Source organism: Diplotaxodon limnothrissa, linkage group LG7 (genome assembly GCF_057381915.1).
Source record: "Diplotaxodon limnothrissa isolate DT_005_m linkage group LG7, D_limnothrissa_male_GT1.1, whole genome shotgun sequence".
In the NCBI taxonomy this organism is placed as follows: Eukaryota; Metazoa; Chordata; class Actinopteri; order Cichliformes; family Cichlidae; genus Diplotaxodon; species Diplotaxodon limnothrissa.
The window spans coordinates 31,339,667-31,406,602 of NC_140602.1; the positions used below are offsets into that span (position 1 = coordinate 31,339,667).

General features: G+C 41.2%; 1 protein-coding gene and 1 pseudogene across 1 annotated transcript; both read right to left on the reverse strand.

The window, feature by feature from the left end:
* Window positions 1-28,379: 28,379 nt before the first annotated feature.
* On the reverse strand, window positions 28,380-30,995 carry LOC146628558 (uncharacterized). Its single transcript, XM_085357908.1, has 4 exons — window positions 30,728-30,995; window positions 29,976-30,030; window positions 29,706-29,759; window positions 28,380-29,228 (listed from the first exon to the last, which is right to left on the reverse strand). The coding sequence occupies exons 1-4, from the start codon at window positions 30,968-30,970 to the stop codon at window positions 28,843-28,845; spliced, it is 738 nt and encodes a 245-aa protein (XP_085214034.1). The 5' UTR covers window positions 30,971-30,995; the 3' UTR covers window positions 28,380-28,842.
* A 6,736-nt stretch (window positions 30,996-37,731) lies between these two features.
* Window positions 37,732-38,352, reverse strand: LOC146628559 (uncharacterized; annotated as a pseudogene).
* Between the last annotated feature and the right edge of the window lie 28,584 nt (window positions 38,353-66,936).

The window sequence follows — 66,936 nt, forward strand, 5'->3', positions numbered from 1 at the left end:
GTATGTTAGTTGAGTCGTCTGTGTTGCTCCGTCCTCGCACAGAATCATGTCAGGAAAAGTCGGGAGAAAGCGCCTGAGTCCAATTTGGGATTACTTTGAATATGACTGTGTTTTGGATAAAGCAATTGTCTTGTAGTGGAAAGAGACAAATTATGAGGGACATTTCTAAAGGGAAAAAAAATCCCACAAACCTTAAAGTGCACTTGAAAAGCTCACACAAGAAGGCTAACCTAGCTTACCTTGAGAAGGTAAGGGAGCACACTCAACCCTCATCCCCAGAAAACAGAAGCTAACCCCAGGCAAGGCAGCGTGATGCATCCCGAGACAACAGGACTGGGATGTCTACATAACTGTGTGAGTCAACTGCCTTCAAAAAGTTTATCAATTCACTTGAACCAAAATTACGAATACCCGGTGCTGCAAGAGTTAATAGTCTCAGTGGGGCCAAGATATACATTTTATAGTTGCCTGGTATCAATGGTTGTTCATCTGCCCTAATTTATTTATTTATTTATTTAAAGAACCCATAGGTGGGAATGTGAGTTGTCTGTCTCTGCGTGTTAGCCCTGCGACAGACAAGTGACCTGTCCAGGGTGCAGGGTATGGTAGCTGGAATAGCAACATACCCAAGGATAAGCAGAAGAGCATGACTGATATGATGAAACTGGGATTTTGTTGCACGTAATTATTGCAAACAACTAAAACTATAACTGAAACTAATCAAAACTAAACTGAAACTAAGGATTTTCAAAAAAATAAAAACGAAACTAAACTAGCAAACAATTGGTAAAAACTAATTAAAACTGATATAAAATTGAAAATCTGAAGTCAAAACTAAATAATAAAAACGAATGAAAATTGCAAAACTATTAAAACCCTGATCTCTCACATCTAAATGAGAAAGCAAGCAGGACCAGGATACACTGAAGAGCTCATGTGTCTTGGCGAGCTTGTGAACCCTCCAGAAAAGCTAGTGGAGGTAAAATTCTGTTTGAACCAGCAGCGAAATGACTGAATGGATGAACACACATCAATAAAGCATTCACCTTTTAGGGTTAACAGTCTGTTTAGTCAACTAATAAGCCTATTATTGAGATATTCTTTTAAACAATCTCACAGCAACTGAACCTCTTAACCACCAGTCACCAATCAAGTTTTTTTGTGCTGGAATAGATTCCAGCTCAGTCACGACCCATAATAATTTTGGTGGAAGAATATGATAATCAAATATTATACTCTTTTCTATGAGACCTCTGATTCCTAGAAATTTACATCCTGAAGATCTCTGAATAGCAGCAGAAATATTGCTTCACAGATTAGCCATAATCAATTTACCCTACCAGTAAATTAAACTCAAAAGCAGCCCTACAGGTACAAAACCAGCCAATCTGGCAACACTGCCCCAGCAGCTGTGACAGGGAGTTTCATATGCAAAGTTGGTATGCAGTACATGTGTCAACAAAGCTTTACATAAAAAGGTAAAAGAGGTGACTCATCTTGTGAAACTGAAGTCTTGCACATCCCTTTGTTTGTAATCTGTAAGTCACAGTAAATGATGAAAAGTGCTTATGCATGGGTTACATCAGCAGTGAAACATGCATACCAGACCTGCGTGCACTATCACAAGGGGAATCCCCATGAGCTTTCATGGCTGCCATAGAATAACAATAGAAACCTAATTTAAAGTCGCTCAATGAAACTGGCCCTGGCATATTTCTATGTGCCTGCTGTAGTTTCTGTGACACCTGAATATCAGGTCAAATATGCTTTAGTTCATAAGAAAAGAAACTTATTGACTGAGAATCCCCAGGAAAAAAAAAGAGTTTGGACTCTGCACTCCAAACCATGTGTTTAACCCCTCAGTAACAATCACCTGCAGTGTCTGATGCTGCTAGCAATACTTATTGAGCTCTTAAGACTCTTATTAAGCTTTCCTTCAGCTGCACTGTTAAATAATACTTTTTATTCAGCTGATCATATAATGCATTACATAGTACCGCATTACATCGCTACATCTTTACCATATATTTTGCACCATAGTCTTATACCCTCGCTACACTGTAGCTCCTACACCATAGTTACACCTTACAGCTACACAATAATTACATCATAGCGTTGATTTCCAAAATGTAATGTATGATTAGGTTTAGGCCAACTCATTAATTCATAATCAAAATGGATGGATGATTGAACAACTTGAGCCCCTACACCACAGCTCCTAAACTATAGCCCAAGTCCATGTCATCACTGGGTGGTTAACAACTATGACAGGTCTTTTTGGTATGAACATTAGCACAAGGACAACACATCTATGAAACTGAATGTAAAAGGCTCTAATTTTAGCTAGCCTTAAGTCTTCTCTTTTCCCCCTCTTTCAGTAAAAGTAACTGTTACGCAAGATTTTGGCTTCAGATGCAAGACGATAACTTTAAGGACTTTAAGGATGATAACTAAGGAAAGATATGCAGATGCAATTATAAATGAAAACTAACAACATTGCTACTTCATGGTGTGAGGTCCAGCAGTATTCACCTTTAGAAGTATTTTCCTTCCCATGTGAAAGAGCGGATTTCCTACATGAACGCCAACAAAATCACAAAAATTAGAGTTTGTGTTGTTTGGTTTATTTTATCTCATGGTGTAAGGGATAAATTCACAATCAGAACTAATGTGGCAAATCTACCCCAAAAAACAGCCTCATTATCAGAAAAGGAAAAGAAAGTGAAGAGGCAGAATAACAAAACCTCAGATGGGGATTAATGCAGGCACGTGTAGAGGGGGGGGGCTAGAGGGGCTTGAGCACCCGCCCCTTTCCTGGTGGGTGCCCAAAGTGCCCTTTTGTTGAGGCAACTTTTTAAAAAAAAAAATTATTATTATTTTTTTTTTAATGTGTGTGTGCGTGCGGAGTCCTGTCTGTGCCCCTCAACAATAATATTTAACTATTAATCACAGTTTTGCTAAATAAAAGGATCTGGCTTGCATCAGTCACATGATCACATTTAACCAATGATCGCCCTTGACGGCAGAACGCGCTGGTTACGAGCCGCGAACGAGCTCACAAAGAGCACGCGCATTTTTAGCCGTCCGGAGCTGTAGGAGAAACACAAGTTAACTCAGAGACACAGACTGATGCGACAAAACCAGTAAGTAGGTGTACAGCGTACACTGTAGTGTATAGCACCCAGGAGTATTAGCTTATTACGTACACGTTGGTAAGCTGTCTTGTTGCAACTGACGAACTGAAACAAACGAACGTGCTGTGTGTGCAACAGCGCGACAAACATTACCTGTCCTTTTATTAACTGCACAAGTAGTGCTGGTCATAGCTGCTGGCTACCTGTGTAAGGCTGTCATGGGTCTGTAGCTCTGTCACCGTTTTAGGGAACATATTTAGTTTTAAAGTAAGTTTCCGGGCTTTTCCTGCCTTTCTGGAGGGATTATATTTCACTAAAAAACGATCTAATATGCATGTCCACATAATAATTATTATAATTATAATATATTAAAACACAAGCTGTATTTTAAAGAACATAAATTAAGAAGCAGATTATAAATGGTAAATGGCCTGTATTTATATAGCGCTTTACTAGTCCCTAAGGACCCCAAAGCGCTTTACATATCCAGTCATCCACCCATTCACACACACATTCACACACTGTGTGAATGTGTGTGTGAATGGGTTAGATTATATTAGATTTATATTCTAGATAAGACAAAATTTGGATTTTACAGCAGTAAAATGATTGTATCTCTACAGTTTAAAAATGTAATAAGCTTTGCCCCTGCACAGAGTGGATAGTGAAACAAATGGAATCATCATAAATACATTATTTCATATTTATTACTTCCCCCTCCTCATTGCTTTATTATTGTAGCTCTAGTAATAAATAATTTTAAAAAAAGATTCTGGATCACCACCATGATGCCCATAGTATATACAGTATTCTGAAGATCTAAAATGTCAGTGTGTGTGCATGCATGTGTGTGTTTTATTTAGATGGAATTAAAAAAAAAAAATTACTCATGATATAACATTGTCCAGACATGCCTGGTAAGGACATGAGGAGGAAACAGTAGGAGCTGTGTGAGGCTACTAAAGGCAGTGCTATAACATTTTTCTGTCATCATTTAGATTAAGTGCAAGAGTTGTTAGGTGTGGATAATTAGATTGTAGTTTATTGCAATAGCAAGTTGTGCCTTGTTCTCACATAGCAAGTGGAGAGTGATATAATGATGGGATGGGATGGAAGGAAGAAGAGAAGCAAAGAGTGAATCACAGGCAGAGCCTAAATTATTTCTCACAGTTTTTTGTTGCCTTATGGTTCCAAGCGCTGTCACCAATCTTTGCATTTTGTTATTATCTCATGACACTTGTTTAATCAGCTACCATCTCTCCTATGGACTTTTTAATGTCTACAGTCTCAGATCAACACAGCCCTGCCCTTCCCATATTAGATTCTTGATGAATGTGTGTTGTTGTTATTCAGCCTGGTTCAATGTGCCCCTTTTTAACTTTGAGCACCCGCCCCTTTAAACCTCTCTGCACGGCCCTGGATTAATGTGATGGAGAGACATTCAGTTGGTGTTATCCTAACGATTCATAGGTACTGTACCTACAGATGTGTAATACAAACAGGTCACCAACAACCCAATCTAGGTTTGTAGTTTGGTTTAGGTTTACTCCCACAGATTGTTGACTGTTGGTAACACAATGTGAAGAAAACAAGTTATGACCAAAATGAGATAAAGCTGAAAGCCTCTTCGTTCTTTATGTGAAGCGCAAAACATATATGTGTGTAAATAGATTGAGGTCTTTTAGGAGGTGTGTTATTTGGTTAGTGATATTTCAAGTTATCCTTCAAAGTTTCTTTGATGTTTTTGTCCAGATATCGATGATTTCAGAGTGTTATCATCCTCCTGTAGGGGCCACCCGTTTGATGTGCAAAAAACCTGCATGTGTTTTACCGTAAAGCGTGTCTGGTTCTTCATTATGGCAAAACTCCACAGTTAAACTGGTGTCAGTAAGCTCCTGGGCCCTATTTCAGGAAGCCGGTTTAGAAAACTCAGAGTGAAAAACGATACTCAGGGTTGAGTAACCCCGAACTGTCCAACTCGGAATATTCGGTTTCAGAAAGGCTGATAACAATTAGTTCAATCAACGCGGAGTTGCTTTAACCCCAAGTTAAGCGCGCGCACGAGGATACATAAAGCCCTGATCAGTGGAGCACAGATTAAGCGAGTCACCATGGAGACGGAGGGAAAGAAGGCGCGGTCAATGTATTTTACAGCGCTTGAGACCGAAATTCTGATGGCAGCATAGGGCTTTGGAGCGTGATGTCACGGGGGTGGGCGATAACATGCAAATTTTGCGGAAAAAAAGTAACACAGCCTCAGCTGCAAAAGAAAGGGAGCATGCATGGCAAAACATGGCCGACAGAGTCAATGCATGAGTGTTAATTTAAACATTGATCTAGGGATTTCCACCCATTTAACACGTTATTTTATTATATTTTATTTTATTTTTTATTTCATACATTTGATTTTGTGATGTGATTTGAGCGCAGGTGCAACCCAACAGGCCCCAAACGTTCCTGGCAGCAAGTAAAAATGAAATATAAAAATATAGTCCAAACAGGTAAGGTGTAATTGTATTATGAGCCATAGTGCTTGGTCTGTTTGTCCTATATAAATCAATTGCAGTTAGAGGCTACATTAATTTCCCCTCTGTAAGCACTTATTGAAATTATCTGAGCACATTACAAGTACATATTTGCTGACTCTGTATGCTCAAATGTGACCCGTTATAGCCAACAGAAAAAAAGCGGAGGCCCGAAAAACAGGTGGGGGTCCTCCACCACCACCACTCACAGAGGCTGGCCACTTGGCTTCCACATTTGTGATAATGTTGGCAGCATCACATATGATCTTCACAGTGCAGAGAACACAAATTAGCATCCATTACTATAATGAAATAATTTGTTAGTTTGAAATGCTACAGGGAACTATGTACCTGCACATTAATGCTGTGGAAAGACTTCCTGTTCACATAGTCTCCTTCATTTACTGAAGGAGCAATGATTGGAATGTGAGTGCCATCTATACAGCCAATCACGCCTGGGAACCGTGGGAATAAATGTAAAATTTAAGTAGTAGTTCAAGTATCACCACATCATGAATTAAGTTTTGTTCATCCTGATACCTGCAATTTTGTGGCATCCCTCTTTGATAAATCTTGTGGGTCTATGACCGGGGAACACCACAGACGAGTACAGGAGACGTTTCAGTGCAACTGTAACATTCCTGACTGCCCGACAGACGGTAGCCTTGGAAACGTGCTCAGCGTCACCAATATTATACAGAAAGCTCCCGTTTGCAAAAAACCGAAGTGCAATACAAATAATATGTACAGAACTGAGAGAATGTCGGCGATGTGTCACATGAGCAATATTAGGCCTGAGGATGTTATTCAAATAAATTATAGATTGTGCTGAAAAACGGTAACGTTCACACAGGAAATCATCAGGAAATGATAAAATGTCCAAACGCGCTCTAATCACTCTCTCCCGGCGGAGAGCTCTGCGGAGAATTTGGGCTTCAACATCTACTGGCTCTTCAAGGAAGGGACACGCCATGTCTGACACTTCCTACAGTCAGGTTTCCGACAAAGAGGCGGAGAAAGTTAGGGTTAGTTGAAGTAAACCTGCTAGGGGGCAGGTTAGCTTCACGGAGTGTGTTGTCATAGTAACTCACTCAGAATTAATCTAAACTCGCTTTGTGAAACCGAAAACCCAGAGTTTTCGTTAACTCAGGGTATACTTACTCAGAGTTTGCTCTAAACCGGCTTCCTGAAATAGGGCCCTGGCCTTCTTGACTTTAAAGCGGAACAGGTGTCAGTCAGGGCATTTAGTTGTGTAGAGGAAAAAGATGTTACCTTAAAAACAAACTCAATGTTTTGGTGAAATTCCCAGAAAAAGGGTTCATTAATTTTTGTTCATTGTTAATTGGAAACCAGGGAGAAAACTGTGAAATTATATCTAAACATCACCATAACTACTTCCAAAAAAATTTAAATCTTTGTGTAACGTCTATTTTTACGAATAATCTAGATTTATCTCAGAAACAACAAGTTTGGAGCGCATTTCCAATCTTCTGCTGTGAGCTTTCATATCATTTAAACAGATTGAGAAAGATTATCACATCATTGTTTTATGAAACCATTATTTCCACCAGTGTTTCTGTGGATCTGTAATTAAATAGCTGATGTGCTTAAAAATGCTTCAGTTTAACGGAGGACACAATAACATCAAGTTACAGAGTAGTGATGGGTTGGTCGCGGACGAAATGGCTCTTAGAGCCGGATCTTTGAAGTGAACGATGCGAGCCGGCTCCTTATTGGGAGCCGTGGTTTTTTTTTCTTTCTTTCTCTCTTTCTTCTTCCCCTCTCTTTCACTTTTTTTTCGCTTCACGCAGCAAGTCACCCTTGTGTTTGCGCTGAGCAGAGACGGCAAACAGAGCCTTGCGTTTGCGCCCCTCCCCCCTCTGCTCAGCGCTGAGCTGAGGGGGCAGGGCGGTAGTTACACTTGCAACAGCCGTAGCACACAACAAGAGCAGGAGGGAGAGGGAAAGAAAGACAGCCGGGAACAAGAGACAACATCGTCACATTGGAAAGGTACAGTAAAGAAAATGAGTAACACCAAGAAAAGTAGCAAAGTCTGGAACCATTTCAATCTTATTGACAAAACAAATGCAGAGTGTAGAGTCTACAAGAAAATAATAATAATAATAATGGATTGGATTGATATAGCGCTTTTCAAGGCACCCAAAGCGCTTTACAATGCCACTATTCATTCACTCTCACATTCACACACTGGTGGAGGCAGCTACAGTTGTAGCCACAGCTGCCCTGGGGCAGACTGACAGAAGCGAGGCTGCCATATCGTGCCATCGGCCCCTCTGGCCATCACCAGTAGGCGGTAGGGTAAAGTGTCTTGCCCAAGGACACAACAACCAGGACAGAGAGTCCGGGGATTGAACCGGCGACCTTCCGGTTACAGATACGCTTCCCAACCCCCTGAGCCATGAAAAGGATATCATATAGAGCCGGCTCCACAAACAACATGCACAGGCACCTAAGAACTGTCCACCCATCAGTGCAATGGGAAGATAAAACACAGTCAGTTGAGTGTGATATTAATATTTCTAAATGCCAACCTTTCCCTTAATTAAAGATCTGGGCGTTCTTGGCCCCCCTTTTCCCCCCATATCTTATTGCGTTGTGGTTTGCAGTGTTTTGTATTGTTTCACTTTAAATTTGTTTAAAAGGAAAAAATTTAAGTAGTTAAAAGTTGAAATCTATGAAATGTAAATAGTTGGTTTTTGTATTTTATAATTTATTTATTACATTTTATGTGGAGTGAATAAATAAAAGTATATTTACAGTGGCCTCTAGAAACAAAGCACGTACACACTCCAAAACACAACAGAAGTGCTCCAGGATGCTAGGGGCCGTGTTGAGCTTTTGTTACCTAGTGGCTACACAAGCCAGGAAGTACCAACAATCGGATTGGGTGTGTGGTAGTAACAGGTAAATTAAATTTTTCTTTAATTATTTGAATATATATATATATATATATATATATATATATATATATATATATATGATTGTTTGTGTATTAATACAAAAACAATAGACATATGCATTCGATTTTGTAATTTAAGTGATCTAGGTAGCTCTGTTTTGGAAGTTCAGTTAGAGATGTGTTTTGGAGTTTGTACGTGTTTCGTCTCTAGGGGCCCCCATAAATATTTATATATAAACATACATAAAGAAAACCACGTTTTTTTACATTACTAATTCCTTTTGTGCATAATTTTATATTATTATTTTTTTATTGCCACTTCCCCTGCCAGTGGCGGACTCCCTCAGACATCAGTGCGTTGGTGGTTCTTTGTGTCTGGGGATGGGCGTCCAGGTACACACCGGCTCACTCCTTGGCGGCCGCTTATCGGGGCCTGGAGCCTGGGGCTCGCTCGGGCCACTTCGGAGGTGGGGTGCCCCCGGCCTCTCGGCCTGGGGCTCGGTCACTCAGGCACGGCTGGCTGCCGGCGGAGCTCACGGGCGCGTCACTGCAACTCCCCCTGGCTTCTGCTCCGCGGCTGCTGAGTGAGCCCTCATCTGGGACTCTCCTCAGCTCTTTCTGGGACAGTGGCGCGGCTGCCCCTCTGTTGGTCTTCCTTGGTCTCTTGTGTTCTGGGGGCCTCTGGATGTCTGGAGTTTTGATCTCCTCCATACCTGCTTCATGCCCTGGAGGATGGGGCTGTGGCCACACCTTCGAGCAGATTATTACATGAAGGAACCTTTTAAAAAAAAAAACAAGTGCGTCCATGCTCACAGGTGTACACACGGGTGATCACACCCACAAACTACACCCTTTTGGCTGCTACCTCAAAGCACACTGTGTTCTGTTGATCTTATGTGCTGCACAATAATGTTTAATATTTAGTATTTACTGTCATATTCCCATATATCATTGTGATGTTGTTTATTCTATTACTCTTGTTCTCTTCTGCTTGTTTTCTTTTTTCTTTCTCAGCAGGTGATCCAGGTGATTGATAGATGCATTTTTTTTCTGCCCATTCTGTTGGTTTTTGTCTTTTGCCCTTCTCCCCCGTCCCTCTTCTCAGCTGTTTCTCTTTCCCTCTTTCTTTCTCCCCTTCTTTCCCCCAGTCAAGTCTGTCCCGTATTCAGTAAGTGAAAATAAAATAAACAATAAAAGGTGAATCCAATGGACCATTACGGCAAGGCTGGGATGGTCAATTTGGTAAAGTAAATCCGTTGGGCATCTTTCGTTGCCTTTAGACAATAATTCTGATGGCAAAAGAGCCAAACGGGACAGGCAAAAAAAAGAAAAAAAAGAAATAAAAGCATTTCCCACACCAAACAAAAAAAAAAAAAAAAAAAAAGATATTATTGTTAATAATAAATTAATTAAAGCAACAAAACAACCTGAAGAGCTGGAAATCCCATCACTATTACAGAGACACAGATGTTCAGTTTTAATAAACTAAGAAAGTGTGATCTCAGGGGATTATGAACAACAAATGTGTCATCAGTACAAAAGCAACTGTTTACACAATCCTTCTCATGTGTCACTCTGAATATATTACATAACCAAGCATTTCATTGCACAAGATATTTCTCTTAAACTTAAACGTGGTGTCTCCAGACAGAGACTGAATCACTGCACTCTGACATGCAAGCCCTAACAATGAGACACCAAAGGACTTCTCAATACACCAAAGTACAGGGTGGGCCATTTATATGGATACACCATAATAACATGGGAATGGTTGGTGATATTAAAGTCCTGTTTGTGGCACATTAGTATATGTGAGGGGGCAAACTCCTCAAGATGGGTGGTGACCATGGTGGCCATTTAGAAGTCGGCCATCTTGGATACAACTTTTGTTTTTTCAATAGGAAGAGGGCCATGTGACACATCAAACTTATTGGTAATGTCACAAGAAAAACAATGGTGTGCTTGGTTTCAACGTAACTTTATGGGACTCCGACAGCACAGTCGCACTGGTGTTCAGCACAAGATACCTACGGTGTTCAAGAGGAACTACCATGGCTGCAGAGCCTGAAAAGCAGAACGACTGAAGATGAAAAGATTTTGTCCTGCTTTCCCATCAGTAGTGACTGGTAACATCAGATTGCTGGTAAATAAGATGGACGAGATTGCGATGCTAACAAGGACAGAGAAAGTTTTCAGAGAATGCTGTGTTATGTATTTCACGGAGACATTGCTGCATAAAAACATCCCGGATCAGGTGGTGGATCTAAACGGATTTACGTGGGTGAGAGCAGACAGGGACCCTGGCAGCAGGGCAGCTTTATGTCTACAACCATTGATGTTCCCCCAGTAAGGTTAAGGTGTGTAATAAACACATTGAACTGTTAGTATTATTATTTATAATATTTACTGCAAGAGTTTTCCCTTCCCATAATCATCATTGTTTACGTCGCCGCTGATGCTAACATGGCGCAGGCGTATGACATCATCAGCTCTGCAACAGTGGACCTCCTGAATCGAAGCCCGTCCACGTTTGTGGCTGTAACGGACGATTTTTACCACACAACCCTCTCCACTGTTCTATCTACGTTCAAGCAATATGTGGACTGCAAAACAAGAGACAATAAAACAATACACAATACACCAGGAAAAAGAGCTTTCAGAAACAGTATCAAAGAACAGTTGAAACTGGTGCAGAAGGAGCTGAATGCCAAGATTGCAGAGGGAAAAGAGTCCTACAGAAGGAAGCTGGAAAGCAAACTGCAAGAAAACAATACCAGGAAGGTGTGGAATGGAATGCGGGCCATTACTGGCCTGAGACAAAAGAGAGGTGTTGGGATGGTTGGGGAAGTCTCCTGCCCCCTCAGCAGATGACATCAAAAGGGAACTGTGCAGACTCCACTCTAGTAAAGCTGCTGGCCCTGATGGTGTCAGTCCACGGGCCCTCAGGTGTTGTGCTGCCCAGCTGTCTGAATTTCTACGGATCTTTAATGTTAATGTGAAACTGTAGCCCCATCACTCTGGAAGACATGCTGCCTGGTTCCTTTCCCCAAAAACATCAACCCGTTGATCCCCAGTGACTAAAGGCCAGTGGCTCTGACTTCACACGTCATGAAGACGATCGAGAGACTCATCCTGAAACACCTGCATCTGGGAGTGGAGCCTTGGCTTGCCCCTACAGTTTGCTTATTGACCCCGTATCGGTGTGGAAGATGCCATCATCTACCTGCTGAACCAGGCTTATTCTCACCTGGACATTGTTGGGAGCACTGTGAGGGTCATGTTCTTTGACTTCTCTCGTGCTTATAACACATTCTGATCATCACTGCTGAGGAATAAGCTCACGGAAATGCAGGTGGATGGCCCACTGGTAGCTTGGATTACAGACTATTTAACAAATCGACCACAGCACAACATCCTGAGCGGCAAGGGGGCACCCCAGGGGACTGCCCTATCACCCTTCCTCTTCACCCTCTACACGTCTGATTTCAGGTACAAGTCTCAGTCATGTCATCTACAGAAATTCTCTGATGACTCTGCCGTTGTGGGCTGTATCAGGGATGGTGGTGGACAGCTTTGTTGAGTGGTGAGTTAAACCATTTACAATTTAACATCACAAAGACAAAGGAACTGATCATGAACTTTAGGAAGCATGCTCCTCCTCCTACCCCTGTCACCATCAGAGGAGTTGTCGTGGACGTTGCAGAGGACTACGGTACCTGGTTACACAATGACTGTCAACTAGACTGCAACATGTGATGTTTTTTCCTGACCTGTTGGGGGAGGTTCAGAAACAGCGGAAACCAGGTAAAACAGCAGCTCCTTGAACTAAAAATAAAATTTGGACCGATCTTCTCAGGAACGATGAGGATTTTCCCTCAACAGGCATCTGTTCCACACACCAGCGGAGGTGGAAGAATTCATACGGAGAAACGGACAACAAAATGACAGATAAACTCACATTGACTCCAGGTTATTGCAACATCTGAAAGGTGCAGTTTTGATGAATGATCTCACTTCAGAGCAAACAATATGCTGTGGCCATAGATGTACAGTTATAATACAGGCGGCCTTAGACACGTTACATTCAACTAATTTTATTCTGATAAATGTTAGTTAGCCACTGTTTTCAGTTAATATGATTGGAGTGAAGTTTAAACCTTTAAGTCAACAACAGGATGTTTTTTCTGCTCCTTGTAACAGACCAGCAGTGTAACCAAGTTGTAATGAGGACGGGAGGGAGAAATACAAGATTTCCATATGTTGGAAAGCCTAGGATTGTTTTTTTGTTTATAAGAGTTCATTGTTTTCAAGGTGCAGTGTTTTTCTAGTTGTAATTTCAAGCTCTTAGAGTTAAGATAAAAAGCAGTCAGGGTTAAGTTACATGGGGCATTAACTGAACTGAATGAGCAGTGACTCCAATCTTGAACTAATCTCCTGGAATGTAAGAGGCCTGAGGAAATTAAGTAATGAATAGACTCAAACAATATCACCCACTCACATGTAGGTGTGTTTATTCAAAAAACACACCTACATGTGAGTGAAACCACTCGGCCTAGGTGTTTTCAGGCTCCTTCTCTTTACACAATACTTATTCATGAATCCTTATGTGTATAAAATCAATTAAGCAAAGTTCACCAAAACAACACAATCTATTGATCGTTACAGGTAAAATACAGCATTGCCAAATCATGGAAATCCATTACCAGACCACATCTGAAAGCCTGTTTGTCTATGTTGTCCTTACTTTTATGATTATTGGTACTCTGCCTTTGAAAAGATGTGGGGAAACCTTTTGTTGTTTTTGAAATATAAAGAAATGATGAACAAACGTAATCATAGTCATTTCATTTATATGGGAGATGTATTTTTGGTATTTCTATGGAAAACTCAAGGAACCCACATACACATGATTGCTTAATAAAAAGTAAGAAATGGACTTCATGACATTAAACTACCCAAGATTGACGAGGAGACTGTTTATTACTGCAGTCAAATTAGCTGATCTACTCTGAATGTTTTGACTAAATTTGTTGCTCTGATGTTACAGTTTTAAAACATATTGCCTCAGTGCATTTTACCTGTCTATTTGGCACCTTGTGTGTATGTATATATCCATATATGGTTAAAGCAAATCCATAAACACATTTTTGGAATTTAAAAAAAAGTGAGAGTGAACAAACGTTTTGGCCGTCGTAGCTACATTACCTTAGCTCAGATATTTGCCAGGCATTCAATCTAACTGCCTCTCACTCAGTTGGCCGCAGTGTTGGCAGTAAAAGGACATTTTGTTATTGTAAAGTAAGGCAGCACAACAACAAAATTACTTTAGCATGTGCAAGACATACTCCACTATATTACATGGATTATAAAAGTATTATATTGCACAAGATAGAAATACTATATATAACATAGCTTAGCTGTAAAATATATAAATACCCTGAAACAAAATATTTTGGCAGTGTATTGAACTTATTCTTTTTGGAAATTTGCTGGATGAATTTGCAGTAGGGCTGCTCGATTATGGCAAAAATGATAATCACGATTATTTTCACTGAAATTGAGATCACGATTATTTGACGATATTTATTTAACCCTTTAAGATCTACCATAGAACCAAGTCCGCCAGAGCTTATATTATTATTTTTTTTTACATGCTGTAGTGCCATTTGTGGGAGCATTTCAAGTTGCTATACATCAATACAACTGTTATAGCCCATATTTTAAAAATGTGTATGTATTAAGTCCATAGTAACTACATTAATTGCAAAAAAGTGCAATAAACTACAAAAAAATTGAAAATCGTTTTTGTTTTGTTTTTTTTACATATATTTCTACTTGGAGAAATTTAAGAGGTTTATCCCTCAAAACTTTAAATACAAAAAAATTGCAAAAAATAGTTTACAACAACAGGAAATTTATTTTGAGTGTCTTCATAGTTTTATTTTTGGAGATACAGCAATTTTTATATACTGCAGGAAAAACAAAAATTTGCAAAGAATGTGCATGTGCATCAAAATAAACTATTTCCAGCAGTGCAATTCGAGTTCTAAGGCCTACAAGTAAAAAAACTACATTTTCCGCGAAAATGACGTCACTTGCGATAGTTCGCGTTGACGTCTTTTTCAATGTGGGAAGTGTTAAGAACAGCTGATCAGATCGGCAAAGCGTGTTTCTGGAATATTATGTTTTTGTTCCTGCAAGCGCTTTTTATGCAATTTTTGCAAAGCTATATGTGGAAGGAAACCGTGACCTAGGACAAGCTGATGGCATAAGATGTAAGTACAACTCCTCCGGTTTCATATGGAAAAAAATTTATTGTGCTAGCTTAGCGGTTCAGGTTCTACAGGGATTTAAAAATAGTTATACAAAACGAGCATGCTGCTCTGACCGGCTTTAAAGGGTTAACAATAACAATGTATTGAATAATGACTTTAAAAAATAATATAAAATAGTGTGCAAATACTGATAACAGTGCAAATGTTTGCAATATAAGAAATAAATGAAAAATTTAAACTTTGCAGTGTTGCTCTGTGGTGCAGCTACGACACCATAGCAAAGTTTACACACTGTGTCTACTTGATCCACGTCTGACTCCGCGAACCCATAATGTTTCCACACCACTGAAGTTTTTTTTTTTTTTTACCTCTCTTTTCAACCAACGGCAGTCACTCTCCTCTCCAAATAACTTCTGCTTAGCTTCCCGAGCTTCCCTCGGGTCCTCTTAATTGTTGTGACGGGTGTTCGGAATGCAGAGCGGTGCGCTTGATTTGCCACACGGAGCAGCGCGAGAGTAAAGCATGAGGGAGGGGCTAATAATCGGCTCAGTCATTTTTAATGATCGTTGAAAGCCCAGATCGTAATCGTGATTAAAATTCGATTAATTGAGCAGCCCTAATTTGCAGCATTAATTTTGTTTTTGAATTAAACTCAATTTTAAACTAAAGAAGCTTGGAAGAGTTGGCCGGAATTGAAACAGGCAGAACTAATGCAAGCGCTACATTAAAAACATAATTTCATAAAAGAAAAATGAAAACGCGGATTCTATCAGTGTCAAAGTGCCTGCTGATAAGTGGTCAATAAATGTTTGTTTTCTTTGTATTATTTTTGGGCCTTTACCTCAATAAAATAAAGCGCCTTGATGCAACTGTTGTTATTTTGGCGTTGTATACAGTATATAAAATTGAAAAAATTGAAACTGAATAATGAGATTTTATCATTTCCTTCCTGTAAAAGTTTAAGACCTGTACCGCGAAGCAGGATTGGTCTTATCCAGGTAACTTCATGAATAACCCTGGGTTTTCTCCACTATGAAGGTTTTTAACTTCTTACCAGTGTACACCACCATGCAAAATTAAGCTCCTCACATAATGAATAATAAGTTCTCTGGAAAACAGTGTCACCATTCCTGGGTGGTCTCTCAGACATCTGTGCAGAGGGTAAGCAGGTTTTTTAATACTGTGTAATGTGTTTGTGTTACACTCATCAGTGATGAATAGAGATTTTAAGTGTGCCTTATAGTGTGGAAAATACAGTACATCTTTTGTCACGGTTAGTGAAGCAACCGCATGGACAGAAGAGAAAGCAGACCCAAGTGCCAAGCTGTGAGTGAATTTATTTAGTGAAACTAAACTAACTTTAGTTTAGGTTTTGTTAGTCTAAAGTCTAAACTGGGATAAACTAACAAAAGAACACGAGGAAAGTAGTAATCGTCACAAAAACCTGAACAAGGAGCCTGAGACATAGACACCAGGGATGAGACACAGCAGATTGCACACAGGCGAACCAGCAAAAAACAACACAGGGCTTAAATACACAGAATGATAACAAGGGAAATGAGGTAGAGGAAGAGAGCACAGGGAGTTTTTAAACATGATGAGACCAAGGGGAATTCAAACAGGTTTGATTTTCTTGCAACCATACGACTGCTGATTGGGAGCTGGACATGAGGTGTTAATTGCTTCTCATTACCCCATGTTTACTACACGATGCAGGACACACGATTAAGGCGAAACTCAGGCCGGTCCCCCCAAACACAGTGTGTGCCCAGCTTAAGAACTCTAAATAACGCTGAAACCAAAAGACTGGAAATTATAAATAATGAACTCAAAAGAATGTATAATGATTCAAAATACAAAACCCTGGCTCACTGAACCAGAACCGTGACACCGTTGGTGGCTTTAAAAAGCAAGTGTCAAAGTACACTTACACTAAAATTTGCTTAAAGGAGGTGAAGGTGAGAAGTAACAAATGACTTTGTTACTGTACTTAAGTGCAGTACTTAAGCAGAATTCTCAAGTATGTGGGGGGGTTTTTTCTGACTGCTTTTTATTTTTATTCCCTGCATTATTAAACAAATATTTGTACTTCCAACTCCTTATGTTTTCTAAATTGGCTCATTTAACATATATTTGAGGGAAGTTATTATTTTGTCACTGTAAGCCTTCAAACATCAAATCACTTTGAGCCTAAATGGTAACACATGAAAGGAAATCCTCTGTGTGTTAATCACTCGGGATTAGGGATGGGTATCGTTTAGGTTTTATCCGATACCAGTACCAAACCGGTACTTTTGAAACGGTGCCGGTGCTTAAACGGCGCTCGAACCGGTGCTTAAAGAATGGAGAACACACACTTTGTCCTAAAACCTCTCATGTTCAGCTGTTTTTTTGTAAAAAGATAACAATGTTAGCCTTTTCTGCAGCTATAGGGGATTTATGGCATCACTCTTGGCTGGAAGCGGTGCTTAAACAATGGGGAAAAAACCCCACAAACTTTGCCCAAAAACCTCTCATGTTTAACTGTTTCCCTCTTTTTCTTTGGTCATTTTAGCCTTTTTGGCCAGGGTGAAGGGAGTATCTGCCATCAAACAAGAAGACAGCCGCATGTAACTACGACAGTGTTTGCTAGTTCACCTTACCTGCATTAATTTAATAACGTGGTTAGAGTACACAACAAACAACATTAAGCTACTCACCCAGAGAAGAACAGCTGTTTTGCCGTCATCATCCGTCATCATTTCTGCTACACTGGCAGGGCTAGGGGCCAGGACTCTACTCTTCGGGTTCTTGGGGGATGTTGCTAACTCCGGGTCTGATAACAGGCACCACACCCGCAGTAGATGTGCTCGGTGTGAGGTCTCGCAGAAAGCTATCAAATACGGTGCATTTCTCGGCTTTAAAAAAAAAACCCGCAATGTGTCGCCAGGTGTTTCATCAGATTTGAGGTGTTACCTCCTTTGCACAGTATCACCTTAAAGCACTTGTTGCAGGCTGCTGAGTTTGCATCTTTGGCTGTGAAGTACAGCCAGACTTTTGACAGCTTAGCCTCCTTTGGGCATTTTTAATCTGTAGCTCTGCTCTAAAAGAACGTACGTACCTGGACCCGCCTACTATCCTCGGAAAGGTAAAATGATTGGCTAGAATTGTCATGGTCCGGGTGTGTGCCAGTGTGTCTCCCTCCGAGCCGGCGTCTCCACCCCGGGGAGGGGCCTCAGTGTTTTTGCTGATCGCTTACACCTGTGGGTAATTTAGCCGGGGAATCTTAAGGCCAGCGTACTCAATCTCTCTTCGCCAGATTCTCTGCTAACATCAGTCAGTGCAGGCCACCACCATCATTCCCTATTTATTTTGTGAATCACCTTGCCTCACTGTATGTTTGTTTTTTGTGCGCCTCTCTCTCAGTTACACCCAACTGTCAACCCCTGTCGAAGAGCACCTATTTGGATGCTGGACCATCTGGCAGTCCCACAGGCTATACCCGAATTATCTACCTGCCTCTCTGCCTCCACGCCAGGAGTTTTTTGGATTTCACACCCGGACTACTCACCCCTCTACGTCATCTTCGACCTCCTTTGGCAAGTACGCAGTACGAAGAAGGATTCTGAACCAGCAACATATTCATATGTCTCCTTATCCGTATCTGAACATCTGCACTCTGTTACAGTGACCCCGACCTTTTCCTGGATCGAATGTGACTTGCTTTCCAGTCCAATCCCCGGAATAGCTGTCCTCTCTGACCCGGACCAGATCATTACTTAGTTTCAGTGGTGGAACGTCGTACTTGTCCACTCTCACCTTTTTGTTTATGAATATTTTTGGAAACATTAAACATTATTTTTAAAATCTACTTACGAGCTGTTCGGCGTCCTGCGTTTGAGTCCTGTCACTCGTCCAAAACGGTCTCGGCCGTAACAAGAATTCAAAGTGTGTGACATCTCAGGAAAAAAAAAGCACAGAAATAAAGCAACGAAATGTGAGCTGCTTTTCGGTCTGGTTACTACCGTTTATGTCAGAACCGGTGCCATTACCAGTACTCATCCCTACTCAGAATGTTTGTTTGTTTTTTCTTTGCTTCTTTTTCTGGCACTTGAATGACTGCAGGAGTCTGAAAGTTAGGTACTCTGCCTTACTGCAGACAAGTGAACATCAAGATGTAACATGTCTTAGCAGGTCATTTCAAACGTTTCTATCAGTTTTCTCTAGCTAAAGGTCCAGCTGCTGTTTTCACAGGGAGAGAAAAGAAAGAGCTATCTTCACTCAGAGGTGGAGAAAGATACAATATGTGTGTGTGTGTGTGTGTGTACACATATTTTACAAATTAAATAGAGTAAACAATATATAAAATATACAGAGTGAGACATGTGCAAAACAGTGGCATTACTGTACAGTATGGAGTGCATAATGTTAAAGTTCCAGTAGTGAAGGTGAGGTGTCTATGACGTGTTCAGCAGTCTGATGGCCTGGTGGACGAAGCTGTCTCTCAGTCTGCTGGTACGGGACCGGATGCTGCAGAACCTCCTTCCTGATGGAAGCAGTCTGAACAGTTTATGGCTGGGGTGACTGGAGTCCTTGATGATCCTCCCCGCTTTCCTCAGGCACCGCTTCCTGTAGATGTCTTGGAGGGAGGGAAGCTCACCTCCAATTATCCGTTCAGAGCACCGCACTACTCGCTGGAGAGCTTTGCAGTTGTAGGCGGTGCTGTTGCCATACCAGGTGGTGATGCATCCAGTGAGGATGCTCTCAATGGCACAGTGATAGAAGGTCCTGAGGATGCGGGGGCTCATGCCGAATCTTTTCAGTCTCCTGAGAAAGAAGAGGCGCTGCTGTGCCTTCTTCACTGTTTTGTTTGTGTGTACTGACCACGTAAGATCCTCAGCCAGATGTACACCAAGGAACCGGAAGCTGCTCACTCTCTCCACAGCAGCGCCGTTGATGGTGATAGGGGTGTGTACTTCTCTGCACCTCCGGAAGTCCACTATCAACTCCTTTGCCTTTGCGACGTTGAGGGTGAGATGGTTGTCTTGACACCAGTGGGTCAGGGCGCTGACCTCCTCCCTGTAAGCCGTCTCATCACCATTGGTGATAAGACCCACCACTGTAGTGTCGTCCGCAAACTTCACAATGATGTTGGAGTTGTTAGTGGCTGTGCAGTCGTAAAACTGCACAGTCGTATGCTAACATAGCTTTGTCACTAGCATATCATTATATTCCAGCTAAACCAACTTCAGTAATCCTACAAACGTCACTGCTGTTTAGTTTCCTGTCTTCATTTATGTCGGAAGTGATAGCAGAGCTGTACGTCTTAATTTGTTTCAGCAATTTCTCAGTCAGAACATGGTGTATTAAGGAAGCTAGCGAGCTAACTCCCTGCTAACTTCTAACTCTGTTAAATTTCATAAATTCTGCTGTTGTTTTTTTGCCTGGATGTTGAACTTAATTGTTACACCTGGTAAAGCAGCAACGCTGATCATTTTATTGCAGGATTTAGACAGTTTTTCAACTCTCAGTAATGCTGCAGTGATCGTTTGACTTAGGGACCTGCAGTGGAGTTTGGGCCCAGACATGGCTATCCTATCCAAGGTCTCAGCTGTGATCCATTCTTTATGATGGTGCTTCTTTATTCCGACCACTTCTTGAGAGATTGTTCTCATGGTATTTTTATGGTCTGCCAATTGGCCTGGATACTGCTTTTCTCCTCTCCCTGGTGCAGCTTATTAAGCACCTTGATCTTGTTCTTTAACTGAGATCTAAACTCCTCCCTCATGCCAGTAATCTTTAGTTGACTGACATCATACTTCACTCTACACTGTGTGGTTTTTGTTCAGTTCTTTTTTAACTTCAGCTGCATGTTGGCTACTACAAGATGGTGGTCAGATGCCACATCTGTTCCTCTTCTAACCCTAACATCCATCTTCTTGGCCTATAATTACAGTCCGATATTTAATTTCATAAATTAATTAAAGTGGTACAAGTGAATAGTCACATGAGTTAGGCCATTTTACTGATCAGGAAACAGTTCCTAAAACGTGTGACTGTTTGTTTTTTGTGTGGTTTCACTGGCAGTGTTTTTGAGATCATCATCATGCTGAGAAATAAAGTCATTCCTAATTAGATGCTTTTCAGACGCTAATACATGAGAGTCCCATTAATTCTGCCTTTCAGTTGAGTTTAAATGTCATCAGCAAAATTATTCTATGAAGAAAGAACCTTGGCTATGCTCCTCTCACTGCTTTACTTTGGGGTTATGTAGGTTCCAGTGCAGACCCTGACTATAGTAATTCAATTTTATGGGATGACCTAACAAAAACCAACATCTATACATATATATTTTTGTAAATATTGTCTGTGGACCCACTTTCAGGCTTTTTTGGGGGGTTTTTTTGGGTTTTTTGGCACACTGAAATCTCAGGGCATTAAAAAATAATAAAGTAAAAAGCCTAAAATTTCCACTGTCTTTTCTTAGCATCACAATGAATCAGGGTCTGCAATGTAGGACAGGCTCTTTAAGAAAATATTTGATAAATGGCTAATTAAACACTGAAACAAAAAAAAAATGTATACAGTTATGTAGGCTTATTTCACAATACTTTAAATAACAGCTGTATATTAATTTTTAAAATGTAATTCTCAGTCATAAAAATGAAGAAAATGCTATTTTCTTTTGACTGTCATGCTGGAGTGAGCAAACATGACAAATTATACCACAAAAATAAAAACATTACTAAATTATACCTCAAATACTCCAAATATTTTTGAGCTGTCTTTTTCAAATTACAGATCCCGATCAGTGAAAATTTCAGGCTTCTGTCATTAATGTTCTTTTGAGATATTCATGTTAAACATTGCACTCAGATTTAAATGTTTTTTTTAAAAAAAAAGGTATTTCATTCATTATCAGTGTTATTTGGAGCTCTGTGATTTGTTCTGCTGGTTCTCTAGGCTATTCTTCATGTTCCGTACTCCACGTGAAGAATTATTTCTCCATAATTGGGGCTACAGAGCAGGCTCACACATGATTTACGGGAGACAGGAAATGTGGCGACTTACCGTTACAGCATTCATGTAACAATGCAGTGACTCAGTTGATGAATTCTCAGAGCCACTGATTATAGTTTAGGAGAAAGCTCCTGAGTAATAAACGTGTCAATTTTTTTCCCAATAATGAGCATATATTATGCCTTCAGTTGAGGAAGGTGTGAACATGTTCATTTTTTGGTAAAGATAACATTTTCCCATTAAGTAATTTGACCTTTAAAAGTAACATTTTGGGATATCTCAGCCATACAAACTTTCAAATACATAGACTGAAGCTAGTCTTGCAGTAATTGTTATTGTTATTATTGTAGCGTTATTGGGCCTCACAGCTCTACACAGTGAGGAAAAACTAAAAACTAAAATATCACCAACCATTCCCATGTTATTACGGTGTATCCATATAAATGGCCCACCCTGTACAATTCAATTTCAGTTCCAAAATTAAATTTTTTGGGACTTACATCCGGTTCCGGTTCAAGAGTAATCGAGCGCAGATTAGTAGAACTACGTTTTACTAGCGGGCCGAACGTGTTGCTGACGGGAATCTACGGTGTCTTGAGCTGAATTAAGACTTCAGAAGTCATTCGTCATGTCGAATGAGCAGCGGATAAACTCTCAGGTTGGTAATAAATGTATTACATGTATAAGAACAAGCGCCATGTTAACAAATGATAGCCGTACAGTAACTTTTATGCTTATTGTAGCTGTTAGCTCAAAACGCTAATTTAGCGTAGTTTGCCCTGAATTCAGCTTTGATAAACAAATATGATCGACTGTTTCTAGTAGAATTCCAAAGCTGTCATCTTGTACCCTCTCAGAGCCCTGTATGCTTGCAGAGACCCCTACAGAAGGGAAACATGCAAAACAGTGTCCAAACCTTTGTTTTAGCTTTATTTATGTCTTACACAGCATCCCAACTCTTTAGCTAACTTAATAACTTTAGCTAAAGTGAATAGTTAGTGTAATTCATTAGTGCAGCATTACTGGATCACCTCTGTTTGAAGTGATATGATATGTGACTGTCACTGTGTTTAACTACCATAATAATTCTTAGGGTACTGAGTGCATGCTTAATTCGTTTTTTTTAAACACACTACTCCATTGCTATGTTTGACAGACTGAAGTTGTCGGGTCACCTCCTAAATCGACCATCTTTTACAGGTGTTTTGTGCCAGAAATGGAGTGTCCACCGAAGATACTGAATCTCTACACCTTGCCATTGATCCCTCTTGAGCCTTCATCTAGACAAGAGACATTAACTTAACCACTCTCACATGCTCTGTACCTACATCACCTTCCCTGACAGTCGTATGCTTGGCTCATCTGAGGGTGAAATTATAAGAATGTGTTATTCAGCTCAAGATGCTGTAGATTCCCGTCAGTAACACTTTCGGTCCGCTAGTAAAACGTAGTTCTATTAATCTGAGCTCGATTACTCTTGAACCGGAACCGGATGTAAGTCCCAAAAAACTGAATTTTGGAACTGAAACTGAATGGTGAGAAGTGAATCTGAAATTATTCGAGGGCTAAATTTTTAAAGGATAAAATATGGTTTCAAAGCAAATGGATTCATTTTCAAAATATAAAATTCAATTTCAATGTAGTGATGATCATTTTCAAACCAATGAATTGAATTTCAAATTAGGATGATTCATATTCAGTTTTTAAAAGCATTTATTCAAGTTACAATTCATATTCAATCCGAGCAATTCAAATTCAAATGTAACTTATTCATATTCAGTTTCTGATGGCACAGATTTCTGCCCATAACAAGCATTCTTATTTCATCCCAATATTGCCATAGTTACATATTAAGAACAGATTAGACATGTAAAGTTCCTATCTCTGAAAATCTGACAAGAGATATCTAAATAGAAAGCAAACATGAAGCCAGCTAATTTAGGAGTGTGTGTCCTAAAAATCACACTTTCCCACTGATAAACCCTTTGATTGCATTCTCACATCACATGAGTTTATTCACCAAGCGTCAAAATCCAATGTCACTTCAAAGAAAGTTTAACTAACACAGATATTGGCAGCAAAAACAGAAGTGCTTACTGACAGAACTTTTTAACAACTCACCTCAGTATGGCTGTCATTGGCCAGAAATGAGCTTCACTGACTCTTTGAACCATATCAGACTCCTTTCACGAAGTTTTATAGCCTCTTCCAGATGAATAAAAGTTGGATGTTTTTCATCCGGCATTGACAGCTGAGGTAAACAGTGTACCGATAGCCAACACAACTCAAGGGTGGTCCTTTTGCAATCTGAAAATTACAGATGTCTGGCAGTGAAAACTTTACACATTGAAATTTGAAATTAGCTCTGGACGACAACAAAATAGACACTTTAGCGGTTTCCTATTCAAATGAAAAGTTTGAATAGAAGAAATGAAAAGAGGTGAGGTCAGTTAAGGAACAAAGGAACACAGGAGCCAGAGCAGGAAATGAGGTAAGTGAAAGGGTAAACAAATGGTACAGCTTCATACTGCATTGTGAAAACTCATCAGCTGATGCGACCGATGATACGAAAAGGATGGTAGGTAAGAAGGTAATAGAAGCTTCTAGATGCCATGTCAAAACTTGTAGAATAAATGTGTGTAGAACCCCCCCCCCCCCCCCCCCCACAAAAACACACATATTTACACAAATATACTGAGAGCTGCAAACTCTTATGTATTCATTATTATTTTTATACTACTCTCAGCTACAAAGTTGCTTCATAGTGTAGTGATATACACATTCACTGGGCTAGTTTGGGTCCAGCCAATGATACAAATCCCTTCAGGGTTACAACAGTATTTGGTGCAAAACTTTGCCAAATCAAACATGTGCAGCTACTTGCTTGGGTGACCTCTCCTGGACAAGGGAACAGACAAAAGTAGGTTTTTACTACCTAAAACTGCAGTTCTGTGATTTGAGGTTCCCATATGAGCGAATGCAACTGCCCAAATGCACCTTTGTAAGTCCTGAATGCATGAGTTTTCTTGAACTTCTTGCAACAACTGTGTTGTGAAATGCACACAGCAAGTGGAATAGTAGAGGTCAGTGTTGTGTTGAAATAATTGGGTGGAGACAGCCTTGCACATGAGTTCAGACTCAAGACTTAAGTGCAAAGCAAACACAGTATGAAACAGTTGTTCAGTAGAGGGGGCAGTTGTAAAATGGCCCAATGATTAATGACTAAATAAACACAGACAGTTAAAATCATTCATTTCTCATTAGGTCCAGGAGCAAACGAGAGTGAAGGGACTTTCAGTTATGGTATCTGAGTAACGGCAAAACTCTGTGCTCCAACCTACATATGCTTTAACTGCATCACCCCCACAGTTAAAATCACCTTTCCATTTGTACTTACCTTGACGCAAATTACTATTCACTTCCAATGCTGTCTCAGATGGCAGCCTGTCTGGCATGCTCTCTGCATTTTAATCTACTGTAGAACTGAAACTGAATGGTGAGAAGTGAATCTGCAATTATTCGAGAGCTAAATTTTTAAAGGATAAAATACGGTTTCAAAGCAAATGGATTCATTTTCAAACTATAAAATTCAATTTCAATGTAGTGATGATCATTTTCAAACAAATAAATTGAATTTCAAATTAGGCTAATTCATATTCAGTTTTTAAAAGCATTTATTCAAGTTACAATTCAGATTCAATCCGAGCAATTCAAATTCAAATGTAACTTATTCATATTCAGTTTCTGATGGCACAGATTTCTGCCCATTTCTGCCCATTGTTGGAGAAGGGGATCCCTTCTCCAACAATAAAATATAGGGATAATCCATCATATCTTCAGTCTGAAGGCACAAATTTTAATGTCCCTTGACAGTTTATGAACATTGTTGTTGAAGATGTAATTACATGCTTATCTATGTATATTTATGACTGAAGTATCCTTACTGTTTAAATAACCTAGCAAAAAAATGACTGATTATGGAAAATTAGATACTGATTAGATTCAAAGTCTAACCCTAATTTGTCCCTTTTGAGGGTTTCACAGTCCATGGGTGTCTTTCCGTTATTCATTTAAAGTAATTTTGATCTAAAAGTCAAATAAACCTGAAACACTGGCTGACCAGATGCCCATGCTGGTGACAATCCTTTTTTTTTGGAACCCTATAATTAACACGTGTGACCGCAAAATAGGAAGGTTCTGTGGTAAATTCTGTACACTCATGTGGCTCTATGCCATATTACCTCGCATATGGACCAAAACACCCCTGATCTTCCAGACAGTGCCTTCATACCAATGGCTCACTAAACCAAAAAAAAAAAGGGGGAAAGTATTTATGCAAATCATCCTGACACAAACACAAAATCTGCTGAACTGCGTCTTGTCTCCATCCAGAAATTAATAACAGTAATACATGTGGTGTCTTGGACAGCAGGTTGTGGTTATACGTTTCCTCTGATAGAACATGGACTGAGCATGATTGCCAAACCCTACTTTCAGTAAAAAGTAAAAAGAGGAAGCTGTAAGAATGCCACAGCTACTCAAGCTGTTGGAACAGGACATGACTCAGCCTGGAGCACGTTTTGAAAACATAGTTTAAAACTACTTTACCGTTTCAACTCAATTCAATTCAGATTGATTTATTTAGCATCAAATCATAATATAACGCACCTTGAAGCCACTACTATTGTAAGGTAAAGAACCTACAATAATATCTAATGATTAAATGTATAATCACATAGTGATTGAAACCTGAAGGCTCTGCCTCCTGAGAGTGAAGTGCTTTTACAATAGTCACGACTGATAGCTACCACTCCCTGAGCGTGGTTCTGCAAGTTTTATTCCTGTTAAAGTGAGTTTTTCCATCCCAATGTTGCAAAGTGCTTGTTGAGCTTCCCTCTGTATTACTGTCAGTGTAAAGCTCCTTGAAGTGGCACTTTGTAGATTAATTTGAATAGAACTGAAAGGATCCAGTGATCATACATGCATTTTTTTTCTTTTCAGGATGTTCAAAAATCTGATGGTCTCTGCCTTTTCTTGCAGCCTGAAGATGGCCTTATCCACTTTCCTTCAGGAAAATACTTTGAATTAATTCCAACCTTTTATCTGGCGGATTTTTTTTTTTATAAAGAAATAACATTGATAATCCCTCTAAGCTGTATCTGTTCTTGTTGTTGGATGTGCGTTTCTATAAAAGACCAGGTTAAGGTAGTGTTGCCTTTTAAAGCTTTTACTCTGTTGTTCCTCAGGTCAGACAGGAAAGTTACTAATAAGAAATAGAGCTGCATCATTGCTGCCGTCAGTTATCACTGTAAAGTTCAAAACCCTCCACGCTACTGCAGAAACGTTGTGATGCAAGAGGGTGTGGATAAACGAATTACTCACACAGAGGAATTTCCTCAGCTTGAAGTGTAGCTTCATGTGAGTGAATCGTGTCATTATCTCACGATTCAAAGGCTCGCCATGAAAAACATTTCATGTCGTCAGCTCCCACACTGTTCATTATATTTATTGACTCAATATATATTTTTAGCTCTTAAGCTGAGGTGACTAACCTCTTTGCATTACACATGTTGTTATTCCTGCTTTCTCCAATTCCCTTTCCCCTCCTCCCACTTCCAAGTTTCATCAAGTTTACTATTACATAAGCAGATGAAAGTCAGTGAATAAATTCACAAATCTGACACAAGGATTAATACAGGCAGTCTACTAATAACAGTAATAATAAGAAAAAATCTTTGTAGTGTAGCCTGCCAGAAGCATCCAGATATTCAGCATCAGATTTGATATATTTCCTGCTGTGATCTGTAATACTTGTAGAAAGCACAAACAGTCATGTGGAAAAAAGTTTCAATTTTAATCAAGAGGTTTTAATCAACAAATATCTGGTTAAAGTCATTTAATCCAAACGAATGCAGTGTGAAAATCACCACCATGAGACTAACAATAAAATATGAATAAAATAAGAAGCAAGAGACAAGCATCAGTAAGTTTTGTGCTTTTATTAGTAGAGTTTCATTTTTTCCCCAAAGCGTCCCTGAGTACAAGCAATACAAAAACCTGTCTGTTCATATCTGGTGTGGTGGTTTCTTTAAACATTAACACATTTCTGTTTGGCTTTTGAACACACACACACACACACACACACACACACACACACACACACACACACACACACACACACACACACACACACATAAAGACTTACAAAAGTTATTAGGCATGTACGAAAAATCTAAGAGGTTTATTTGAAAGGCTGGTGCTAGGCTAACAAAATAACTAAACAACAGTAGCATCTCATGCTAAGATAGCTCTGGGATAACAAACTGGGATAACAAACTGGAACAGGATAAACATGTACGATTGATAAATGAGTGGGTAATCTGAAAATAAATAATGGTCTTCAATTTTAACAGCAGAGGGTATGGTTTCATTAAATATCTCAAAAATATTGGTATATGTCTGCATCTATTTAATGTAATAGAAATTAATTCTCTTTAAATATTTTAAACCATTTTTCAGTGCAAATTCAAAAACAAGAACCACACACACACATTTTGTATGCTCAGTCTTTAAAGCTGATGAACTGAAATTACCCTTATGTGGAGCACCTGCCTCTTGAACCACAACGAAAGACTGAAACCCCAAACTGGATGGTTCAGGAGGAACTGAGGGGCTTGCATAAGGGCACTTTAAGTTCCAGGATTAAAAATATAAAGCATACAACTGTTTAAATTTTAACCTTAACATTCACCAGGTTACCAGTGACCCATCTAAGGTTAGGATGCAATTAACATGCCCTTCAAATTACGGGGCCTCATTGAATATATGATAATACATCTGAAAGGCAAATTTGTCTTGTTTCTGGAAATTAGCCTATTTAGCATGTGGCTAAAACCAAACCAAACACAACCCTAACCCTATAGAACACCAAGTTATATTAACTTAAAAAGTAAATGCATTAAGAATGAGACCATGATCACGTACAATAATTATTGGAGAAAAGCGCCAAAAAAGGATGTCTTGATCAGGTTGTAGCCATCTATGACTTTCACGCTCAAAAATTCTCCATCTAACCGGTCAAAAAGCTGCCCCACAAACAAGGTCTGGTAGTCTTTTGTCTGACACTTGACACTCTCCCAGGCATCCAGTTCTGTAGTGACTTTACCGTATGCTTCACTCCAACGGTGCAGCTGTATATGGAATTTATGGAATTCGGAACCTTTCACATCATCATTACAGCTTAAAGTAAACCTCAGGTAGATGAAGTAGATACCAGTCGTGGGAATCACAATGGCATTCTTCTCTTTGTTGTAGTTCATTTTTCCCAGTATAGGAGCCCACGTGATGTAAGATCCATTAGCCTTGCCGGTAGACTCTGCAAGAGAGGATATCAGCCTGTGAGTCACTGAATCACTCACATCCTGAGATCCTTTTTTAACTTATTGTATATGTATTCTTTTTGTTTCTCTTAAAAGGGTGCTCTTTTCGCTTGCGCTAAAAGGGTTTGCATACAATTTTCGTTGTTCTTAAAGCACAATGACAATAAAGATTCTGATTCTGACGAAACAGCACAACCTTTTCTATTGTGTTTCTATTTGTTTTAGCTGCCTCTGAGCCCGGAGGCTCGTCTAACCTTTAAGTACATTCCAGCTTTTCATGCTGCAGATTTTCAAGTATTTATGCACAGCTGGATTGTCCCCCTCAATCTATAGCTATAATTCTATAATCTATAACTGTATGCAATTAAGGATTTGTTCATATCCCTCTGAGAGCTCTTTAATACCTCACACAGTTACATATAAACACATGGAAAGCACAACATAGATGGTGTAAACTAACATGAGACACTTACGGAGATGAATTTTCTGTGTTTCCGCTTGCCTTTGAACAGTTTCTGCATGTGGAACTAGACAGAAGAAGAGAGAAACTGAAATGAGTTGTTTTCCCTTGTTATAATATCTTGGAGAAAGTGTTTGCATAAAGCAAACACAAGCGTGAGTGTGTTCTTTCAGGTACAGTATGGGAGATTAGCCAAAAAGACTGGAGAACAGAGCAGCTTGAAATACATGTATTCCCAGTAACAACACATATAATTAAAAATAGATTAAAAGACATGACATACCTTCCGGGCACCCTCTCTCTTGCTTTGAGTAGGCTGGAGTTTGGTCTTCTGCACTCTGGGAATAAAGGAGAATTAACTTTAATAAAACCTTGAGTCGTGTAGAGCTTTGCAGTCATTGATGGTCTGTTTTTAAAAATTTGTATTCACGCAAAAATTTGAAAACTTATGTCCAGCAACACAAAATTCATTAAACTATGTTAACCTGTAAGAAAAAGAGCCCACAGCATGCTTGTGCTCGTAAAAATAACTTTAACTGGCGGATATGTGTTTAACACTACAGTTAAAAACAGTAATAAAAATCAGCAACACACTGTTGTTGGAGCAAAACCTGCGTAACTGTCTGCTAAGAAGCTGAAATACTAGAAACTCAAATGCAGGGAGCACAAGAATCACAGGAATGTTGCTCAGAGGGATCGGGCGCAAATCAAAACAATCAGCTCTCGTGTTTTCAGTGATACCAGCCAGTACAGTTTCCTTACTATTAAAATAAAATCTGTCATGAAGTGCGCACACACGGCAATCAATAATATAGCACCACAAAACACAATACCACAATCTGGGCACATCTATCAATGTCTGTATGAGTCGACTTTATCAGACAAGTTAGACAGCGTAATCTGTCCGAAATGCGTTTATGATTTAAGTGCAATGCAAAAAGGTTTGATAGAATTGCAGTCAACATTCCTGCTAAGGTAAGTCTGTCGCATCACTGCTTCAGACAGACTAAAGTCTCCAAGGAAAAAACAACTCACCCCGTCTCTGCTGGATCCAGATTTTCCATGCTGCCCTAAATTAGCACACGTGCTGTAAACAAACAGTGCAGTACAGCCGAGCAGAAGGAGCAGAGTGATTAGCCGGAGCCTCGCCTCCTGCCTCTTCATGTCCCGGCAGTGATTGATGAGGATCAGCACAGATTCGTCTGAGCTCACATTTATCAAAGCATCCCCACAGGCAGCCCCAGCAGGTACGGTGGGTCCCATCACTTTCTGTCCCATAATGTCTTCAACAAGAGAGACTGGTCTAGGAATAAAGCTGCTTCTGACTGATACATGCACACACTCTTATAGCAGCTAAACGCCTACACCAAAAAAACTGGAATTACCTCATCTGTCCCTTCGTGCAGACAGGAAGGGAGAGGAGAGAGAGTGAGGAGGAGCATACACCACTTCCCACACTGACCCACGTTCACTAGACTAGAGTCCGGTTATAATGTGTCATGTGTTGCTCTTTACATTCAGCTTGTTTCCTCATCTGATTCCAACAAGTCAAAAGATTTTTTTTTCACAGTTATGACTCAGGCTGTGGTGCTAAAGAAGAGTCTCTGTTTACCTAGACATGCACTCGTAAAAGAAAAAAGTCTGCCAATGGCTTTTTTTAAGGCTTGAATTCATTCCAGTCCTTTACCTACTCAAGTTTTCTGTTCATCTGTGGTTTAACAGACGTCTAAATGATACATAACTGTCAGATCTTAAAGAGATTAAACTGGATTAAAAAGTGAAAGTTTATTGCATCACATCTAAAACAGATGTTTGTTTGTTTGTTTGTTTTATCTCATCTACAGTACAGGGTAGGGTTGCTCCTTTGTGTATACTTGTTTGCCTAATTGAAACATGAAAATGATGCCAAAATAAATCTATATGATTTAATGGAAAAGGTAATGCCTTCTAGTCTATGAAAAAACTAACCATAAACCCAACAAGTGGTTAAAAGTCACAAATGATAAGTTGTTTTTTCAGGGTTTTGCAAAGACTTTATTCTATGTTATCAGACAGATAAATAACACAGAGACATCAAGATTAAAAAGGCTTACATTTCAAATGTCAAAGTCTAGATCACCCCATTTTGAAATTGCACACACAGACCTTTGCCTTACTTTAAAAAAAAAAGAAAAATTCAAACCTAACTGGTTCTGGGTAGAGTTTGGGTTTCAATAGCATCCACTCCTTTTTATGCAGTTTTTTTTTTAACCAAAGTGAAATGCCCAGTTAGAAATGTTTCATCAGAAAATGTTTAATACCAGTGAATTCATTTGTAAGATAACATTAACATAGTGTGTGACTAAGAAAACAATAACCTACATGTCTTGCCCATGAGCTGCTGTCATGCAGTTAAATCCGCATTTGGTTGAAAATTGATAAGCTGCTTTTTAAGGCTACTGCAAAGACTGAATACAACCTGATTACACGTCCAAATGATTCATAACTATCTATGCTAAAATTAGTTTCACTTTGGTTCACATAACAAGTGTGGAGGAAGGCTCAGGAGGTAGAGTAGGTTATTTATTAATTGGAAGGGTGATGAGTCAGTCAGCATGAATGTCCTAAGATACTGAGCCCTGGGTTCCCAGATATGTTTGTGTGTGTGTGTTATGCAAAGTGCTCAGGCATTAAATAAAAAGCATTGCATTGATATGTGTGTTGTTTGGTGAATGAGGCTGTTAGTACAAAGCACTTTGAGTGATTATTTAGAAACGTGTTGTAACTACCAGTCCACTGACCACACTATTTCAGAAATGCAAAAAATGCCTTTTTCAAAGCTCTCAACATCGGCTTTGTCATTAGTGACCCTCATAGGGTTAGGATTTAGTTAGTGTCCACTGCTGTTTATAAAATTTTTGGAACAGCAAGCTGAAAATGTCTTTACAGAATGAAAAATGAAAAAGCAAACTGAGAAAAAAAAAAAGATGATGCAACAAAAGCCAGTCATAATATGGATCCGTTTCAAATGCTCTCTTGCTGTCTTTTCAGGCTATTTCAGGCTATAAGACTTGAATTCATTGTGATCATCCACTGAGAAGCTTCCTGTTGAATAGATGTCTAACAGGGGTCTAAAGGGCTCCTTACCATCTTTGCTAAAAATGGTTTCAGTTTGATTCAAAAGTTATCTATGAGTCCTCCTAAGTCATTATCTCAGACATCTCATATGCAGGTTGGTGCATACCTGCCTAAAGATCAAACCACCAATAGGTCAGTTGATTAGTTATATATATTATATATGTATGCCACGGCAATCATATGAACTGTACTTTTGCATTCCACCCATGCGTGGTTTGATCTAGAAGTCAGAGTAATGACACATTTACCCAGGTATTGCCTGAAGGAAGCTGCCTCTCCTGGAAAACACTGTGTTCTGCCACACCCCAAAATTCTTTAGGATTTATTTGTTTTAAAAACTGTGAGGGTAGTGTTTGTGTTCAGTTATTATGCACCTCTAAGGGACTTTTGCTGCTTGTTGTAACTGTTGTAATTGTAATGCTTGAGTTAATATATGACTAACAGAAGCCTAACCCTAGATGTGCTTATGGCCTGGTAGGTGTTAAGAGACTAAATATATCTATGGTACAGGGACTCCTGGGTAGTTTAAGCGTTTTTTTTCACCACAAAACAATATCTAATGGTTTAGTGGTGCAGCTGTGAGACTAAGCTACCTCTGTTTTAAGAAACTCTCTAAAACGAGCATGTCTTTGAGTAAATATGTGAACTTGTCTTTTTTGTTAGGTGTTACTATTAACTGACTGTTAAAATGCTCAAATTAGGTTTTTCTATGGACCTAATCTGGGTTAGTTTGGGAAATTATTAGTCATATATATTGTACACACACACACACACACACACACACACACACACATATATATATATATATATATATATATATATATATATATATATATATATATATATATATATATATATAATTTGAAACTTCAAATGTGGACAAGATTAAGAAAAAATGTTCAGTATTATTGTGAAAGGATTCAATTCAATTCAATTTTATTTATATAGCGCCAAATCACAACAAAAGTCGCCTCAAGGCACTTCATAGGTACAGAGAAAAACCCAACAATCACATGACCCCCTATGAGCAAGCACTTTGGCGACAGTGGGAAGGAAAAACTCCCTTTTAACAGGAAGAAACCTCCGGCAGAACCAGGCTCAGGGAGGGGCGGCCATCTGCTGTGACCGGTTGGGGTGAGAGAAGGAAGACAGGATAAAGACATGCTGTGGAAGAGAGACAGAGGTTAATAACAGATATGATTCAATGCAGAGAGGTCTATTAACAATCAATCAATCAATCAATCAATCAATCAATCAAAGCTTTATTCGTCACATGCAGGTTGCCCTGCAGTGAAATGGGACCCCCCCCCCCGACCGTACACATATAGCACAAACATTACATGGGGATACAGGTCGGAGATTGGTAGCATTAGAAAAGCACTCAGACTAGAACAGACATAGCTATGTTAATTCCACCATAAATCAAATCACCATCTCCAGCTGCCTCCCTCTTCCCGCTCCACCACAACCACCCACACATGCAGGGCCTTGGAGTAGGGGTATGTCACCAGGGTGCAGAGGAGGCTACCCCCCCCTCTGTCCCCTTCTGGCTGCCTCTGCCTCAATTTTATCCCACAACTTAGACATTCACATTACTCACACTCTCATTACACATACATATAGGATCTTGGGGGTGGGCACGATACACGGAGTCCAAAGTACCATCAGGGTGTACACCCCACTCCTGGCATCGTTGCCCACCTCTCAATTTTAAATACACGCAGACATTGAGGGCTAGCAGGAGGGACCATGCGCTTACCTGCTGCTCTCTGGCAGGTAGCTCCATGCCCTCCTGGGTTTTAAATGCACCTTAGAACACACATGCATCAACATTACAATGAGCGGGTGGAGGGAGGTTCGGAGTCTTCTCTCACCCCCGTTCTCTGCGACCTGCTGGAGCAGGGGGGCTAGGAGGAGGAGTTGGCCGTCCGACTGCGGTCTGGAGTGTGGAGCCTTCCTGCTGCTGCGGAGTCGGGGCGGTCTGCCTCCCCCCACCGCAGGGAAAAGGGAAACACCACCTGGGTCTGGGTGCAGTTCCCCCCTCCAGGGGCGGGGGCACCTAGACCCGGTTTGTAGAGTACGCTTGGGGAGTGTGATCGTGTGTACAACGTCTCTTTATGTCTGTCTCCACGTTGGTTGAGTGTGGAGTAAGTGCATATGAGAGCATGAGGGTGGGAATGGATGTTTGTATCTGTGTGTGCCTGTATGTCTGTGTCTATATGTCAGGTTGGGTGTCAGACGCCACCTCTCTGGGGACATCTCAGGCCCTCCAAGGTTTGGAGGCCTATCTCCCCCTACCACCACTTCCCCTGCCAGTGGCGGACCCCCTCAGACATCGGTGCGTTGGTGGTTCTTTGTGTCCGGGGATGGGCGTCCAGGTACACACCGGCTCACTCCTTGGCGGCCGCTTATCGGGGCCTGGAGCCTGGGGCTCGCTCGGGCCACTTCGGAGGTGGGGTGCCCCCGGCCTCTCGGCCTGGGGCTTGGTCACTCAGGCGCAGCTGGCTGCCGGCGGAGCTCACGGGCGCGTCACTGCAACTCCCCCTGGCTTCTGCTCCGCGGCTGCTGAGTGAGCCCTCATCTGGGACTCTCCTCAGCTCTTTCTGGGACAGTGGCGCGGCTGCCCCTCTGTTGGTCTTCCTTGGTCTCTTGTGTTCTGGGGGCCTCTGGATGTCTGGAGTTTTGAGCTCCTCCACACCTGCTTCACGCCCTGGAGGACGGGGCTGTGGCCCCCCCACACCCTCTAGCAGATTATTACATGAAGGAACCTTTTAAAAAAACAAAAAACAAGCGCGTCCATGCTCACAGGTGTACACACGGGTGATCACACCCACAAACTACACCCTTTTTGGCTCCTACCTCAAAGCACACTGTGTTCTGTTGATCTTATGTGCTGCACAATAATGTTTAACATTTAGTATTTACTGTCATAGTCCCATATATCATTGTGATGTTGTTTATTCTATTACTCTTGTTCTCTTCTGCTTGCTTTCTTTTTTCTTTCTCAGCAGGTGATCCAGGTGATTGATATATGCATTTTTTTTTCTCTGCCCATTCTGTTGGTTTTTGTCTTTTGCCCTTCTCCCCCGTCCCTCTTCTCAGCTGTTTCTCTTTCCCTCTTTCTTTCTCCCCTTCTTTCCCCCAGTCAAGTCTGTCCCGTATTCAGTAAGTGAAAATAAAATAAACAATAAAAGGTGAATCAAATGGACCATTACGGCAAGGCTGGGATGGTCAGTTTGGTAAAGTAAATCCGTTGGGCATCTTTCTTTGCCTTTAGACAACAATTCTGATGGCAAAAGAGCCAAACGGGACAGGCCAAAAAAAAAAAAAAAAAAAAAAAAAAAAAAATCAAAAAGGGAAGATACGATCTCTCCTCTCTTCATGCTACACAGAGTTGTTACAGACCTCTTAGGATGAGACATTCTTTCAATCTACAAATGATTATATACTTCTAAGCATATGTGAGTAAATGTTTCTAAGCATAAATGACAATCAACAATACAAACTCTAACAGTACACTACAATGGGGAAAGTACAAGAGGAAAAAAGAGACCCCTACTCATGCTATGCTTCCATAGTAGGACAGCATGAGAACAGGAAAGAAAAAAAACTGCTCTGCACAAAAAGCACATAAATGTCCACAGCACAACATTGTGAAGACATGACAAGCCACAGGGTTGGGTGGGGGGTGAGGAGTAATCCGAAGCGAACACAGCAGCCGCCCTGCACAGCGCTACCATTCCAGCGCGGCACACAGGCCCGCCGTGTTCCCTCGCAGGAAACAAGCATCGAAGGCGTTGGAAAGGGAGGGGGGATGAGTGTGTGGTTATCAGTGTGAGTGTGAGTGTATGTGTATGCGTGTCTATCCGGTTGTTCAGTGATGACGCGACGAATCCTACTTCCGGGTCTAAAGTAGTCTGCGTTTAATATGGCTTTTGTGTTGTTAACATGTTTAATGTTATGTATTTTCTTCTATTTGATCTCAAAAAGCTCCTAAAACAGTCAGTGATCCCTGTTGACCTCCCTCGGCTTTTATTACCACTAATCATTTATTTAAGCTCAGTCTTTAAAACCTTAGGATGTAACTACAGCCCAGCCTATGCAGCAGTATATGAATGACTAACCTCGTATTGTGGATGGATTATCTCAGTTGTTCTCCTGGCTGAAGTTTGGTCCTTTTACAGCATCCTGCCATGCGATTACATTTGTTCCTGACCACCGAGAACACTCACGGTAACTTTTATCGAGTGGAAAAAAAGTTAGCTTGTTTATATTATGCTAACATAGCTGTGTCGCTAGCGGTCACCTAGCACATCATTATATACCAGCTAGCCCAACTTCAGTAACCCTACAAACGTCACTGCTGTTTAGTTTTCTGTCTTCATTTATGCTGGAAGTGATAGCAGAGCTGTACGTTTTAATTTGTTTCCAAAACCCCGCAGTCAGGACATGCTATATTGTATTTAGATAGAAGCTAGCGAGCTAACTCCCTGCTAACTTCTAACTCCGTTAAATGTCATAAATTCCGTTTTCATGGATGCCTGGATGTTAAACTCAATTCTTACACCTGGTAGAGCAGAACGCTGATCATTTTATTAAAGATGAAAGACTTTAGACAGTTTTTCAACTCTCAGTAATGCCATAGTGATCGTTTGATATGTGGACCTGCAGCGGAGTTTAGACCCAGACACGGCTAGTGACGTCAGACTGAACAACCGGATAGTTCAGCTGAGACAGCGTTCTTCGCCCTGCCAGGCTAAGTAAACAGTCCCCAGCCAACCCAGGTGGCCTTGCATGGAATGGGAAGGAACAGTCTAAACACAGTCGTTATCAGGGAGTTGTTTGTTCGGCTCCAGCCTTGAGTCCACAGCTGGCGCCGGACGGGTAGCCGCATTATGATGGCGATTTTCTTTTCCAACAACTCATGAGAATTTCGAGCTGTTTTTTAGTTCGATAGCTGCTAGTTCCTTCATGATGTTATTTACCTTCAGTTCCGTGGTCTAGTCGCTCTTTTGCTCACAGAACAGATTCTGAGACCTCACGACTGCAGCCAACTGATCCGTGATGTATTCCAGCTTCCGCCCATAGGTGTTGTTTTGAGCGGATTCTTCCCTGATGTATCCCAATATCCGCTCAGAGATGTTGTTCTGAGTATCCACTGCAGCCGCAATCGCCTCCAAGCTCTCAACCATGCTCCCGTCTGTGAGCCCTGTCTGAAAAACCGCACCTCATCCCGTCAATTCAATCTCAGCGGGCAGCTTTGTGGGGGTTTGAACAGCCGGTTCCGCTTTTATTCTCCGATAAGCAAGGGCCAAGCCAGCTCCGATCAGCAAGAACCCTGTTACCATGGTTCCGAATAGGTAGATATCTGCAGCGTCCTCGACCGACGGTCCCGCCAGGCACACGATCCTCCATTTCTGCCACCCGTCCATCGTGTACCCGGCAGGGAAAGTCCCTCCAGGGCACTCGGGCTCTCCCAAGCCCAGACTTCTCGTTGAGAAAAGGGTGACAATAGCATTCAGAGACCAGTTGATCAAATCCATAGTTCTCTTTAGGTTTTAGACACAGACTGTGAAAGAGTGTTCCAGGGAAGTGAAAAAAAAACATGAGACAAGACAAGGACATAAGCAGCTAAGCAGGGAAGATAGGGGAAAGGAGGAGAGGAGAAAAGTGCGACCGCCTTCGCTGAGAGCCAGAGAGAAAACTCACATAGTGAGTGAGAAAGGTGACTGGAAAGGAAAAACTCAGTGCATCATGGGAATCCCCGGCAGCCTACGTCTATTGCAGTATAACTAAGGGAGGATTCAGAGTCACCTGGTCCAGCCCTAACTATATGCTTTAGCACAAAGGAAAGTTTTAAGCCTAATCTTAAAATTAGAGATAGTGTCTGTCTCCCGAATCCAAACTGGAAGCTGGTTCCACAGAAGAGGGGCCTGAAAACTGAAGGCTCTCCCTCCCATTCTACTTTTAAAGAGACAGGATATTTCTAACTTTAGAGATGTTGCACAAATGGAAGAAAGCAGTCTTACATATTTGTTTAATATGTGCGTTGAAGGACACGTCCTGGTCAAAAATGACTCCAAGGTTCCTCACAGCATTACTGGAGGCCAAGGTAATGCCATCCAGAGTAAGAATCTGGTTAGATACCAAGATTTTCAGGGCCGAGTACAATAACCTCAGTTTTATCTGAATTAAGAAGCAGAAAGTTAGCAGCCATCCAGGTCTTTATGTCTTTAAGACATTCCTGCAGTTTAACTAATTGGTGTGTTATGTGGCTTCATGAATAGATAGAGCTGTGTGTCATCTGCATAGCAGTGAAAATGTATGCTCTGTCTTCTAATGATGCTGCCTAGGGGAAGCATGTATAATGTAAACAGAATTGGTTCTAGCACTGAACCCTGTGGAACTCCATAATTAACCTCAGTGTGTGAAGAGGACTCTCCAGTTACATGTACAAATTGGAGCCTATTAGATAGATATGATACAAACCACTGCAGTGCAGTACCTGTAATACCTACAGCATGTTCCTATCGCGCTAATGGGGATATTATGATCGACAGTATCGAACACTGCACTGAGGTCTAGCAGGACAAGCACAGAGATGAGTCCACTATCAGAGGCCATAAGAAGATCATTTGTAACCTTCACTAAAGCTGTTTCTGTGCTGTGATGAGCTCTGAAACCTGACTGAAACAAATAAGCCATTCCTCTGCAGATGATCTGTTAGCTGTTTGACAACTACTCTTTCAAGGATTTTTTTTATATGAAAGGAAGGTTGGAGATTGGCCTATAATTAGCTAAGACTGCTGGGTCTAGAGATGGATTTTTGAGTAGAGGTTTAACTACAGCCAACTTGAAGGCCTGTGGTACATAGCCGATTATTAGAGATAGGTTGATCAGATTTAAGATCGAAGAATTAATTAATGGGAGGACTTCTTTGAGCAGTTTTGTAGGAATGGGATCTAAAAGACACGTTGATGGTTTGGAGGAAGTAATTATTGAAGTTAACTTAGAAAGATCAATTGGAGAAAAAGAGTCTAACTTAACATCAATGGTACTAAGAGTAGCTGTAGATAATATTACATCTGTTGGATGATTACTGGTAATTTTGTCTCTAATGATAAAAATTTTATTTGTGAAGAAGTTCATTGTGAAGAAGAAGTCATTACTAGTTAACGTTAAAGGGATGGTTGGCTCAACAGTGCTCTGACTTTTTGTCAGCCTGGCTACAGTCCTGAAGACAAACCTGGGGTTGTTCTTATTTTCTTCAATCAGTGACAAATAGTAAGATGTTCTGGCTTTCCGGAGGGTTTTCTTATAAAGCAGCAAACTATTTCTCCAGGGTAAATGATGATCCTCTAAATTTGTGACACGCCATTTCCTCTCCAGTTTACGAGTTATCTGCTTTAGGCTACGTGTTTGAGAATTATACCACAGAGTCAGGTACTTCTGATTTGAGACCTTAGTTTTCACAGGAGCTACAGTATCCAGAGTCATACGTAGTGAGGAGGTAAAATTATTAACAAGATAATCGACCTCTGTTGGGGTAGCGTTCAGATAGCTGCTCTGCTCTATGTTGGTACAGGTCATTGAAGATGATAACAGTGGGCGGATTATATTCTTAAACTTAGTTACAGCGCTTTCAGAAAGACATCTACTGTGATAAAGTCTACTCTCCACTGCTGTGTAATCAATTATTGTAAATGTAAATGTTATCAGGAAATGATCAGACAGGAGAGGGTTTTCAGGAAACACTGTTAAATGTTCAGTTTCTATGCCATATGATAGAACAAGATCTAGAGTGTGATTAAAGTGGTGGGTGGGTTCTTTACATTTTGAGTGAAGCCAATTGAGTCTAATAACTAGGGATGGGTATCGTTTAGGTTTTATCCGATACCGGTGCCAAATCGGTACTTTTGAAACGGTGCCGGTGCTTAAACGGTGCTCGAACCGGTGCTTAAAGAATGGAGAACACAAACTTTGTCCAAAAACCTCTCATGTTCAGCTGTTTTTTTTTGTAAAAAGATAACAATGTGTGCCTTTTCTGCAGCTATGTGGCATATATGGCATCACTCTTGGCTGGAAGCAGTGCTTAAACAATGGAAAAAACACAAACTTTGTCCTAAACCTCTCATGTTTAACTGTTTCCCACTTTTTCTTTGGTCATTTTAGCCTTTTTGGCCAGGGTGAAGGGAGTATCTGCCATCAAACAAGAAGACAGCCGCATGTAGCTATGATGATGTTTGCTAGTTCACCTTACATGCATTAATGTAATAACGTGGTTAGCCTACTCAACGTAAATTACACACGAACAACATGAAGCTACTCACGCAGAGAAGAATGGCTGCTGCTGCCATCATCATCCTCATCATTTCTGCTACACTGGCAGGGCTAGGGGCCAGGACTCTATTCTTCAGGTTTTTGGGGGATGTTGCTCCGGGTCCGATAACTGGCAACCCACCCGACGTGCACGGTGTGAGGTCTCGCAGCAAGCTATCAAATACGGCGCATTTCTCGGCTTTTAAAAAAACCGCTATGCGTCGCCAGCTGTTTAATCGGATTCTTGGTGTTAACTCCTTTGACAGTATGACAGTATCAGCTTAAAGCACTTGTTGCAGGCTGCGGAGTTTGCATATTTTGCTGTGAAGTACAGCCAGACTTTTGACCGCTTCGCCTTGGACATTTTTAATCTGTAGCTCTGCTCTAACAGCACGTACGTACCTGGCCCCGCCTACTATCCTCGGAAACGTAAAATGATTGGCTAGAAGTGTATCACAGCTCAGGAAAAAAAAGCACCGAAATAAAGCACCGAAATGTGCGCTGCTTTTCGGTCTGGTTACTACCGTTTATGTCAGATGATGGCACCGGACACCGGTACCCATCCCTACTAATAACAGATTAAATGCCATGTTGAGGCTGTCATTTTAGCATCTACATGGATGTTAAAATTACGCACAATAATTATTTTATCTGAGCTGAGCACTAAATCAGATAAAAAGTCTGAGAAATCAGAGAGAAACTCTGTGTAAGGCCCAGGTGGACGATATATGATAACAAGTAAGACTGGTTTCTGAGTTTTACAGCTGGGGTGGACAAGGCTAAGCATCAGGCTTTCAAATGAATTAAAAGTCTGTCTTGGTCTTTCGTTAATTAATAGGCTGGCGTGAAAAATTGCTGCCACACCGCCCCCTCGGCCTGCGCTTCGAGGTTTCTGGTAGTTAGAATGACTCGGGGGTGTTGATTCATTTACACTAACATAATCATCCTGCTGAAACCAGGTTTCTGTAAGGCAGAGTATATCAATTTGTTGATCAATTATTAAGTCATGTACTAACAGAGACTTGGAGGAGAGAGACCTAATATTTAATAATCCACATTTCACTGTTTTACTCTTTGGTTCAGATGTGGATACTGTATTGTTCTTTCTTTGTGATTTATTATGTTTAAGTTGTTTATTGCTGGTTTTTAGTTTGTTTTTTGTCTGTTTGGGAGCTGACACAGTCTCAATGGAGATGGGTTTTTTGGGGGGTAGCAGGAGGAGAGAAGCTGCAGAGAGGCGTGTAAGACTGGAACTCTGCTTCCTGGTCCCAACTCTGGATAGTCATATTTTGGGGGGTTTAATAAATTTGTCCATATTTCTAGAAATGAGAGCTGCTCCATCCAAAGCGGGATGGATGCCATCTCTCCTAACAAGACCAGGTTTCCTCCAGAAGGTTTGCCAATTATCTATGAAGCCCACATCGTTTCTGGGACACCACTCAGACAGCCAGCAATTTAAGGAGAACATGCGGCTAAACATGTCACTCCTGGTCTGATTGGGGAGGGGACCAGAGAAAACTACAGAGTCCGACATTGTTTTGGCAAAGTTACACACCAATTCAATATTGATTTTAGTGACCTCCGATTGGCGTAACTGGGTGTCATTACTGCCGACGTGAATTATGATTTTACTGAATTTACGTTTACCCTTAGCCAGCAGTTTTAAATTTCCTTCAATGTCGCCTGGTATGGAAGACAATTGACTATGGTTGCCGGCGTCTCTAGCTTCACATGTCTGAGAACAGAATCACCAATTACCAGAGTTTGACCCCCGGCGGGTGTGTCGCCGATTGGGGAAAAACGGTTAGACACATGAACAAGTTGGTCGGTGTACCTGGGGCTTCTGTTTAGGACTATCCTTCCTCCTCACCGTCACCCAGCCGTCCTCTTTCCCCAGCTGCTTGGGGTCTGCCGGGGAACAGCTAGCGGGGCCTATGCTATCTTCGGCTGCACCAGCTACAGGGGCCTGGCTAGCTACAGGTGAATGAAGGGTGCGAAGCAGAGTCTCCAATTCAGTAATCCTGGCCTCCAGAGCTGCAAATATGCTACATTTGTTACAGGTATCATTACTGGTAAAGGAGGCCGAGTAGTTAAACATCTGACACAATGAGCAGGAAAGTGCAGGAGGGACAGGTGAAGTAGCCATAGTGCTAACGAGTCGGCTAGGAGCTAAGCTAAGCTAAGCTAAGCTAGCGAAACAGTACAGCGACAGTGAGTGAATACTTTGGCTATAAATTAGGTAGTGAGTACACAGAAAGTGTGCTTCGGATGACGCATGTGAAGATTATACTATCTTTATTATTCTAGTTTTTAATTAAATTGCTAAGCAGATAAGCTACTCAGAAACACCACTGTGTTTGAGCAGGAACAGGAAGTGATACTCTACCGCAGAGCGAGCAAACACCAAGTGGAGAGGATAGAGTGCCACTAGCTCCCACAAAATACCTCCCTGCCTAAGAAAAGCACTGAACTAGATTACTCTAAGGGTGCTTTCATACCTGCAGTGATGAGTCAGTTGAAATTGAACTCGGGATTGTTTTCCGTCTTGGTGCAGTTGGTTAGTGCAGGTGTGAACAGAGTACTCTGACTCAATTATAGACCAAAACAACCGCCCTGAGACCCTTTGGAGGTGATAGTCTTGGTGCATTTCCAAATGAACTCCACAGTGCTTTATGGTGTGAATGTGATCTGAGCCCGATCTGAACCAACTACCAGGTGTGCTTTGCAAGTTCGAGCTAAACAACATCCCGCGGCCACGTATGCTTTTTTTCCCCTTGGATGCCGGTAAAGTACTATAGATGTGCAAAGGTCTGCAGTGCTAGCAACTAGCTGTGCAATGAACGTAAACTCACTTCTCTAACAGTCCAGAACACAGCACCTTCTTCCCGTGTTTCCTTTTGTTGCTGCTGCCCCACACACAGACTGAATATTCTCACGTGGCTTGTAGTGTCGGATTTCCGTTTTCCTTGGATTTTTCTTCTCTCTGCGAAAACAAACCAAACCTCAGGGAAAAGCTACAAGTTTATAAACTCATCAACTGGCAGTAAACAACCTATAGGCATACATCTTACAGTTCCGAACAGCACCCAAAAGGAAGATAGGGCCAGTAGGGAAGTAACTTGAGTACATTTACCGATGTACACATTTAATGTACTTTCCAATAATGTATTTTCGTAGTATTTCTATGTAGTCTTACTTTCTCATTTTACTCTACCATATTTTGGATGCAAATATTTTAATTTGCACTCCATTAGTAATTTTAAAGCCTTACTTTCTTATTATTTTGCACATAAATTGCCTTTTATAGATCAAGCTAGCTAGCAAAATATACATAAAAATATCGAATGCTAAAACATTATAGAGGGAGACTGTACATATTAACAAATCATGAATGCTATCTGTAGATAATTTAATTATGTAATTATATTAAAGGGTAACTGGACCAGGGGTAAAGAGTATGTTTGGGGGGTGTGAGTGTGTGTACAGTGTCCATCTCTATTTGTCTCCATGTTGGGTAAGTGGCGAGTATTTGTATATGTGTGCATGAGGCTGGGAATGCATGTTTGTGTCTGTGTGTGTCTGTTTGTCTGTGTTTATATGTATGTTTATATTCTCAGTCACTGGGGTTCAGCGCTCAGGTATGTACCAGCTAATTCCCAGTGGCTGCTTGCCAGGGCCTCGGTCGAGCCCCTTCTGGTGAGTGGGGGGCCCTCGGGCCTCAGGCACCTGGGCCTGGGTCCTGGACCCCTTGGGTCCCCTGTGGCTTCTGCATCATAGCCAGTGTTGGGAAGGTTAATTTTAAAATGTATTCCACTACAGATTACAGAATACATGCCCCAAAATGTATTTTGTAACATCTTACGTTATGTTACTCAGTGAGAGTAACGTATTCTGAATACTTTGGATTACTTAATATATTATCATGCTTTTTACAACTACATGAATGTACTATTGCTGTGTGATTTATTACTATTACAGAAGGTCCGAACCATAGTAAAGAAACCTCTGGCTAATACGTCGGGTTTCGTGTTGGGTTCGTAGCCGAAAAATAGCTTTACTTTGTTGTCTGGGTCAAGTTTGAGACAGAGCTTATTGTTTCAGAGGAAAACACGAACACGGTGTACAGTTGGGTCTTAATAGCTTACTTACAACTGGGCTCGTCAGGCACTCATCTTGGCTGCAGTGGTTATTTCTATATTTACGTGCTTTTTCCACTCTCCTTTTTCTCCCTACTCGTGCTCACAGACACATAATGGCTATGGCAGTCTATTCTCCCTGCAGCACGGACTACACTGCCCATGAGGCTACTTTAGGGCTATGCCTGTAGCATCCTGCCTATTAGTTTAGCACAACAACAACAACAACAAAAAGGCGCTCTCTCACCCAGGAAACACACAGTCACAGAGAGAGAGCGTCACCCTGTAACCATGGCAACCGTAACACTGCCGCCTGGAACAACAGAACATAGCTGTCAAACAAAACCCAAACAGTCCTGACCCACGACAATATGAAACAGGAAAATACTGCCGTGTAATCCATTTATTTCAACAAAGTAACTGTATTCTAAATACCACCTTTTTAAATGGTAACTGTAACGGAATATTTAGTATTTTAAATACCTAACGGCGGTACATGTATTCCATTACTCCCCAACACTGATCATGGCTGTTGGGTGACCCCACAGCTGGGGCTCTCCTCAGCTCTTTCTAGGAGGGTGGCGCGGCTGCTCCTCTGATGGTCGTCCTTTGTAGTGATGGTAAATTTGATTCTTTTTATTGAATCGAGTGTTAATGAGTCACTCACCAAAGTGAATCGGGTGTTTTGAGTCATTTGATTCACTGAGTCAGTTGACCAGAGAGTGCAAAGGTTTTACATTTCCACTCAAACTTAATTTGTTTCCCTTTTCATGTAAATCCCACTGCTAAGATGAATGATTAAAAAAAAAACAACTATTTTATAGATAAAAAAAGAGCAAAAACATTTCTAAAATTAAGCAATTTCCTATCAAAATTGCTTAATAAACATTTATTTTGTTTATTTGTATTTTATTAGTATTTTCCTTAAGTGTGTCAAATATATATTTTCTCATCTAAATGTTCACTGCGCTGTGAGCCAGGGGGCGGTAATGCGCCTTAACATTGGTTGCCAACCAAGAAGAAGAAGAAGCTGTGAGCCAGGAGGGAGGGGGTGAGTGAGTGATTCGTTCGCTCGCTCTATGATTCAGCACAGGAGGGAGGGGGTGAGCGAGTCCTGAGTGATTTGCTTACGCTTACGATTCAGCACAGGAGGGAGGTGGTTAGTGAGTCCTGAGTGATTCGTTCGCTCTTTGATTCAGCACAGGAGGGAGGGGGTTAGTGAGTGAGTGAGTGATTCGTTCGCTCTATGATTCAGCACAGGAAGGGAGGGGGTGAGTAGCTCAAATGTGTTGTTAGCATGTTAGCAGCACGATGCTACTCTGAACCGAGTAGCTATTTTCTTGATGTGAGCTTCTACTCAGGGTTTTTTCTTCCAGTTCAGAGCAGAAATGCTTTTGTTACGAAACTGGCTGTTGTTTTTCCCCCCACAATTTTAATTATAAGCTAGATATATTTCTACTAATGAAATTAGTTTGCTAACAGCAACAGGGATGAGTCAGTGAGTCAGTTGGGCTTGTGAATCATGATTCACGAGTCAGTAAAGTGATTCTCGAGTATTGAACGATTCGTTCACGAATCGAACATCACTAGTCCTTTGGCTCTTGCACTCTGGGTGCCTCTGGATGTCTGGGACCTGGATCTCCTCAAGGTTCAAGGTTCAAGGTTCTTTATTTGTCACATGCATAGTTATACAAGTATAACACACAGTAGCATATATATATATATATATATATATATATATATATATATATATATATATATATATATATATATATACATATTAGGGGTGCAACGATATTCGTATCGATATTGAACCGTTCGATACAGTGCTTTCGGTTCGGTACGCATATGTATCGAACAATACAACATTTGTAATTTATTTTATCAATTTTCCTTCTGACGATGCTGTCTGTGTTGAGCGCTCAGTGAATCTGTGTTCGACTACTCCGCCTAGGCTGCACTGTCGAGCGCAGATCCACTGAGCGCTCAACACAGACAGCATAGTCAGAAGGAAGAGCGCAGGGCAAGCTAGCGAGACAGAAGTTAAGCTCTCCTTGCAACAGGCAAATTGAACCTCATTCAGATCTGGCGTTTGGAATTATTTTGGTTTTCATGTGACGTATGACCCTGAAGGTAAGCGCGTCATGGACTAAAGTAAAACAGTATGTTGGATGTGCCATGCAATGCTCAATTACATTGGTGTGAACTAGTGTGTTAGCGCAGTTAGCTCGTTAACGTGTTGGCCGTCTAGCCCCATGCACGGAGCGATCGGCAGTAGCTCGTTAACGGAGATTTGCCGTGTTGTGGCGTTAAGGTCATTTCAACGAGATTAACCTGAAAGCACTAGTGGGAACACAACGAATATGACTGCACATTTACGCCGACATCATCCTAGTGCAAAGACAAGTGGAAGCAGACAAAAAAAAGCAAGCATGCTACTAACTTTAGCCGAGTCATTTAGACAGCTGTTAGCACATGATTCTCCTTATGCTGCTGAGAATATAGCCCAGAAGAAGCGGATAGTATAGCTTTTATTTTGGAAAGAGACATTTCTCTGTAATAAACTCTCTTTTCCAAAGATGAGTGATTCCTCAATCAGATACAGGGCTTGCAATATCGCTAGCCCGACGTCCCGGAGCTAGCGATTTTTTCAGTCGGGCTACCAAAATCTATCTCTTCCCTGCCCGTCGGGCTATTGTAGGAAAAATATATGTCAATGCTTTTGCATTCTTTCAGAAATGTAGCTGGGTAATTATGTCATTGGTATCGGTGAGCCACTGTCAATATGTGACATATTGAAGTCGCGTTTGAATTTGCGCTTGTTTTTTTGCTTTCACTTTGCAATCGTGCGAACTGTGTATAGAGAGCGACAGCACTGATCTGTGAGTGATGATAATTTGTGCACCAATTCCTCTGACATCGTCTTATTAATCGTTAGCTTACTATGCAAACATGACGCAGCAAGCTTAAACATGTGAGAGGTTGATCGCGCAGAGAATCGCTGAGCTTATGTGAGTGCGTGTGTAAAAGCATTTCAGTTCTGCTGAGCCAAATAAGACAGGTCAGGGTGAAGAAGTGACAGCCAAAGAAAAGCTTACCACAAAACAGAGAAGTTATGACAAATCAGACTATAAGGCAAAAAGAAAGTGCAGCTTTATGGTTTCATGGACAAAAGAATTTCTGTGGCTGCAATATGATGAGCTAAATAACCAGGGCTGCACATAAGTGGTCCGCAGGTGCGCATTCGCTGTCAAAATAAAAAACACGCACAAGGGTTAGGGTTAAATTTAAAAACTGTACTTTTGAGTTAAAATATATATTTATAATTTTAATAAATGACAAATTAAAAATGCATGAACATTTTTTTGTATCGAAAAAATATCGAACCGTGACACCAAAGTATCGAACCGAACCGAACCGTGAATTTTGTGTATCGTTGCACCCCTAATATATATATATATATATATATATATATATATACATTGGGTGAATGTGCAGTAGTAGCAGCAAGCAGGTGAATTCTATACATTAATATGAATAGACATCTGACTATTTTACAGGATAGACAATATAAACATATTTAAAATGAAAGGAATTGAAATGTACATTGTGCCTTGGTTTAGTGTCTGGAAGAGTCCTGTCTCAGTCAATTATAGATGATGTGAGAGGGCGGGTGTGTGTGTTTAGGGCCCGGATGGCTTGGGGATAGAAGCTCCTCTTGAGTCTCTCTGTCCTTGCCCGGAAGATGCGGAACCTTCTACCAGATTGCAGAAGTTGGAACAGTTTGTTGCCAGGATGGGACGGGTCCTTCAGTATCTGCGCTGCTCTAGTCCGGAATGTCCTGGTGTAGGTGTCCTGAAGCGGGGGGAGAGCAATCCTGCAGCAGCGTTCTGCTGTACGGATCACTCTCTGGAGAGCTTTTTGGTCCTTCACACAGCTGTTCCCAAACCACGATGTCATGTTCTGTGTGAGGATGCTCTCCACAGCGCCTGTATAGAAAATCCTGAGGATCTTTGGAGAGACCCTGAACTTCCTCAGTTGTCGTAGGTGATACAGGCGCTGCCTAGCCTTTTTGGTCTGGACCTGAATGTGGGCAGCCCATGTCAGGTCTGAGGAGATGTGGACACTGTTACGTCCCTGTGCAGCTTCTAATAGTCTCAGTGTTTTCAGCTGGTGCTAATTGGCCACACCTAGTCAGGTGTGGATAAAAGCATACCTGAGGCAAGCTTCCCGGCAGTGCACTAGTCTTTGCCTTGGTGGCACCAGCCATTTTAGCCAACCTGGTTTTCCATTTTAGGATGAAACCTCTTCTCACCCACACTCTGTTATTCATCTCCTTTTTTTATGTTGCGGCTTTTGAGCCGGGTCGTAACATAAGTGAGGGCTCGTCCGGGATATTTGGACATTTTAGTGGAGACTGAATGTCAGTTTGTTTTGCTTTTAAGTGGGTGAGTGATGGTGTTCAGTGTAATTGTGCAAACTCCCTTTAGTAAGTGTGTTTCAGCTGGGTGGCTGTGCTGCCCTTCCATCGAAGCACTTGTTTGTTGTTTTGCTTTATTGTTTTAGTTTATTGTGTTTGGTGGCTATCCTGGGTGGGGGTACGCTTCAGAGTTTGGTAGGAGACTATATCTCTGGTCTGCTGCCTGCTCTCGAGTTCGCGTTTAAAGTTGCCTCGAGCCTGGTACACCACTGAAGACTAGGGTAGGTAAAGTTAGGGTTTTGTTGTTTTTAGTGTTTTAGGCTGGGAGTTGCACATAGTAAATCAGTGGCACCAAACTTGGTAGGAGGTTTGAGACCATTCATGATTATGGTCTGTAGCTGAGGCAGGTAGGCTGTTTTTAAGTTGGCATTGTGTGTACGCCATGTGTGTGCATATGTCAGTGTTGATGGATGCTAATGAGATCCTTGTGAGGTGAGTGTTTAAACCCTGTGTTTCAGTGTGTCATGGTCGCGATCTCCCCCCGTGTTGTAAATAGTTTGGTGTTTTGTTGTAAGTAAATAGTCTGTTGTAAATAGCTGTGAATGGGTTTGTTAATATTTTCGTTTGAGACACCTTCGTTTTGGGATTTTGGTGGAGAGCTTTAGTTTTTTTCTCGTGTGTTTTTTTTCTTATTTCTATATTCATACGTTGCACGCCGGTTGCCTAGGCCGGGGTGTAACATATGGGGGCTCGTCCGGGATTGCCTTCGCTGGGGGGTCCGGGGACCGCCCCAGCCTTTGTCGTCTGCTGGAGGGTCCGTGGGACCGCTCCAGCCTTCATCCGCCTTCGCTGGAGGGTCCGAGGGACCGCTCCAGCCTTCGTCGTCTGCTGGAGGGTCAGTGGGACCGCTCCAGCCTTCATCAGCTTCGTCTGCCTTCGCTGAGGGGGGGGTCCGTGGGACCGCCCCAGCCTTTGTCGTCGCTGGAGGGTCCGTGGGACCGCTCCAGCCTTCATCCGCCTTCGCTGGAGGGTCCGTGGGACCGCTCCAGCCTTCGTCGTCTGCTGGAGGGTCAGTGGGACCGCTCCAGCCTTCATCGGCTTCGTCTGTCTGGATCAAACTTTTCACTTGGTGTTAAATGTTTGATTTTTGGGTGGGGGGAACTGTTACGTTTCGGTGTTGTCAGTGTGTTGTTTTTGGCGTGACTGTTATGTGTTTCCTGTTTTACTTTGAAAGTCTGTGTTATCTTAGTCTTTTCAGTTTACGTTTCCCTGTCTCGTCAGTTCTGAGTTGCCCCAGCTGTGTTTCCCTCTTGTTGTCCATTTTCCTGATTGCTCCCTCTAGGTATTTAAACCCTGTGTTTCAGTGTGTCATGGTCGCGATCTCCCCCCGTGTTGTAAATAGTTTGGTGTTTTGTTGTAAATAAATAGTCTGTTGTAAATAGCTGTGAATGGGTTTGTTAATATTTTCGTTTGAGACACCTTCGTTTTGGGATTTTGGTGGAGAGCTTTAGTTTTTTTCTCGTGTGTTTTTTTTCTTATTTCTATATTCATACGTTGCACGCCGGTTGCCTAGGCCGGGGTGTAACAGACACCAAGATACTTGAAGGACTGCACCCTCTCCACTGGAGCTCCATTGATGATAATGGGCTTGTAGTCTCTGTGCTGACCCCTTCTGAAGTCCACCACCAGCTCCTTGGTCTTGCTGACGTTCAGCTGGAGGTGGTTGTCCTGGCACCACGATGCCAGATTCTTCACTTCATCCATGTAGGCCGTCTCATCGTTGTTGGAGATGGCACCCAACACCACTGTGTCGTCAGCAAACTTCACAATGGTGTTGGAGCCATGGGTGGCCACACAGTCTGAAGTGTAGAGGGAGTAGAGCAGTGGCGAGAGGACAGATCCCTGAGGTGTTCCTGTGTTGATGGTGATGCTGTTGGAGAAGCACCTGCCCACCCTCACCACCTGAGTTCTGCCAGTGAGGAAGTCCAACACCCATGCACACAGACGGCTGTTAAGTCCCAGATCCCTCAGCTTTGTGAACAGTCTGCAGGGCACTATTGTGTTAAACGCTGAACTGTAATCAACAAACAGCATTCGCACATAGTTACTCTGTTTCTTGTCCACATGGCTGAGAGTGGTGTGTAGGACGTGGGCGATGGCATCCTCTGTGGATCTGTTGGATCTGTAGGCGAACTGCAGCGGATCTGTGGTGTCTGGGATGGAGGAGGAGATGATGTTCTTCAGCAGCCTCTCAAACACCTTCATTACTACTGAGGTCAGTGCAACTGGCCGGTAATCGTTCAGGGATGAGGGTTTGCTGTTCTTGGGCACAGGGATGATGGTGGATCTTTTGAAGCATGTGGGGACCACAGACTTCGCCAGGGACTCGTTGAAGATGTAAGTGAACACACCTGCTAGCTGGTCAGCACAGCAGCGCAGCAGACGGCCGGTGATGCCGTCTGGCCCCGCCGCTTTCCTTGTGTTCACTCTCCTCAGTGCCGCTCGGACGTCATGCTCCGCGATGCTGGTCACCGGTCTCTCGCTGATGACGTCACTGTCCTCGGTAGTCAGGCGGTAGATAGCATTAGCCGCCTGGCTAACCTCGAAACGGGTTATGGTAAATGGTAAATGGACTTGTTCTTATATAGCGCCTTTCTACTCTGTCTGAGCACTCAAAGCGCTTTATACAACTAAGGCTACATCCACACGTACCCGGGTATTTTTGAAAGCGCAGATTTTTCTATGCGTTTGCACCTTTCGTCCACACGTAAATGGCGTTTTTGGTCACTGAAAACGGAGAATTTCTACAATACTGTTACTGTTAAGTGTACTCTCTGCAGTGTTTAAATGCTTACATATACACACAGTTACTGTCCCTCCACACATACGACTCGGTTCTGCTTCTATGCCCCAGCTTTGTTTACTTTTTCCCACCGAGGCTTCTAGACTTCTGATTGACCAACATTTCTGCACGGTTAGGAATATATCGCTACCTGTTGCTTTGGTATGTTCCTAGCAGCGTTTTCCTTCATTTCTGCCTTTACGTGTGGACGGGATTATTTTTTAAAACGGAAAATCTCCGTTTTCAAAAATACCCGTGTACGTGTGGACGTAGCCTAATTCATTCACCCAATCACACCAGCACCTTTTCTGACCTAAGTGCTAAGTAGTCTACCATTCACACACATTCACACTCCGATGGATGCATCAGAGATGCGTCTTGCCCAAGGATATTTAGCATGCAGGTAACCTAGGATCGAACCTAGGATCAAGACCTTCTATGACTCTGTTGTGGCTTCTGCTATCTTTTATGGTGTGGTAACCCCTAACCCTACTCAAGTAAACTTAAGTAAATGTAAGTGTTTGGAAAAATGTACTTCTAAAAGTACTTTTATTGCAACATGTTCATTCACTCATGAGCTGCTGTAACATGAATCAAATGGCTGAATTGCCACCTTATAGTTGTAAACGTTGGGCGTCTTTCTTGGCCTTCAGACAAAAATTCTGATTGCTAAACAACCAAACAGGGAAAAAAACAAAACAAAACAAAGAAAATTATTTAATTATATTTAAATTTTGCATGTTGTTTACTATTAAACTGCTTAAAAAGAATTATACCTTTTATTTAATTTACAAATCTGCTTAAAGTCACGTGCAGCCATGTGTAGCGCCACAGTTCCAGTGCTTTGGTGCCAATTTTCTGCACCAATTTATATTTCTAATTAAGACACACTTCTTTTTAGTCTCCCCCTTTCTAGTCTATTTTGAAAAAGTTTAGTGCCCCAAGACACTTATGCATGCAAACTGAAAAAGGCGGGGTTTGAACCACCAGCCTTCCAATAAGCAGGCAACCAGCTCTACCTGATCTTATGTCACTGAAAACCTAAAAAGAAAACATTACTTGGAATTAATGACTCACCAGGGCCCTGTGCTTCGTACGTCGCTTACTACATCCAAGATCAAAAGAAACATCCAAGACCAAATCATCGCGCTAACTCTGAGCTCGCTATTCCGGTTCCCCGAACACACCTGTTGTTGACGATTAGTATAGCTGGATGAAGTAATGTGAGATCACTGGGTGGCCCAACAGGGGCTACGCATCGATAGTAGAAACATTGATCGGCAACCCTCTGATTGGTCGGCGAAAATGTCGAAGGAGCGCGCTCGGTATTTTTCGGCAGCAGAGCAAAAACTCTTGAGTGAGGGATTTCAGGAGTTTCAGAGTTTAATTAAAACGCAAGGGAACACTGCAAAGGCTGCAAAAGCAAGGAGAGAGGGCTGGCAGAAAGTTGCTGACAAATCAAACTCGTAAGTAATTCAATAATAACAATAATAATGGAGTGGATTTATATAGCGCTTTTCAAGGCACCCAAAGCGCTTTACAATGCCACTATTCATTCACTCTCACATTCACACACTGGTGGAGGCAGCTACGGTTGTAGCCACAGCTGCCCTGGGGCAGACTGACAGAAGCCAGGCTGCCATATTGCGCCATCGGCCCCTCTGGCCAACACCAGTAGGCGGTAGGGCAGATTTATCATATCACACCATATTATCCAATATTATATTACATTATATTATATTATATCCCCTTTCACATTAGAGCCACAACAGGACCCACTAGAACATGGGAACAAGTAAAAGTGAAATATAAGAATATTCTACAGAATGGTAATATTTATCACTTATATTGCTTGTCGTCTCTTGGAAAGAGACCCTGGAATACTCTGTTTGTTTGTTCATAACAGCAACCAAGAAAAGGGCAGAGCAAAAAAAAAAGACAGGTGGTGGTCCTGCACCCCCTCGTCAACAAGTTGGTTAAGTGAATAATACCCTCACGGGAATATCGATATCTCTCTATGAGCACACTGTCGCGCTGAGCTAAAGGATCCTGTCTGTCCCGCAATATACGCTGAATTCTGAGGACTCTCCTTATCAATCTTGCACCTTCCGCAATGGGTTGCTCGCGTAAACGGACAGGATATGACTGCGACAGACTTCCCAAATCCACCTTCGCTTTTATAGCCGTGGTCTCTCATCTTGATTACACGAAGTAATTTACAATTACTACTCTGAAATATGAATTACATCTGTAATAATCACATACATGTAATAGAATGTTAATAGTACATTTCCCTTTTTTAGGGAATGACCTGTATGTATCTGTGTGAAATCAATAAAAGGATCAAGTGCTGCATTATCTTTAGTTACATTGATGTTATTTATTTATGGTGAAACAGTGGTGGAATATCGCTGTTGCTTTCGTATGAATGACGCGGACATACCTGCGTGGCCGCGATCTAATCCTGTTTACATAAAGTAAACCTGCTCCCCAGCAGGTTTACGCTTACGGCTCTGTTGCTATGACAGCAAGTCCCGGATGGGCTTCGGGGAACCGAACGATCCAGGATCACACGAAATCGTCAACAATCTCATCCAGCTAACTCACTTAGCGCGGTACGAAGAACAGGCCCCAGTATTTCACAGATCCTTAGGATGAGAACACTTGATGAAAACATGGAACAATAGGAGTTAATAATCATGTCCTGATTGTCAGGTCTGCATTTAAAAGTCATCATCATCAAATACACGTAAACATGTTTATGGCCTGTCACATAAAGTATTACATTCATTTGAATGAACTAATCTGTTTCTCCTTCAAAGCTATTTCTCTTTTTTTACAAAGCGTGATGTTCTGCAGCTTCAGAATGCAGGGTAATTCCTTTGGTTCTGCCCCCATTTATCATTACTTTATCACTATCACCTTATCACTTTATTACTTTATTTACAGAGGTTATGACTCATTACTACACAGACTGTAGTTTCACAGTACAATGAATGGTTGTTTGGCCCACACAAGACTAAATCTTTATCACTTGGAAAGTTGCAGGTAGGGATGGGTACCGGGGTTCTGACATAAACGGTAGTAACCAGACCGAAAAGCAGCACACATTTCGGTGCTTTATTTCTGTGCTTTTTTTTCCTGAGCTGTGATACACTTTAGATTCTAGCCAATCATTTTACGTTTCCGAGGATAGTAGGCGGGGCCAGATACGTACGTTCTTTTAGAGCAGAGCTACAGATTAAAAATGACCAAGGCGAAGTGGTCAAAAGTCTGGCTATACTTCACAGCAAAATATGCAAACTCAGCAGCCTGCAATAAGTGCTTTAAGCTGATACTGTGATACTGTCAAAGGAGGTAACACCTCAAATCTGATGAAACACCTGGCGACGCATAGCGTTTTTTTTAAAAGCCGAGAAATGCACCGTATTTGATAGCTTGCTGCGAGACCTCACACCGAGCACATCTACTGCGGGTGGGTTGCCTGTTATCGGACCCGGAGTTAGCAACATCCCCCAAAAACCCGAAGAGGAGAGTCCTGGCCCCTAGCCCTGCCAGTGTAGCAGAAATGATGACGGATGATGATGGCAGCAGCAGCAGCCGTTCTTCTCTGCGTGAGTAGCTTAATGTTCGTGTGTAATTTACGTTGAGTAGGCTAACCACGTTATTAAATTAATGCATGTAAGGTGAACTAGCAAACATCATCATAGCTACATGCGGCTGTCTTCTTGTTTGATGGCAGATACTCCCTTCACCCTGGCCAAAAAGGCTAAAATGACCAAAGAAAAAGTGGAAAACAGTTAAACATGAGAGGTTTAGGACAAAGTTTGTGTTTTCTCCATTGTTTAAGCACTGCTTCCAGCCAAGAGTGATACCATATATGCCCCATAGCTGCAGAAAAGGCTAACATCGTAATCTTTTTACAAAAAAACAGCTGAACATGAGAGGCTTTTGGACCAATTTTGTGTTCTCCATTCTTTAAGCACCGGTTTGAGCACCGTTTAAGCACCGTTTCAAAAGTACCGGTTTGGCACCGGTATCAGATAAAACCTAAACGATACCCATCCCTAGTTGCAGGTTTTACTTGCTGAGTTTTAAAACCTTGAAATTTGTTTGTATTTTTGCAGTTTGAGTAAACTGAATTTGAGTTGATCTCCTCCTCTGAAATAAGGACTGTGGTTAGCATAACACTCATTAGAAAAGACCCCACTCATGAATTCTGAAGCTTTAATGTGTCACAAAAAAGGCTAATATGAGACCTTTAATATCACAGAAGCTGCATGCAAACCATCACAATGACACAAGAGCTTAAAGCCCCACTTTACTTTTGAAGCCCTACACCTACCAAAGCACTGAGGTGTATGAACCAACTGCTATTGAGTGTTCCTACATCCCAGCTTAAAAGCAGAGGGGAGCCTTTTCAGTGGTGCCTCCTAAACTTTAGAGCAACCTACCTTTCACGTGAGAGCTGCCTGGTCCCTCTATCATTTCAACCTCCTAGGACGAGCAGGGCACACTGGCATTTATTATGCAAACACATTCTTATTTACTTTCTGGTTTGTTTGTTTTTTTATGTTAGTTTATTCAAGTCCAAGTTTATTGTTGATTTAGTGACTGTTATGTATAGTGTGTTGCTGCTTTCCCCCAGGTTCAGGCACAATAGGAGGGAACTACAGTATGAGGAAAGACGGCAGTTCGAGGTTAGTCTTGAGGTAAGAAGAAAATGAAGACAAGCTTGGATAGCACCATACAAATCTGACAGGGAGTGATGGAATGTCATGGTCCTTAAACCCCAGCAGGTGATGAGGAGATGCAGATTAGGTGTGAAACCTGCCACACCCTGCTACGATGAGACCCTGCTACTTTTCACAACTTTGTTTTCACTCCAATCTAATGGTAGCTGCGAGCTTAAATATTTTTAACAAACTCCAAACTAACAGACACCGTGTATAAAATGTCACTGGTGTGGCTGGTTTGTTAACACAGGTGCCCAGAAAAGTTAGGCGTTAATTTAGCAGTTAAAGTTCAGCCTCAAGCTGCTTTATGTTGTAAGTTAGACCCTAGAAGAACACAACAGAGAAAACACCAACATTCATATGATCCCCTACGAGCAAGCGCTTTGGCGACAGTGGGAAGAATAAACCTTCAGCAGAACCAGGCTCAGAACCATCTGACGTGACCAGCTGGTGGGAGAGGAGGAAGACAGGACAAAAGACATTCTGTGGAAGACAGCAATACATTTATAATAATTAATGATTAAATGCAGACATAAATGACTTGGCTGGGACAATTACAGAAACTGCTGATTTGGTGGGATTTTCCCATATTACCATCTCTAGGGTTTACAGAGAATGGCATTAAAAAGGGGAAATAGTGAGCACTGAGCAGCATTTCTCTGCCACACTACTTTGAGCAGATAGAAAGGAAACAGAAAGAAACACGAGTATTATTTATAATCAACATTTGTTGAAGAGCATGGGCTACCTTAGCAGGTGCCATTCAGTTCACATAAGCTCACCAAAACTGAAATAAACAAGGCCTGGTCTCATATGACTCAACTTCTGCTGCAACAGTCTTGGATTGCCAGGTCAAAATTTGGTGTAAACAACACGAAAGTATAGATCCATCCTGCCTTGGATCAACAGCTCAGGCTGCTGGAGGTGTAATGTGTGGGGATATTTTCTGGTACACTTTGGGCCCTTTAGTACCAGTTGAGCATCATGTAAACACCAGAGCCTAGCTGAGTATTGTTGCTAACCACATACATCCCTTTATGACCACAGTTTACCCATCTTCTAATCGCTGTTTCCAGGATATTGCAGCATGTCACAAAGCTGAAACCATCTGAAGCTGATTTCTTGAATATGACAATGAGTCCTATGTCAAACGGCCTCCAATGTCACTAGAGCTTAATCCAATAAAGCACTGCTGGAACGCAGTGGAAGGGGAGCTGTGCGGCAACTGTATGATGCTACCATCTGTGGCGTGTTTCCAGCATGTTGTTGAATCTGTGCCAAAAGCACAGCACCATGTTACCTAATGAAGTATCAGCTGTATGTATTTTCAAAGCATAAAGGTACAGATGTATGTTTGTGATAGTTCATGAATTTTTAAATAGAATAGCTAATGGAGAAGTCCTGTCAACCTCTGCTGCTTTGAATGTATAGACTCGGACCGATTACCACCGTCTCAAACCTTTACCCATCCTCCTGCTTACATTCATGTGCAATTCAACATCGTCACAGACATAGCTTGACTTCATCATAGTTTACATAAGTGAGAATGTGGTCAGTCTGGAAAACAGAGACTAATGCATATTTGAGTACCGATTCTAATGCAAGAAAAACAAGTTCTGCACCCAGCTCTGCTGTGAGATCTTTATATGGACACAAACACAGGTCTATGTGGGAGATATCATAGAATTAAACGAAAGTAAAATGCCATCCTAAGTATATATTAGCATAGTATAAATTTTTCAGTCCCAGCCACAGACCTGGAGTAACAGGAGTCCAAATAATGAATGGATGCCTATGTCTACATCAAGCCAGCCAGCTTTTAATCAAATGGTTTTTTGTGTAAAACTGTTCATCAGAGCATTTCCTATTTCAGGCTTTTGTTTACTCAGTCTGCTCCAGATTGCACCAGTTCCTCATCCAGCACCATCACTGGTGGTCCATTTTCTGCGCTGAAGTGGTTATTGTTTGCTTGTTAATTCTGCGTATTTCTTATGAGAATGTCTTTGTTAAAACCACAGGAGAACAGCATAGTTGGATGATTATTCCCTCTCGAGTTTTCTCTTTGGCCCAGTGATTTTAGAATGAGGAATTCCAGCTATGCATGTTTCTCTGTTTAAGCAGTGTTGTTATGTCTGTCAGCGAGGAAACAGATTTCTTTTTCTATTTGAAACTGAACATAAAAAAAGAAACCCAGTCCACTTCCCGGATTCCAACAAAGAAAACTGTGTGATGATATCCTTTGACTTTGCAGTCAAAAACAGGAAAAATAGGACCGTCTTTAAAGTGTTTTTAAACTCAATCTCAAACACAGTGCACACAAACTGCAATATTAATTCATATAAGGTGCTATGAAGATTTTTTGATTTGTGGTTTCAGAAATAATTGTTTGCTTGGTTGATGTGGCTCATGAACTTAAATGTTTTCTTTTGGAAAAGTGCAGTAATATCAGCACTTATTTGGAACCGTCTTTCTTCCACACGGTTAATTGTTCATAGTCAGCAGGATGATTTTCAAGACATGGTCAACTTGTCCAGAATTGACTCTCTTCCAGCTCTGCAGCTCTGTCTGTCTCTTATTCCTGAACTGCCTCGCTGTGCTCTTTGCTGCTGGGAAAGTAGCAGAGTAGCAGACAGTGGATTTAACAGAACTTGTATTTTTCTTCCTACCACGAACCAAAAGAAAAAAAGAGAAGATACTCCCAGCCAACTAAAAAACTGTCATATCACAATGACATTTCATATGTGCTTTTTGTTTGCAATAAGTTGTACTCAAACATTGTGATTTTGGTTTTAGAGGTACTTTCTTCTCTTCTTTTGCTGGCTCAGCCTTTCCCATAAAGCTTTGTTCTTGTTGTGATTGGTGGTTATCCTGGTAGTGGACCAAACTCTAATATCCTAATATCTGTGGGTTGTTAGACATTATTCTTGTACTGCATTTATATTAATATTTACTTAGAGATGTATATATTATATATATTTAAATACGTTGTGCACCACGCCAATAAGATGAATCCTCATTTGTGTATAAACTGAGAATAAACTTAATTCTGATTCTAGCTACATCTCCCCTCTGCTAGATGGGGAAAACTGAGAGCTCAGTAAGCTAATCAGGTGACACTGAGTTTTGTAGGATGTTGTCACAGCATTGTGTGTGTTTACCCTGTGCTGTGTATCTCAGTTTGCAGTAGTGCAGATAGTATTTGGCTTTGCGAAAGCTCTTGTTGCATAGTGTGGTGCCTTGAAGGTCTTTGAGAACGGTTTGGTGGGCAGTGCAGGCCTGTAGTTGAGCTATCATACAGTGTTTGCATATATTTACTCAGGGTTCGTACTTGGCCTTGCACTGCAAGACTCTTGTGGTGTTGCATGGGTTTAGCTGCTAAGCTTACAAGGTGTCTAAAGTTAGCAGGGGTCACCACCACTGAGCTACTAGATGAGTTTCCTTTCCACCAGCTCTGGTTTATGTGGCTCTGTTGGTGACTGACTTCATCCCCTGCTGTGTGCTCTGTCTGTTGCTGGCAGCGTAGCAGATTGGGATTTTATCTGAGCTTGTTTTTCTTCCTTTTTATTTTTAATCAGATACTCAACAGAAAAGGGAAGGTATTCCTAACACTCCCTAACGGTTATGCTAGAAACTGTCATGTCACAGTAAGGCCAAGCCCTCTTTGGCTAGGACAGCAAACAATAGCTTCAGTACTTTGATGTCAGCAAAAACACTTGCATAGAGATGGAATTTCTGGAGTCATCCTTTGTGCAATCATCTGTGCAATCTTTTGTGTGCTAATCACTCAAAAGTATTTTTCAAACAACCACAGACTGAAGTGAAAGTCAAATGTGAATGGAAGCAAAACTGTCTCTAAAGATAATTTAATCATTTTATGGTAATAATAAGAGATACTTTATCCTGCAATTAGGACCTTCTTTTATTTCTTTTTCCACATTTTGATTTAAAAAATTACAACAGTAATCCTCTGTGGGGGGAAAAGGATTGGTGAGTTAGGAAAATCCCTCTGACACTGTGATGAATAATAATGAATGTGAGGGGAAGAAATACAAAAGTTTCCTGTACATACTCCACCACCACCACCATCTCCACCCTCCAAACTTAGACTCTGGTCTTTTTAAATAAGAACAGCTGCAGCAACATCAGGAATTGTGATGAGAATGCATTATTCCTGTCAAGGGAGGTTGCTGCCATTGGCGAGAGACACTGCAGTATATTATACTGATTTGTTTGTTAGTGTTCAGATTATGATGAGGTAATACAGACATGACTGGCAGTACCCAAGGCTTTCCAGACAGTGCAGTGAATGGTCTATCTGCTTATGGCTGAGAAACCTCAAACAAGCCTTGTAATTTTTGCACGTCCTCCCCTCAGTGTTTTATCAGATATATAACCCAATATTCACCTGCACTATATTAAGAGAATTATAGGAAGCCCCTGCAGCTCCATACGAGTGAGTTTTGTTTAAAAATGCACACCTGCTTGTTTCTAAGTCACGGTTACAGAGAGACCATATTTATCTCCCTGATGTGCAATATTACCAAGTGCAATTTCTCATTTAGCGTGATATTCTGTTATAACTTCTTCTATTCTGTTGTTTTTTTCATAATTTTTGCTGCTCTTAACTTTGTACTGTCTACTTTCTGCCATGACCAAACAAATTTTCCACATGTGGGACTAATAAAGCTTTATCTTTTCTTATCTTTAACGTCTCCTGAACAGCGTCATCAACGGGAACACATGCTGTGGGATTAATCTTTTTTTTATGGCATGACTTGTAAACAAAAAATGTGTTTGTAGAGGCTCTTGACGTAGAAGCTTTTAGTGATTTGCATTGCTAGAAATTCAGTTTTTCTTTGCCTTGTCCTATAGGACTTTTTTAGATGTCCCTTTTTAAACATGTGTTATCACTTGGATCTAAATATAATTTTTTTCATAATAAGAATAAGAAATTCTTTTACTGCTTTTAACTTACTTTGGCAGAAACAAAATGAACACCCTATTCCTCTGTGGAAGAAAAGAGCAGAATCACTGTGACAACATTAGAGGGAAATCCCTCAGACATCGTGATGAATAATAATGACTGTGAGGAGAAGAGATGCGGGAAAAGCTTTGAAGAGAAGTGAAAAATATGGTTTCAAATACAGCTTACTAAAGCAGTTTAACTAAATTAAGCTGGTTATCAGATTGTCATGTAGTCACAATGTTTAATCGACACTGCTGGCTGATTTCTGGCATGGCAGGGTGTATGTCAACCAGATGTGGGCAAGGTCTGGCAATAATGGCACTATTTATGTTCTTGTTTTCCTATTTTAGTTAGAAAACCCAAATGCCATGTTGCAATACTATACTGCTATAGTAGCCAACATTTCAAATGCAGGTTTGACAGGTTTGTGAGTGTACATTTTATCCAAAACCTAGTCTACTCATGTTTACCACCAGGTGGCTGTAGCTCAGGAGGTGGAGCAGGTCACTTACTGATTGGACGGTTAGTGGCTCGATCCCTCGCTCCTCCAGTCTGTGTGTCAAGATTGTGAATGTGTATGAATGTAGTTAGGAAGCACTCAGTGTAAAGAAAGTGGGTGGATATGGCATGTTGTATAGAGCACTTTGAGTAGGGATGGGTATCGAAAACCGGTTCTTGTTGAGAACCGTTCCCACTGTTTCAATTCCTTGGAATTGTTTGCCATTTTTACAAACGATTCCCTTATTGATTCCAGTCGCCCCGAATGACGTCACCACGTTGTGGAGCGTCATTTACCTGGCAGGAAACATGGCGGCTCAAACGCTCAAAAGTTTGGTTTTACTTTACGAGAACGGATGACAACAGGGCAACTTGCAAAGTAGATATTTCATTTAAGGGAGGAAACATTATGAATATGCAAAAGCATTTGCTCACAAAACACGCGATGACCTTAAATGAATGTCGTGTTTTTAATTCCGCTCCGGACTCGTGAATCTCAACCCAGCAGCAGCGGTAATGTTTGCACGTCCTCTCCCGTTAAAGCGACAGGTAAATAACCAACTAACAGTGCATATTATGTTAGCGCGTTCTGCCTTATTACAAAACCTGCCATTACTGTGCATTTAGGTGACCATGATGAGAGAGACAGACAGAGTCTGGCTCAGATGCTGGCAGTTTTCGCTGCGATCTACCGGTAGCGTCTCCTTTCAGGCCAGGATAGACGAATGTCACCGATCAGTGACTAAGTTTGTGGTAAAAGGTTTGCACCCATTTGCCACAGCAGATGCCCTGATTTTCAGTAAGTGAATGTGTTTAATTGTAGGCAGGGACATTACTGGATATTCTTATGTAATTGCTACTGAATAATTTATGTTATACTTTGTTATTGCTACAGAAGAATATTTATTTTATTATTTTACATTTACAATTTTTTTTCCTGGGGACCCTGTGACACCCCATTGAAGAGCCGTAGGCTGGATCTCTTAAGATGTCACTGTTGGGTTTGTAAGGCCATGTTACTCCTAAATTTCTATCTTGTGCAAAGAGAAGATATAAAACAAAGTTCTAAGCTAATCGACCTTAGTGTTCTGCTTTTTTTTAAAAAAAAGAAGAATCGATAAAAAATCGAATCGTTAAACAGAATCGAAAATGGAATCGGAATCATGAAAATCTTATCAATACCCATCCCTAACTCTGAGTAATCCGGGAGAGTAGAAAAGCGCTATATAAGAATCAGTCCATTTACTGTCTGAACAGAGTTTCATCATGTTACTTTGTACTATTATGTTCCAGCACATGTTGTTATTACATGGCTTGATTAAAGTACACATTAGGCTGACATCTGGGGCCAGAGCTGAAACTGTTCTGGGCCAGCACAGGGCCAGCAGTGTGTCTGCAACTGGAACATGTGCTGGCCCATGTGTGGGCCACATCTGGCAAACCAGATCTGGGCCACCAAAGGGCTGTCATTCTTTCCGGTATGTGGGCCATGTGTAAGCACATTGTGTGGGCCAGATCTGGGCCATACCAATTTTGCTATGTGGGTTACAGAGCACCTAGACGTGACTGCAGTTGTAATTCTGTATAAATAATACTGAATTGAGCATTACTTTGCATCGCTGGGTGTTTGGTACACGGGGGCAACTACTGAGAACAGGGGTGCCTCCAGAATTTTTTCATAAATTGTGAGGGACAGACAAATGTCACAACATGAGTGACAAAAATTGTAAAGGAAGGAATAAATAACTCAATAAACAACTCATTGTAGGGCACGTTTCTCTCGATTGCACTCTCGTTTATTAAAATTACTGCCAACATAGCACCCACTGCCCTCTGGTTGGTGCCTCAGGTCGCACACCTCCATACTCACTAACAGCTTTTTCCCCTGGGCCATTCTGACTGTTAACAAACACTATATCTCCACACCCCACCCCTGTCCACCACCTCACCAATCTGAGCCATGGTCTGAGTAACCCTCATCACTCAGGCCACTCATACACGGACTCTGCACTCAGACCAAGTCCTTTTGCACCACTTCCAAGCATTTTGCTCTTCAATGTGTGCCTTTCTCTTGATTGTATACTTCTCCTGTTGTTTATTTATTCTTGCTGTCTTACTTTTTATATTTTATTCCATGCACAGTTGGCGTGGTGCGCCCTTAATTTCTTTGTGCATTTACAATGACATTAAAGAGCTATTCTGTTCTGAACATGAATGCTGACCAGTCCACTCTCAAATACACTGGTTGAAAGGTATTTTTGTCTTGAAGTTTGACTCACGCCTGTCTGTTTTTCTACATATGATTTAAATTATTTTTAAATATGTTGCTAATAACAAAACTTGTTGTTTAGTTAAGTTTAGGCAATAAAAACTGCTGGCTTAAAAATATTACAGAAAATATCACAACATTTATTGAGACCTACTCTTTTTTTACAAACAAAGAAAAAAAACAAACAAATGACATCCGAGACACTTTAATAAATACTTTTAGCTTGGTTTACTCTTGCCTAGGTCATCAAAAATGAAGACAAGGCTTCATTAAAACACAGTGAGACAGCTCTCAGTCACTGAGAGGAACTTTTATTGTTTTTAAACAGGCATGTGAACTTATGTACTGATGTATATAAAGTACATGAAACTAGACCATAACACTCCCCACTAACCCTCAGTTACAGAACAGAGGTGTTGTGATCGAATCCTAAATTTCAATAAAATGAAAGAAAATTAATCAATAACTGATAGGAAATAATTTTTATTATGCAAATTTAGGAGGGTTTTTATCTCAAAACATGCCAAGCTTAATAAAAATGTTTTTATAAGGAGAACGCTACAGTAGAGAGAGAGCGAGAGATAGAGATGAACTTTTCAAAACCAAAAGAGAAAGGAAGGGAGCACATGACCAAGAGGAATGACAACTGACTCAGTTGTACGGGCAACAAAGGTGGGAGGACAAAAATGAAACAAAGGAAGTGAAACTTCATGTGAGACACAGGCAACAGTAATTGCAAATATTAAACAGGAAGACAAACACAAGTGAAAGCAGAGAGGCTAACAGAAATGAGACCAGACTGGAAAACAAAACTGTTACTAAACTGAATACTACTCAACAGATAAACAGGAAAACTACAAATAATACAAACAATGCTATATTATCTTATATATCCATACAAATCATTGCGATTGATCCAGTAGGGTTTTTTTTAAGAGGCTGACATTTTTTCCAAACTAATGTTATTTTGGAAGAAAATTTTTATACTGAGTAATACACAAACTGTTTTTTGATTTCTAGTTCATTCGTTTTCTTAGCGATGCGCAGGGCAGTAGGTACGCGATTATTTGCATTCATATCTAATTCACTTATGTGAGGTTGTGCTACAGCTACACCTTAAACCTGTGGGTGGGTCCGCCTCTGCTAAGACCACTAAACCACACAGCATGCCTATAGTTCTCAATAGCGTTGCTTGTGCATCTTATTAAACCCCGTGTATTAAGAATATGCTGTCACTAAAGTTTATATGTATGTGAAGGCAGACGAGGGAGCAAAACTAAAACACCAATGATCCTCACAACTCTTCAAAGAAACTCAAATGACATCAGTCCTCTTTGTTTTATCGTGTCGTTTTCTTTATTGTATTTCCATGTGTTGGGTTGCCATTATGCTCTGTTTTTGCAAAAACTAAAATTAGTAAATAAATGAAAGCAATAATAAAGATATTGCCTGCAATTATTTTTTCAAAGTAGAAAGACCTGTTATGTATTCAAAACGGCACAGGGGATTTAGGAGTGGGATCTCACCGCTGCTAAGAGTTTTATTCACATCACATCATGCAGTTGACAGTTTACAGCTATGACAGCACAGCCTCCTTTAAAGTCATGAACAAAAAATAAATCAAGTTGCATAATCTCACTGTCAGTGTTGAGATTAGCACACTAGTCGCTCATTTAAAGTCCGCTGAGCACAGTGGCCTTTAAATGAGACATCAAATCATCTGCTCGAGGATGCGATACTGATGTGAAAAATGGTAAATGGCCTGCATTTGTATAGCGCTTTACTCAGTCCCTAAGGACCCCAAAGTGCTTTACACTACATTCAGTCATTCACACCCACATTCACACACTGGTGACAGCAAGCTATATTGTAGCCACAGCTGCCCTGGGGCGCACTGACAGATGCGAGGCTGCCGGACACAGGCGCCACTGGGCCCTCTGA

Coding starts and splice junctions, on each gene's coding strand:
- LOC146628558 (XM_085357908.1), bottom strand. CDS start 30,970: ATGGGACAGAAAGTGATGGGACCCACCGTACCTGCTGGGGCTGCCTGT. Junction 30,031..30,727: donor CTGGATCCAGCAGAGACGGG/GTGAGTTGTTTT, acceptor CTTTATTCCCAG/AGTGCAGAAGACCAAACTCC. Junction 29,229..29,705: donor AACACAGAAAATTCATCTCC/GTAAGTGTCTCA, acceptor CCTCTCTTGCAG/AGTCTACCGGCAAGGCTAAT.